Source organism: Empidonax traillii, unplaced genomic scaffold, assembly GCF_003031625.1.
Source record: "Empidonax traillii isolate 1590-97213 ecotype Southwest subspecies unplaced genomic scaffold, ASM303162v1 scaffold7:size3022706, whole genome shotgun sequence".
Taxonomy (NCBI): Eukaryota; Metazoa; Chordata; class Aves; order Passeriformes; family Tyrannidae; genus Empidonax; species Empidonax traillii.
The window spans coordinates 2,620,517-2,684,251 of NW_020955200.1; the positions used below are offsets into that span (position 1 = coordinate 2,620,517).

Below are 63,735 nucleotides of genomic sequence, written 5' to 3' on the forward strand. Positions count from 1 at the left end.
ACCCTGAAATAATTTCAGTGTATCTGTTGAAAATGTCACTGGAAATTCTGCATGGAAAGAGACAGTTATATTTCTAACTGTTTATAGCAGGTCTGTCACAGCATTATTACTTAAAAACTTGCACACACAAAAATAATCTTGAAATGTCATTTTGTTTTTATTTTCCATTTAGAATAAATTATACTTAAAGACAGGTCTTCACATGTTTTAAGGGCACTTCTTCAGAAAAAGAATATAATTTAGTATATTCATCTGTCAACCCATTCAACCAGGAATAAAATAAACAGAGAATTTGCCTCCCAGGCAAGGCAATTAAGTCTGCTTTGTATTTTTAAATAAAATAGAAATCAAAAAAGTTAAAAAGTTGGCCTTCAAGGAGAAAGCATACATAGACTGATTACTTCGAAATTTCTCTGTGATCTGACCAAACCAATTTCTCACTAGTACATCCAATGTGACAACAGCAAACCTTTCAAGAAGAGCGTAAGTCTCTCTGAATTTTTTCAGTACGGGTTCAGAAAAGAGCACAAGATGATGTACCAGAAAAGGCTATGCTGATGTCAGGAGATCCCGAGATTGCTCTCTCCCAAAATTCATAGATTCATAGAATAGTTTAGGTTGGAAGGGACCTCAAAGATCATCTTGTTCCAATCACCTCTGCCAAGGGCAAGGACACCTTCTAAGGGCAGGGACACCTTCCACTTGACCAAGTTGCTCAAAGCCCCACCTGGCCTTGAACACTTCCAAGGGTGGGACATCCACAACTTCCCTGGGGAACATGTTCCAGTGCCTCACTACCCTCTCAGTAAAGAATTTCTTCCTAATATCTGATCTAAAGCCACTCTCTTTCAATTTAAAGCCATTCCCCCTTTTTCTACCATTATGTGCCCTTGTACAAGACTCTCTTCAGCTCTCCCGTACCTTTAAGTATTGAGAGGCGTCAATAATGATTCCTCTCTCTAAAATATTTTTTTTAGCAAGTTACAATTGCTAGTACAAATTTAATCTGCAAAACTGCAGTATTCCCAGGCCATAGAATTAAAAATCTCATAAATTCTCTCAAGCCAAAGGTGGCCTTATATGCTTCAGTACAGAGTATTATCTCACGAGTTCCAACTAGCCCAAGACACAGGACAATGATAAAGCATTAGAAAAGAAAAATGTTTGTAAACTCTAGGAAAGGACAGAACCTTTCCTTAAAGTGCGAGAACAAGAATGAACTGAAGAGATAGAAAAGTAATGACTGGGAAAAGCTCACATAAATGCCATTTTGAAGTTCAAAGGCTACTGCTTTTCATGGCATTTCATAGATGTTCAGTCACTAAGGATTACCTTAAACAATTACAACCATGACAAACCATTTCAAGACCTTCACTGACCAGTGTACCATAAGATACAGCTATCATCAAACCCAGTTGAGTGAGCTTTTCAGTCAGAGCTGGTTGACTATCCTTAGATCTACATTCTTCCTACATAATGTGAAAAGGAGTTGAGGAGGAGAGGAAATCACGGGACTTGCCCCAAACAGGAAAACTTACTTTCATGTCATGGGTCAGAAGTTATCTGGGACCTCAACTGTCACTGCAGTCCCACAATATGCAGAATTAAATCTGTATTTTCCTCCAGCATGTCCTTGCCATCAGCCTGGCTCTTTAGGGATGGGTGTCCCCTTTCCTCATATAGTGTATTTGGAGCAATGCCTTTGCCCAGAGAGAGGGTCTTGTTGATCATAGAATCATAGAATAGATTGGGTTGGAAAAGACCTCCAAGATCATCAAGTCCAACCCCTGATTCAACTCCAATTACTATATCATGGCACTAAGGGCCACATCCAATCTTTTTTTAAAAACCTCCAGGGATGGTGAATCTACCACCTCTCTGGGTAGGCCGTTCCAATGCCTGATTACCCTCTCTGTAAAAAATTTCTTCCTAACATCTAACCTAAACCTCCCCTGGCAGAGTTTGAGCCCATGTCCCCTTGTCCTATTGTTGGTTGCCTGGGAGAAGAGACCAACCCCCACCTGGCTATAACCTCCCTTCAGGTAGTTGTAGAGAGTGATGAGGTCACCTCTGAGCCTTCTCTTCCCCAGCCTAAACAACCCCAGCTCCCTCAGCCTCTCCTCACAGGACTTGTGCTCAAGTCCCTTCACCAGCCTCGTTGCTCTTCTCTGGACCCGCTCCAGCACCTCAATGTCCTTCCTGAACTGAGGGGCCCAGAGCTGAACACAATACTCAAGGTGTGGCCTCACCAGTGCTGAGTACAGGGGAAGGATCACTTCCCTGCTCCTGCTGGCCACACTATTCCTGATGCAGGCCAGGATGCCATTGGCCTTCTTGGCCACCTGCGCACACTGCTGGCTCATGATCTGCTACATGCTCCAAGTAGTTAATTTATTCCTTTGTTGTTACTTGTTTTTTAATTTCTTTACTGTAGGACACCATTTGAGCAAGGAATGGAAATCAATTTATTGTATACAAAGACTGAGCATGAAGAGAAAATTACCTTTTGGAATGGGTTTGGGGCAGAGATGCCTCACTTTTAAGGTCTCCCTGAATTTCAGACATGAAAAGTGGGTGGCTCAGCCCTTGCCGGCTGTGGTGGCTGGAATGCTTGAAAAGAGAGGCCAAGCACATCAGTGATTTGCACTGCCCACAACTACAGTATGAGCCTGGCAACACTGCTAGAGAGGGCCCAGGACACGAGCTGTCCAAAAGCAGGGTTAGTTAAAGCTGCTCCTCCACAGACAAAGACTCCACAGCCATGCTGGCAATCAGTTCCAGTGCTTTGACCACTCACTCAATATAAAAACTTTTCTTCTGTTTTTGTGGAATTGCCTGCATTTCAGTGTGTGTCCATGGCCTCGTGCTCTGTGCTACTGGGCACTGTCGAGAATAGGCTGGGTCCATCTTCTTTACTCTCCCACCAGATAGTTAAAGACATGGACAGGAAGCCTCTGAGACAATAACAGTGCTGCATTGCTCACCCTTGCAAGCTGAAATTACTCTACACTCAGCAGCTCAGACTTAGAGATGCTTGATTTTTGAGACAGGTCCATAACTTCAGTCACCATCAGTGTCTCCATTCAGACAAGTTAGGAATATTGGGAAAGAAGAGTAGGATATGCCCTATAAATTTCATAGATAAATTGGTGTTTGAAACGAAATAGTTTATCTTATTCACATGGCACATCTTATAAAATCACTTGATACAAGAATAGAAGACACCTAAAATTTTATTGCCTTGTCAGATGTAAGAATTTATTTATGTGATTTACCAAATGTTTAAATTTACACCAAAAGACAATACTTCAACTTCATGTCAAATTGTTCATCAGTAAGCTCTACATCAGAATATTCTTGAGACTTCCAAGGACAATTTTTACTAGACAGCTTAGAACAGCAGAATTTCATAAATAATGGCCAACTTCACAAGCCTGAGGGTCACTACCTCATCGTTATTTCTTTGCTGAGCATAACCCACAAAACAGAGGAAGTCTTAAAGCCATTTTAATCCCCAAACACTACCACTACTGCACTCAGAGCATTTAAATCACATTGCCCTGCATTAATAACACCAAACATTATCACTAGTCAAAAATTTATCACATCTTCCCCTAACAAAATGACTTCTTTTTTTTTTAAACATTACAAGAAAAACTTGTACTCAGAACATCAAAGCAACTGCAAAATACACAATCATCCATTTGGCTTGGTTTTACAATAAAAATAATATCAGTAATCTATTTGTTGACTTCATCTCTTTTGTTGTGCTCCTTTTCCCTCCATTCTCACTTAGGAAACTACATTAGACCAGGCAGTTAAGTTGTAGCACTGAGGTAGCATATTTCAACTGAGCAGAATAATAGATCTGCTACTGTGCCTCCTCTCCTTTAAAGCACACACAAACACACACAAAACTTAAAAAAAAAAAAAAAAATCCCCACAGTTTTTCAACTTCTTTGGAGAGGACAGGCCTATAGCTCATTTGCAACAGCCACTGCATTTTGAATTCAAACCACAAAGAGTCTCTGAATGGTAGATACACGTAAAATGAATGAGAAAATATACAAAGAATTATGTCAGTTTTATTAGAACTAGGGTTACATTTTAGCTCTATGGCACCTATTGTTCCCTATTAGAAAATGCATCTCTACAGTCCTCGAATTTTAATTTCAAAGACCAGGAACCTGAAAAAGGGCAGCTGTGCCCCTGTTCTTCTAAATGATTTTCACACCATCTGCACAAAGGGCCACATAATTGCAACAAAACCATAAGAAATCAAACTGACCTAATATGAAGTCAATAAGAATTAACATGAGTATACTAAAAAGATCAAAGTTAAGGCAAAAGATATAACCTGAATGAACCGAAGCTTTATGCCTGAATGAACTGAGAGCACTTTCTGTTTATGTATAAGTTAAAGCTGGGATAGCCTAACAAATAATTAAAAAAAAAATATCACTGAAAGAGCAGAAACTTAGTTTCCTAACAAATTGTGAATAACAGTATCTCAGCTTTGCCCTTCTAGCTACAAGCTTTAAGAGACTAAGCTGAAGCCAAGCTGTACTCCAGACTGCAGCCTTAACATCTAGACTACTTACTACAGTAACTTTCACAGACACCTGTGTATTCAGGGGGAATAATAAACAACGATCCTAAAGAACAGTAGTAATTTCCTGTTCTGCGTGCCATGCTGGTACACATAGCCCTGTAAAACTGTGTTGCATGGTACACAACCCTCACCCAGCCCCAGGCTGGATGTTTAAATTCTCCCCTCCATCTCTCACACAGGAAAGCAAGAATTTTACTGCAGTTAAAACCCCTTGAATCAGCTACATGCATAAGGGAAATTGGGTTTTAACACCCTAGAAAGCAGACTGAGAATGTAACTAAGCTGACTTCTAAATAAATGCCCAAAACCCCACCTAAACAGCTGAGGGAAAATGTGTAAATTATAATGACCAATTCAAGCTGCTTATGGAAGCGTTAACGTAAATTATTCAAGTAACCCAAGATGCACTCCAACACCTGTTATTAAAAATTTAAGGCTTTTATGAACACTGTCTTACATACAAAAGAAGTAATAAACAGAAGGAACTTGTTTACAGTAAATACAAACATCTGAAAAATCTCTGAAACCTGTTTATACAAATACTAATAAATTCTTTAATATTTTATACAACTAGAAGGTGCACAGATTGGCATTCAAGCAGTCAATGCTGGCAAACATCTGTCAGACAATAACATGATTTACGTGGATAACAATATAGTTCAAAATGCCATAAATTAAAAAATAAGTTAGTTCACATTTTTTTCCCCAGCTTTTATGTACATCTTAAGTCTTTAATGAGATCTTGTAGCCTTCTTCAGAAGCTCGAGGTCTTTCCGTCGGCTTTTGATTGCTCTGGCACAGCCATATTCTTCCAGTTGTAAAGGGATATACTTTTCTATCTGAACGAGCCCATGCCCAGCAGGACCAGTAAACAGCTTAATCCAGGATGGCTTAAAGTTTCCTCTGAAGCCCAGGAAGGCCAGGCTTCCTGTGACAAAAACAGCTCAGCATTACTAAACCTGCCAAGCTCATTGAAGCACATTAAATGACGGCTTAGGAAGAAAAGGGCATGCTTTTTCAAAATTCTCTCCCCCACATTATTCAGAACGTTAATCCACTCTCAGCTACACTTGTACCTCACAAAGAAATATTGATTTGCAATTTCCTTTTTCAATATTCAGTATGAAATACTCTGAAATCTTAATTTGAAAACACAGCTAATTGGACAGTTATAAACCTGCTTTCTGAACCACAACTTGTGCCAAGACTCTGAACGGACAAGAGCTACCCCATGTGGCTTACGGAGTGATCATCCCTCAAAGTGCCAAGAGCTTCTTATTTCTAGCTTCAAATTTTGTTAGAACAGGAAATACTAGCCAGGTAAAGGAGATTGCTTAAAAATAGATTTAGTGGGTGAGGCACAAAATACAGGCTTCACAAAAAAGAGCCCAGAAATCTTTCTGTATAATCCACAGGCACAAAGAACTGCTAGTCATTTCTCTGTTTCTGCTTCACACAATGCCCGTTAGAGCAAGGGGAAGGTTTTTCTCCCCCATTGACAAGATGTTTCTCCCCTCCCAACAAGAGCTGACATGCAGCAGCCCACACCAGTGAAAACTGGCAACCACTCACTGCCAGCTGCATCCTTTTCACACACCCCATGAGAAACCCACCACGCCAACATAAACACACAGTCTAAGGTGGTGTCAAAGAAAACGTGCAAAATTTCCACCAACCGTTGCTCTGAAGATAAGGTGGTTTCGCTGTCCCCAGGGACATTAAGGCTTCTGCTAAATTATTAGGAATTTCTAAATCACCTCTTGTGCTCAATAGAACGATAGACCTGCAGCAGGAACAGTGCAGAGACAGCAGCCATTATAAACACAACATTTTTTTAATATTCTGCTACATGCCTTTACAACTAGCTGCCCTCATAGTCCACTTCTTTAAGAGTACTCATGACATGGAAACAGTCAACCCTTTCTCAAAGCAGTACTAAAGTTTTAAAATTTTAAACTTTAAAATGAAACTTCAAAATCACTGTAAAGTGATATTTAAACATAGTTTAATATTTTGTTTCAAAAAAATAAGTTTAGATATTGATCCCTAATTAGCATATTAGCATGGTAATTTTTTTTCTGTCACTAACTCCTTATCTTTCTTTAATGATAAGCAATTTTCTCCCTGTGGGGAGAGAACAATATGATATTTTTCCCACAGTCCTTGACGGTGCCTTTAATAAACAAGAAGTTACTGTTTTATGCAAAGTGTTATTGCACAATGTTTAGTTAAGAAAAAATGGTGAAAGACAGGCAACACCAGAAAATAAAAAATGTTCAAAATTTGCTTAATTTTCTTAAAAAAGGCTAAACTGTCTGTTAAAATGCACCTGTGTTTGTCCTTTGCCCTCAACCTAGATATCTGTTTTGCTCACTTTCAGTGCTCCTGTATAGACACTATTATTTAAATCCTCATCAGAGAGCAGAGTTACAGCCTACTAGACATATTGGAAATAAATGGTTATTATGCATACCTTTGTGGAATTCCAGATTTTAAATATCCACCTACATGCTTAATGTCTATTCCAGAAAACAATTTGTTTCCCAACACTGTGCCAGTGCACGCATCTATTATAACAGTAAGTATACCGTTATCCTTGAAGGAAAACATGGTGTCATTGACCTGAATGGGAGGAAAAAGAGAGAAAAAACCCTTTTTCTTCCTTTCTTAAAGTTAATATGAATCAAAGAACAATTCTACTACATTCAGGGTTAATCTTATTCTAGTTTAGACACAGTGGTATACTAATTTCCTTACAAATACTTGCTTTTCCCTAACATTTCTTCAATTTTCTCCTCGAGAGGACGCTGCCAGTGCACTTCTGAAATTGCACAGGAGCCTTAAGTCCCTACAGGCATCTACAGAGATATTGCACACTTTGGGTGACTTGATACCTGCCTCCATCATTGCTCCTGCTTCAGGAAGACAAAATTCAGATTCTGAACCACTTGGACTTCTGGACAACAGTACAGTTAATTGGTTCCTTCAACAGCCCAATTGCTAGTGAGTGCTCTTACTGCTTTGGATGGGGACACACATTCCTCTAGAAGTTTACAGCTGCCAAGGTTATGCTACTCGCATGACATTTGTCTGCCTGGATAATTCAACCAAGCCAACACACTGACATTCAAAGAACGAAAGGCACATTCAGACAAAGCTCTGTGGCCTAAGGGTGTCCGCAAAGGCTATTTCAGCATCACGTGCAAGCCTCCTTCAGTATGTGAATGGAGAAGCCAAACTAAACTACTTTTTATACAGTATTACATTCACTAGGCTTATTAGGGCCACATCAGAACAAATACAGAAACCTTACAGATTCTTTAGTAATTGCCATTTTGAGGACTTTAGCAAACCTTAGTGGCTTCCATGACCCATCCCATTAACTCTCTAATCTGTTAGCACAAGGACAATTTCAACACCATGGATTAAACAAACAGGTTGTTAGTTTTTGTATTTTGTGTATTTCCAAAACCAGCCATAAACGTATACCCACACAGACTTAAATATGAAATGGAACATTTTAAACTCTTACTTAATAGAACATTTTTCTCTCCCGAAAGAAAGGATTCAAATACAAAATGGAGCTTTGAAGCCTTGCTTTCTGAGGTAAAACATCAACTTTTTGACTGTTTGGTTTTTAAACAATGAACCAATCTTTTCATTCAAGTGAAGAAAACTGAGATAAGCATTATGTAGAGCTGTACATCTGTTATAATACAAACTGCTAAAATGATATTTAAGAAAACCATAAAAAATACTTACAGATATAAATGCTTGCTGACCCTTGCTTGACTCTTTTGCATCACATGAATTAATCTGCACAAGGAGGTAGTTTTTATGAGGATCACTGGTGAATACCATCTAGAAATCAAACAAAACAGTTAATTGCATATATATTGATGTGTCTTCAACATTTTATCATGTCAGTTTACAACAGATAGCCCATGCTCCAAAGCAAAAGCATCCATATGTCAGTGTCATTACTTACGGATTTATGGTACTAGTAATCCAATTTCAAGTTCATGCTAATAAGTAGAGATCCAAAAATAGAGAAGAGAAGGTTGGTCATAGATCTTTGCAGCAAACCTACTCTACATCCTACATGGAGCACAGACAATACTGAAATGCAAGACATCAGATCTAACTATGCTCCCTCTGTAGCACTGTGTGAGAGGTGAACAAAAGACAAAACTCCCCACCTTCTGGTATACAGAGATTAACAGTGTGCCAGCGCAAACTGGTAAATTCAGTACTCTGTGATGAAAGACTGAAATTTGGACTAAAAGTGAGTAGAGAGCATCACCAATTCTACAGTTCATGAAAACCTTTGCTTATTTTATTTTACCTGAGTTGTGCCACATTTTGTACATGGTACAGTAGTTTTTGATGGCATCTGCTTTATGACAGTTGGTCCTTGGTAGTACTTTGGGTAAGCTTTTGCCATGCAGTTACTTCTCCCTTTTGCTGAATCTTTGGTCACAATCTTGATCCTTTCACATCCCTGAGATGAGCAATAACTGTGACCATCCCTATTATATTTGGCTTGAAGAAATAAAAACAGTAATCTACACAAAAAGGGGAAAAATAATCTTAATTAACTGGTGGAAATAAGAGTATTTATATTAAACTTTAATAGCTATATTTCATGATTTTTCAGAAACAGAGAAACTACTATATTCACTTCTGCATTGCTATCCAAATATTTTCAAAGTATTTATAATTTGCTAGAGTTAGGAAGTCTCCAGTGATGTATCTGAATTTTCCCACAATTAAAGGAGACAATGATATAAATGCAGATGCTTTGCAAAGAAGCAAAGTCCTCAAATCAGTGGCTTGAAGGATACAAAAACCAAATTGCAGAGCATAAATATTTTCTTTCAGATCTTTCCAGACATGCACCAGCACTGGACAACGAAACTGTGCCACTGCAAATGTCTAGAAATGCAATTTAGGGCATAATAGTCCATTATGTTCACAGTACACAGAGACTGGCAGTTCTTTTATTATGTATTCAACTTATCACTGCAGCTCTTAGACAAGAACATAAATGTCTTTTCAAAAAATACATTCATCTGCATATGTACTACACATACAGTCGCAGACAAGAACAGAATAAATGAGAGAACAAATTGAAAGTTTAAGATCGTTGTTTGCAAAGCACACAAGTGATGTACACAGGACTGCATTTATTGAAAGGTGACCATATCTTAAAACCTCTCAGAAGGATCTCAGTGGCCACTGTCAGAAGTACTTTTGAAAAAGAGACTAGATTTTTTATGTACTTTTGAGACAGCTGGAAACAGATTAGGATTTTCAGAAATACAGTTTTTAAATGTTCTTGGAAGAGAAAGCTTCTTAGAAATTTCTAGAATGTTCAGTTTAACAAAAAGGTACAAATCTTCGAGACTAAGGAATTATCTCCTGAAAGGCACTGCTCTGCAGCACACCAGATACCACATTTTCCCCAGACATGGGGTAGGAAATATCACTGGCAACTGCAGTTCTTTTGAAAAGTATTTCAGTGACAACCACTGCAGTTAGGAGATGTAAAGACATAAGAAGAGAAATACTCTTTCAAAGAGGCTTTAGGCTCCATCACTACAGCTTTGCTCTTATGCAGGTGTCTCAATCAGTTGCTTTCAACACTATCTAACTGGACATTTTAAGGTTAAACAACTTCTTCTAGTAGGGTCAGGTTGCAAGGAGTTACCCAGTACTGTTGTCAAAGTAAAACTTCTTGTCTGATCGATTCTTTTCAAGCTCCATCATCGAAGAGACAGGCAGGTAGCGCTCTACCTTGCTTGACAGAGCAGATGACCGCCTCTGAAAGGTTTCCAAAACTATAACAAAATCTGTATTTGGTTGGTAACAAAGACCAACACGAATCCAGTCATTCCTAAAAACAAAATAAAATGTATGAATTGTTGTAGGAACAATTTAGATGTCAGTACAGAGCAAACAGATCATTTCAAAAATAAGCAACAGGAACACCAAAGTTCCCAAACCCTCAACCAGAAGATCTTTCTTCCCCTCTCTACATAAAGTCTTCACTGTCCCTGGAGGTTTATAAGAAGAGACTGGATGTGGCACTTGGTGCTACGGTCTAGTAATTGCAATGCAAGTGGATCAAGAGTTGGACTTGATGATCTCAGAGGTCTTTTCCAACCCAGCTGATTCTATGATTCTATGATTCTTCCTTCCATGCACAATCTTTCACTAAATGTTACAGTAACTCCGATTCTCTCAGAATCTTTTTTTTTATACTTTATAGACATTTAATAAGTTTATCTGACAACAAAATCAAGTATGATAAACTATTCAACTCCAATTCTGCTCAACTTCGCTATTTGTAAATTTTCTTCTCTAAAGGTTTTTTCTTAAAGACAGTGCACTGGACAAATATTTAACTTCAGGTGCAGGTCTACTGCTTATTCTCTTGGTTTGCATACTTTGTAATTGTAATTAAGTAAAAAAACACAATCCCAGCTTCAGTCTTCTGCATGGTTGCAAACTCTCACACACAATAATTGTCCCTTTTTGAGCACACACATGAAAAACGTGAACATACTTGTTGAAGTTAATGAGATATAGATAGGTGACGTTTGGAGATTTTCCATTCCAATGTATTGTATAGCCCTTCTGGAGCATCACTACTGGCTGATATTGCTGAAAGGCAGCTCTCTGATTAATACCTCGAAGAACCATGGGATTGGCTGGGTACTCATCTCGGATGATAGTCATGGAAAGATTCTGTCCATTCCAGGTCTGGACATAAACCTATATGATAATAAAGAGGATGAAAAGAAAGTGGAAGATTTGGACAGTGTGCAGAAGGAAATGAAATAGTGAAGCACAATCAGTACATTATTGAACAAAATGCTGCAAGTTGATATTCTGAGTAATGTAATACATAAATATCTCCTGAATAAAAGTACTATTTGAAAAGCTATTGTAGATTTTGCCCATTTGACAGATGAAAAAGGGGAGGGAGGAGAAAAAAAGAAAAATAAAAAAAGAACCAGCGATGATACTTGAGAACATAGACCAGAAACCAGAATGGGAATCAAATCTGTGAGGCTTGTATTCAGAAGATGGTATTTAACATCTCTAGAAAACAAACCAAACAAATAAACCCTTAAAATCCACTCTGTGAAAAAAAAAAAGCAGACAGAATCCAAGTAGAAGACAACACCTCCAATGTAAAAATGTTTTAGCATTGTGATGGTTCAGACTTGGCTCCCTGCCAAATGCCCAACCCCCCAGTAGCAGGCCCTCTATTCCCCTCTTTCTACTTCCCCCAGGGCAAAGGAAAAAAAACTATGCAAATTGGGGAACTCAAAAATCAAGCTAGTTATATAAAAAATATATTTTATGTATATTACAGTTAAGATGCTATGTACACAGCAAATGGGAATCCAAACACTCCCCAAAGGGATAGGGAAAGGGGAAAAAAGGCACAAAAGGAAACAAAAAGGGACACCGAATAGATATGCGCAATCAAACCCGAGAACTAGTAAAACAACTAGTAAAACAAATCTCACCACGTCCCTTAGAAAGCAGGCTTGGCAGACACTGCCAGCACTCTCCAAGCCTCCACGTGGCAGGTTAGTGGATGCTGCAGACCTCAGCCTTAGATAAGCGAGACCAATGCAGGGACCCACTGTTCCCGAACTTCGGCGGAAGAAAAGAGAACGAAGGCCGCTCCTCCCCTCTTATTTATACCACGATTTATGTAAAAATTGCATGGAATACTGGGAACACTGCCCCTTCCTTGGTTACAAACTGGTAACCAGGGAAGGCCTAGATTAAAACCACCACAAGCATATAGGGCTGCAACATATAGGTCTTGGCAAGCATCCACATTTACTTTTAACTTGCAGCATCCAACAATGTACTCCCAGTCTATCTGTTGAAAGGAACATGACATAATACACAGCTGGCCGAAAAGTGTAATATACATAAAAGAACTTTAAAAGTAAAAACGTTTTGAAATCTAAAGAGATGTAATTTCATATTTCTTGTACTACTTTTGACCCTGCAAGTAGTTCATACTGTAGATTTGCCCCAAACAGAAAGCCAAGAGTACTAGCCTGTGCATAGTTCCCACTGCAAACTACTCCATTCCATTCTGTAACATTAATGCATTTGGGATGTTGAATCAAGTAATTATCCATTCTGCCCACATAGGTATCCTTGTAGTCAGTCACTGAACCATCTAGATCATGAAATATTGAGTTCTTGTCACCATCCAGATCTCCTTCTTCAAACCAGGGACCAGGTTTTCCAAAGAAGGCTTTCAAAGAAACCTGAAAACAACAATTAAAAATTTAGGTTTTTTTCCCACAGGTGAAGCAAAGACTACCACTTACACATCTGCAGAAATACAGAAATTTGACAGTTGATTAAAAAGCTTATGGCAAAGACAGTGGAATCTTGCAAGCCAGACACACTGTTTTTAGTAATGGGCTTAGGCCAGCTCTTGTTTCTGAACAGCGTTAATATTTGCAACTGAAAATTCATTACTAAGGATATACATAACCTTACAAAATGTTACTAAATCTCCCTTTCAGCTTTACCAGAAAGCCATGAATCACTTATTGTAATGTGTCCTACCTCTGTTTGTATTGGGTTTTTTTTGCTCAGGAAACAAAGGACACACCTTGGGTGACTGCCAACCAAGAGAGACAGTGTAGAGCAGGGATGAATGGAAAAGATGACCTAGGGCCCTTGTCTGCTTCTTTTAAATATAAGAAAACTATCTATAATACTAAAGGAAAACTTGTAATAAACTTACGTTTGGATCAAACTTCACAAGAGAAATATTATTTTTTGGTGTCATCTGCCATGGATTTTTCATCAAGAATCCAACTGCACTGGTAAATCTGTCTGGAGTTGGCACAAAGTTTTTGAATGTGCACTTGGTAAGGTGAATAGGTCCATCATAAATTTGAAAGCCTCTGATTGGAAATGTCCTGTAGATGCAAGCAAATATTTATACCATCCTGTAACAAAAACCATGATATGCCTGAATCTGTGTCATAAATACATTTCCTTCAGAGGAATCAAGAAAGTATATTAATACAATGACTCACAAGACAGATCTTAGTAAAGGAAATATGGTTTCTGCACGTCTCTAATGAATCAAAAAATCCCCCACTCTTAAATTTTCCTGTTAGAAGAGCTATCACTGTCCACTGGCAAATGTGCCCCTTTTCCAATACAAAAAATATAGCAGGAAAAAAATATCAATTGGTCTTTGACTGATCATGGCAACTGGGAGAAGTGACTGTAGACTGGAGGAAAGCAAATGTCACTTCTACCTAGAAGAAGGAACACTTAGAGAATAGCAGGCTGGATAACCTCAGCTTGATCCCCATAAAGATGATGGAGCAGCTAATCCTGGAAACCATCTTCAGGCATCAGGAGTAATCAGCATGGGTTCACCAAGAAGTCATGCCTGACCGACTTGAAAATTTCTGTGATGAAATTACTGGCCTGGTAGCTGTGGGTAGAGCAGTGTACAAGGTCTACCAAAACTGCAGTAAGACTTTTGACATATCAAAGATCCCATAAGATCCTCATGAAGTACAGGCAGTATGAGAGGACAGCTAAATGGACTGAAAACCAGCTGAATGTCTGGGCCCAGAATGTGATGGCACAAAGACTACTTGGAAGTGTACCGCTGGTGTAACCCAGAGGTTAGTACTCAATCTAGTGTTGTTCAGCATCTTCATTAGTGATCTAGATGATTAGTCTAAGTATAGTCTCAAGCAAGTTTGCACAGGGCACAAAACTGAGGGAAGCAGCTCATACACCAGAGGGTTGTGTTACTATCCAGACAGACGCTGACAGGTGGAAAAATGGGTAGATGGAAACGTCATGAAGTCCAACACAGGGAAGCACAAAGTCCCACACTTTGGGAGTAACACCTTTTGTGCCAGTGAAAACCAAGCTGACCATAAGCCAAACAACATACCCTTGCCACAGAGTGGCAAAAGGTATGCTGGGCTGCACTGGATTACCAACAAACTGGGGGTAGTAATGCTTCCCATCTATTCAGCACTGGTGAAGCAACACCTACAGTGCTTGTTCCCAGTACAAAACAGATACGGAGATACTGGAGAGTCCAACAAAGGATCACAAAGATAAGTCCCTAGAGTATCTCCAAAAGGAGGAAACACTGGGAGACGTCACACTGTTCAACCTGGAGCAGAGAAGCCTTAGGCAGGAATCTCAAAGTGTAATATCATCTGAAGGGAGAGTGCAAAGAAGATGGAGTCAGGCTCCTCACTGTGACAGGACCAAAGGCAAAGGGTACAGTATGAGAAACAGGAGTTTCCTCCTAAACACCAAGAGAAACTCTCACTGTGAGTTTGACTGAGCACAGGTACAAGTTGCCCAAGGAAGCCGTGGAGAATCCATCCTTGGAGGTGCCCTAAAGCCACCTGAACATGGCCCTGGAACACCAACTCTAGGTGGCACAAGGAGTTGGACAAGATGACTTTCAACCTCAAATGTTCTGTGATTCCCCTCAGCTAGACTGAATGCCTCAACTATCAGTGCCACATTAACTTATTTCTTTTAAATGGCCAAGTAGCAAAAAACCAGGGTAGCCTAAACTTAACTCACCTTTTGTCCTGGTTTTGACCAGAGGGCATGGAGCCTGGATCTGTGTGGGTGTGGCAAAGACACTGTGCTATTCACTACCATCTTTCATCATGGGAGGGGAGCAAGGGAAAGGGACTCTCCCTTGCTACCCTTTTTCCAGGGAACAGAGCAGTGACATAATGGAGCAGGGGCATAACACTGGTCCTCACCAGAAAGTTTGTCCACCACTGTTTTTCATTGTCTTAGGCTTGAGGGAAAGGCATAGTGATGGATGGTCTGTCAGCAATTTTGTTCTTTGTCTTGGGAGTTCCATGGCTATGGATCAGGTCAGTCAGTGACCACTTTTTTTTTCTTCATGTAAATCACCCTCTTTTTGTATACTTTAGTTATTAATATTGCTGCTGTTACTGTTCTTTTTCTTATCTCATTTCCTTTCCAGTAAATTGTTCTTATCTCAATTCAAGATCTCTGCCTTATGTTTCTCTCACCTGAGGGGGTGAGAGAGTGGGAGCAGCCTTGTGGGCCTAATTTCCAGCTGGACTTAAACACCAACAGTCTCCTTTCCTATTCTGTGCCAAGGACTTGACCCTACACTAAACAAGCCTCAGAGCAAGTCAATGAGGAAAAAAAAAAAAGGATCATAGTCACAGATTGTGATTTGTTACAGACAGATTTCAGTCTCTAGCCCCAAACTGACCTTTGAAATTCTTTTACCTGAAGGCTTTTTTCTTTCTCTCTTCCAGACTCAGAAGTTTTTTAAGAAGTGTCATTTAAGTACAATAACTTAACTTGCTATAGGAAAGTGACTTGCAGTAGCATCAGATGAAACTGCCTCAGCAAAGAGGTGAGTGACATGGTTGCACACAAAGCATTACAAAAAAGAAACCATCACCTTCAATGGAGTCTTAATCTCTCACAGCTCAAGCAGGAAGTGTTTACATTTGATATAGAGAATATTTCTTGTATTTCTACTTCCTTCACTCACGACATACTTACCGATTTCTAGGCAGAGTGCGTGTCTTGTTGTCTATTCCTCCAGTTCCTGCATATTTATTCTGGCCACCTTGAAACCCGTAATTCTTGCTCTCACCTATGAACAGTGACTCTGATACCTCCTGGCTGGCACCTTCATCATTCGGGAAGCTCCCATCACTATCAAAGCAACAACAGAGGTGAGTCTTCAGCCAAGACTCTCCAGCAGATAAATACACCAAGGCATAGCCCTCCTTTTATTTCTGTAACAACCCTACTGGACTTAATTATTAAATCTGTGTATTATAAACAAACACAAGAGAGCTGAACATTAAAAATTCTAACTCCCTTTTTAATGCAGCACTCTTTCTTTGGCAATCCTAGAACCAGTTTGTCATAACCTAAATGGCAGCAATTTTGGTTTACTACCTAAGTTACTTGGCTTTTTTTCATTAGAAAGAGACTCTACTCCCTCTAAATGCTCATCCCCTTTCTTTTCCATTATTCACTTTCAGTTGTTCAGAAGGTAAATAAAAAAACTGCCTGAGGAATCATACAAAACCAAGAACACCAGCATAAACGTAGCACTTCTGGTGAAGAGGCAGCCAACCATGATGTAAATCAAATACAGGTTAAATAAAGTGCAAGCTTTGGCAGCTGTGCCGGTTTACAACCTCTGTAACTTCATCTGTACCACTGGAAATAGAACCAGGCCCAGAAATGAAACTACAGCCTTATGAAAGTATACCCATTAATTTTAATAAATGTGTGTAGATTTTCCAAGGTTCCATGCAAGAAAACACAGAAACAAAGTACTCACCTAGCAAATGTCAAACCTATTCCATTGTCAGCAAACCTAAAATGAAGTTCAAAACATCAAGGTTTTTCTCTGGATTACCCTACAATGGCTATTGTAAGAGCATATCCTGCTATGCACTGTAGAAAAGCCTGAATTTTTCTCTTAATGGAACTTAGAACCACCACACACCTAACGCTTCTAAAAGTGTTGCTGTTAAAAACTAATCAAAGAATTTTCTACACATTTTAAGCAGGATATGAGAGCTTCAGGAAAATCATGAATACCTCAGTCTAAATTCACTGTCTCTGTAGTTTCTAGAATTCTCTTTATGACAAGATTTCTTTTTTTTTTGCAGCTTAAGGCAGGTTCTCATCTAATCACATATAAATTTATATACTTCAAGTATGGTGTGAAAGCTGGTGATGATATTGAGAAGTTCTCAAGTTAACCAGCAATCCTCCTCACAATCCTGTTGCCATGTAACTTACATAAACTCTGTAACATCCTGCAGCCGTTTGCTTCTGAGTACCTACCCTGAGTTTTGAATGAGGATATCCCCTCCCCTGACCCAGGCTCCATGATCATTGTTTTTGAAAGAGATTAAACTATCAATCAGAGCAGCAACTCGGGGCTTTTCAGGGTCTGCATCTTGATGAGGTCGAAACCTGGGACAGATAAGAATCCAAACATTCAGTAGGAGAAAACATTGTTTCACAAGTGTCATATATGTTGGCATAAAGTAAGCCTTAAAGATAAACACTCATGTTCATCTGATGGGCAAAGTCCACTCTACTTCACATCTGGAATGATAGAAATTAAATCCAGGTGCATCTCTAGCTCTTTTATTACTAGAGAAATGTTTCTGGGTATAATGAAGCAAGAATCTAAAACTTCTCTTTTCCAGTAACTCTCACAGGCTTTTGCTCAGTCTCTCTGAGTTTCTTTAGCTGCACCTCAAAGTCCAGAATGTACAGCAGAAAGCATTCAGCAGTAGGAAAAGCAAGTGGATGTACTACAGAAGTTTTTTTCCTAGCAATTAGTTAAAACCGAGTCATAAAACAGATGAACAGATTTGAAAGGAAAACTTTCCTTTTAGCAGGAATTCCAGAAAACGTTTTAAGCATGACAGTAGAGCATGTTTAAAACAATGTCTTCCAGGAGCCTGAAAACTACCCTGAGCAAGAATTCTGAAGAAAGAGCCAAATCCTTTAAGACATCCCATCCCTGTTCTTCCCAAAACATGAACGAATGAGGGAAAATATATGAATTTATTGTTTTGTTATAATTTATAAATTATTGTATTGTTTTACAAGTGTTTTTCCTCGTGAATGTAAGAGTAGCCTCAAAACTTCACTCACTTGAAAGAAAATGTCCTTTACCTTGCATTGTTGTCCAAACAAAGATATTCTCTGGGATCATCAGCACTAGCATTAGTTGTTTTAACACCCTTATCAACAAACAAACCAGCCTGAAACAAGCAAGGAAAGAAAATTCATACTATCCAAAATTAAAGATAAACAAACACTGAATTTATAAAATTTAAACACTGCATTCCATACACAAATTAGAAAATCTTAGATCTTTCAGTTTGGCTTTAACAGTCATTTTTTCTATGGGAAAACTAGTTAAATAATATAATAAACCAGTCTGTGTTAATTTGGGAAGAGGAAATAAACTGTCTGGGATTTAAAAAAAAAACCCAAAAAGTAATGGAAAACCATTAAAGTTCACTTTGGATTTCTTTCACAACATCTATTTGAGATTTTACATTTATTTCCAGATGGTGTTCTGGAAAATCTGGAATCCAACCTTGTGGTGAATTCAAATTATTCTCTGTGAAAAATCCTCTGTATTTCATTTTAAAATTAAACCACTCTCACCACTAAAGAGTACTTTTGTCTAAGCAATCATCAGGTTGGAAATTTATAAACCAGTATGATATAATTTACTTCAGAAAATAAAAGGAAGAAGCATTTATGTTCTTTAACCTGAATTCCATAAAAATACCTGCAACTACTTTCACCTCTGATCCAAATTATGATTACAAATAAGTCTCATGCGCATGTAGATTCTCAGATCTGCTAGTGGAATTTTCTCTTTTAACATGGAAATTCAGCACACAAACTGTGTTTAAAGATGATACTAGCTATACAGATAAAATTTTTTTCTTCCTACTGCAGCTTTGTATTTGGTATGTTTTCTTTCCAATCTGAAGAAAATGCCCGCAGTCCCAAAGAGATCATTAACACAACCTCCATAAAACATTGCATCATTTCTTGGTATCCTAGACAACCAATTGTCAAGAAAAATCAGTTCACTTGGCAAAAAAAAAGTCAAGAGTGATTCTATAAGTTTTCAATGGCTAAATTATGAGAATGTCTATAAGGCAACTGCAAACACCAATAAGAATTTAGAATTTAGGTGGCTTTGTAAACATCATTGTATTTATGTACCCACATACAGAGAGCAGGTAGATTCCAAATGAAATACTTTAAGGACTTTAACTTCACTTAGCTAAAATGTGGAAAAGGTATGAAAGTCACGCTAATAAAACAATCATCAAAGCCTCTATCTAAGCTGAGAACCTGTAAGAAAGAACAGTTGCAACTAACTGGGCTCCTGAAGGCAACACTGAAGCTTGATTTCTAGCCAGAGACCATGTCACCATGTGCAAGCACTTGAGTTACTGTACATTAGAGACTCAGGAAAACAAGCCACAGCTACTCCAGGAAGCTATTAGATGAATTACAACTATAATCAACTTTGATTCTTCAAGGGTCAGCTTTCTTCAGAGTAGAAAACAAAGCTACAAAGAGTAGCACCTGAAATGCCACTTCTGAGAAAAAGTACTTTATTAAAACCATTAATTGGTTTTAGTTGCTTGATACTTAAGGAGGATATAAAACACAGTGAATACTTGAAACATAGCAAGAAAATATATGCATACTGTTTCTAAACCATTCTACAATACAGTTCAAACACAGCACAAATCTATCATCTACCCAGCTCAAAATGTAAACTGACAAATCCTAATACAGAATATTTGCAAATAAAGAACACCACTTTTTTTTTTTTTTTAATGAGATAATACATTACCTTAAAATTAGAATGAACCCTGTTGTTATAGAAGATTCCTAGGGGTGTAAGCTCCGATTTGGTTTCAATGGCTAAACTATGAGAATCTCCTGTAGCAACCCTATGGAACAAATACCATATTCCAGCATCCTGCAATTAAGGAGAGAATAATACTACTTATAAGTGATTATGATACTACTACCAGTGTTGATGCATCTATTCACAAAATGAGCGTATGCTAAGCTGAACCTGGACATTTTAAGTAAAGATGCAAGCAAGAGCAGAGCCCAAACCAACAGCACTCAATAGGATACATTTTTTTAAATAATGTTTCCAAACAACTTCCCAATGAGAAAGTAGGATTTTGCAAATTAGTCTATATTCTAGTGAAAAATACACACTAAAATGTGTTTTGCTTCTCACTGAAATATGTAACACTGTACATTTAAGATCTTCTAATACTTCAGGAAGAAAAAGTGTCCAAGCTAATATAAGTAAGTTTTGCATTCCAGTTACATGTCATCCCACACACTTGATTTTCCTTTTTTCATTAATAAATCATACTATTCACAGTAAAATACTCAAAACCATTCCTTCTCTCCTTACTGTTACAGTCTGACTAAAGGTAGTTCATCTCTGCTCACATCAGAATTTAAATAGCACATAAAAAAAATCCACAAGAGCTTTCAGAGAACGGGAAAAAAAGCATATTGAGAAGTCCAGTCAGTTCAGAGCACTGTACCAAAAACATGCAGTAAAAAATTCAGTATCTGTTCATTTTCTCTACTTCCACATTCCTGCTCTTAAGGAAGCTATTAAATAAGACTATTAAATAAGACCCACAAAATTTCCCCTTTCAAGCACATCTGTGTTCAAAAGAGGTGGCACCACGACAACACCTGCATAACAGATACCTACAAAAAAGGAAAAATTTTGCCAGACCATATGCTCTGTGCCCTTACAATAAAAACAAAAAATAAAAAATAATAATTAAAAAATTGCTTAAAGCACATTACAGGGCTGAAGAGTAGGTAAAGAAACACTGCATACTGAATGTTCCATCTTGCAAAAAACAGTCATCATCCTTTTCAAGAAACATGGATAAAGTCAATTCCCGCTAGTTTAAAAGATTTCAAACATTTCACTCTGGGAATATGTTCATTTTTCATCACCTGGAAATTCTGCTTCACAGCAATATTCCCCATCCACCATGATGACATTTCTAGTGACTAACCATTACAAAGCAAATGTGGATGTTCCATTAATAAAAAAACTTTACTTCACATATAATTAAATACAGCCTTATGTTTGGCAGTAAATTTTATCCAAAACACATCTTGATGCTTGAAAAATTGTTAAATAAACTTAAAAGCTTCTTAAGTGCTTGAAAACATTCAGAAATACAAAAAGAGTGGCTTTTTGCCTTCCCTCCTCTCTCTCATACACAGCCAAAACAAAAGAAACATCTACTGCCAATACACCCTTACAATAGGCTTCATTGCAAAATGAAGGAGCTGGGGGGAGGAATGGAATTATTTGTTTGTGAATTGCTATAGTTTGTACCAGCAGAGGCTCTACAGTGTAGAGTTTGTATGAATTTTTTTTTATATCTTAGATATTTCAACTCCGTTAAATATTTTGGATCCTATTCTATTTATTAATAACAGTTTATTATGTTATCTGTACCTAAAAATACACACACTCATATTTCAGCATTGGAGCCAACAACCACCAACAGTCTTTCCTGTTCTCCATCCCAGTGGTCTCTTTTAAAAAAATCCACTCAAAACCATATACATCTCAGACTCTTCTCCAGTGCAGAAGCAGAACAGACTCCAGCCCCCTCCCCCCCAACATGTACAGAATAGTTCAGCTTTACTTCACCAGCAGCTATTACAAGATAGTTACACTAATATAAGGTTAACAACAAGCAAACTCGTATCAGCAGTCACTGACTGGAAAAAAATGAGTAAACAGTGACAGGAAAAAGTAGTTTAGCTGTTTCTTACACAACAAACACCCTTTCGTAGTTGTTTTTTCATTCCAGTGACTACAGTTCAAAGACAAACCTTGCAGAGCTGTCACTAAACTCATGACAACCTAAAGAAAATACAGAAGCCTTTACTGAAATGCACTAGTTCTCTGAAAATAAAAGAATTTCTTTGTATACACGCTGACACTATTGTCAGGTCTATTAACTACAAAGGGGAAGAGATCTCCTCTGTTGTGGTCAGAACAAAAGATTTTTGGTATCTCTCAATTGCATGTCTAGACACACCCTGCACCTTCAATATCAACAGACTTTCAAACATAACAAGAACATATTCATATAAAAGAAAGAAAAATATATGCACTTCTGGCAGTGTAAATGTTATAGATTTTACAGATACCAGTGACATGAGTAGTTTGTGATGAATTACACCAATATGCCTCACCTGTGAGCCTGCTGCTGCATTATTTATAAGATGATTGTTGGGATGAGAAATCCAGAATGTCGAAACTGCCCTAAAATATTATTCAGAAACAGGTTATTATAGAAAGGTTCTAGCTCCAGTAAAAATCTCCCCTTGCTAACAAGCACATCAGGAAAAGCTAAACTGGTGAAGTCACTACTTCACATATGCAATAAAAATCACAAAACCTCCCACATTTAGAAAACAAAAGTGCCTTTTTTTTTAGTTCAATGCCCAATATTGCATTTAATGTTATGCAAATATCCCATGTAACGATAAACTGGTTTAAGAAGCTTTCACAAGAAATAACTATCACTTTTGTCTCTAGTGGTAACTACTTGAGTATATGCATACATTTACACAGAGGTAAAGATGTTCAATAGTCTTTTAAGGACACTAGTATAACAAGGAACAACAATCTTCCTATAAAACAACTTGTTTTATCTCTAATAAAAGACTAAATGCTACTTTTTATTTTTATTTTTTAAACACCACTATGTGAACTATATTTAAGGTGTCTCTGTTCACTAAATTATAGATAAAAATGTTCCCATCTGTATTTCTTCAAGAGATCATCAGCATGGCTTGGGTTTAGTTTTTCACCATGACATACTCACATGCAGTCTGTGGCTGGCACTGGGACGTAGTTTCCATACACTTTATCCCTAATACCAATACACATGCTGCTGTTTCTGTCTGTAGGTAGAATAGTGCCTGGTTTTGTGACTAGCCCAAGATTGTGGAACAAAGTATTCCTCTGCTCAATGCCATCTTCTATGAAGAAACAGTGACCTAGAGTGTCGTAGCCAATGGTGTCCTTTATCTGCAGAAATACAAGTTCATTATGTCAGTAGTAACCAGCATTTACTGAGATTTACTTGACAAATACCATATAGTTACACTATCTTGGCACAGCTGCGCAGTGAAGTTTCAGTATCAACAGTTCAGATGAGTTAAAACACAGTAGTTTCATTTATCCCTTATAAACACACTATTATGTCTGGAGAGCATAGCTGCCTGGAAGAATCTGAGAAAACAGAATGGTGAGAGCTGTTAAAAATAAACTACTGTTTGCAATTGTTCAGTTATTCACTGAAATAACAAAAACATCAGTGAATATTAAACTTGCAAAAAGGATGGGAACTATTTTGGAGTCCAAGTGCTCTTTAACATTTATTCCAACACAGTATGTTTTACTCTACTTGCACCTACCAGCAAGCCATTAGTTGCATGAATAGTCACACATCTGGAAAAACAGTGATGAATGGAAAGACCTTCCAGGTAAGTTTTAACACTATAACCTCCTTTTTCATCCACATCCCCACAAAGGTGAAAATGAATAGGATAACTTCCAATCTGCTGCTGGCCCATTTGCTTCAATTCCACGTAGGAGAGATGAACAGATGTAAAATTCTTCAAAATCTAGAAATATGAAGTCCAGAGTGAATAACCGATTATTTACTTCTTAACCAATGGGAATTTTAAATTAATACATCATCTACACCAGAGATACCGAAGTTAGACGTACACAGTTGCCACAAGATAACAAAGTTAAGTTAGAACAATCGTTACAGTCTTGCTCTACACAATGCCCCACAAAATAGTATCCTTCATAGATAAGTTAAAAAGTTTAACTTCCTCCTGGCTAAAACAGAGGAATTTTCACCAGACATATTGCCACACTTTACTGTTTGGTCTTTATCAGGTGGCACATTACACATTCTTTATATGTGCTCCCCAAACAGAGAAGTCACCCACATCAGAATCTGTCTGTACTGAAGCTGCACCAGTGTAGTCCACCTGGCACAGGCTTAGCTGAATAAAAACGAGCTCTGCAGAATAACAGATTCAAAGGAACCTCATAATATTCCTAGTCCAATTGGAAGTTCAGCGCTGGGTCAGCTTTAAGACAGTTGCTCAGCATATTGCTCAGAGAATACTCTCAGCCACAGAGATGTAAATTGGTTCTACCCTTTCATTTTCCCAGTATCTAAGCATTATTTGCTTTGCTGAAGCCTAGTCCCATTGCATCTTCATCCTCTACACCTTCAAGAATTGCTCGGGCTTCTTTGAACCCGCACCAGTGCCTGTAGACAGAAACGTGATCCCTTCTCTCAGCTCCTCCTCACTCATCATCACTTACTGCCACACACCACCTTCCCTGGACACACCCCAGTCCATCTAAATCATCTTTGCAACGGGAACCCAAAACCGGACACAGCACTTAAAAATTAATTTCTTTATTAAGGAAGATAAGAAATTGCCCTCACGATTATACAACTTTACAGTAAAGCTACTGGGTACAAAGTAAAATCATGATGGGGCTGTACCAGTAATGCAGATGATGCTATGAAAATATAAACCAAGTGCAACAGCTAAGCTGCAAGGAGCTAAGTTTAAACAAACAAACAAACAAACACACACAAAAACAAAAATCAGAAACCAAACCAAAACAGACCCTGCTTTTTGTTTGTAATTTAACTTCATTAATTTACCTGTACTGAGAATTTACCAAAAATTTTCACACGTACTTTTTTCTCTAGGAAAATCAGTCATATGGACTGGTTTTTTCCTCCTTGTCTACATGAACTCCTAAGCTTTGCATGCCTAAAATACAGGCATCCCTGATCTCTGACTCTTTAATACTGAAAAGCACCAAAACTGCAAAGCAATGCCACCCCCTCACTGCCTCTAAGCCTCCTTTATGCTATTGTCCTAGTGACCAGTAGGAAATCTGGGATGATCAAGAGTTATTACATTTCTTAGTGTCTAGTATCCCTCTGCTTAGGCACACAAGATTAGCATAAATTAAAAATGTTTTCAGTGGTGCTAAGTCTAGGTTTGGCAGCAGCCACCTACTACTCTGAACAGCCTCCCGAAAAAAGTTTAACTACTTTAATGACTCAAAATGTTTGTTTTCTAGCTTCCAGACATCTGAGGGTCTGCTGTATTTACACTTTTGTGGAAAACAAGGTCACACTTCGCAAGATTTGCAGCCTATTGTTATCTTCTTTCATTACATTATCTTAAACACAAAGATGTGCCTTGAGTCCATCCAATTTCTTCTACAAAAAAGCTGCCACACAGTAGGGAAAGGGCATATTTTCTTTCTCACTATCATGTCCACCACTGTAAAATTAAAATCTGCATTCAAATACACTAGAAAGAGATTTAAACTGTGATGACCACATAATGAGCCCAAATACACTTGCAATTAAAATATGAGGCCTCAAACTTCTCTAGCATCAGTGAAACACTGCTGCTCAAACCTTTCCTCTAAAAATGTAAGTGAACACAAGTTTAAAATTTAGTTTCTATAATACTACTTTCCCTCAGCTTTATGTTTACACTACAAGAAATCAGAAGCAGTTTCCTTTATATAACCTTAGTATTTTCAAATTTTTAAAAAATTAAATATAAAAACCCACGATCCAACACAGCTTCTTTTCCCTCCAGGCCTCTCTAGTGACCAGTTTCAGATGAGGCAGATATTTAGGACTCATTGCTCAACACTTGGGGAGGGAAGAAGGCAGTGAAAGGAGGAATAAGAGATAAGAGAGAAATCAAACTTTATTCTGTAATATAACTGGATGCACACACATGGACATGACTTCTAAGGTTTAACCCCTGCCACAAAACATTGCAATACTTGCTGGATATTTCTGTAACACTTGTGCACTGATATCCCTTCCTCCAGCAAACTCTACTTTTGGGAAAGCTGAGAACAAAGTCATTTCCACACAAAGCAACTGTATAAATTTATGTTTTCAAATACTTTAAAGTTTAACTTTTTTTTTTGTCCTCAATGTGCCTTTACATGACAGAAAATTACTTTAAAATGTTTTTCAAACCTTGATATGTCCACCAAACGTATCATAACTAAAGAACTGACACTCCTTTTCACGGTAGCAGGTATTTTCTGTCTCTCCCTTTATTAAGATATTTCTTGTAAGAACTCCAACTTCTGCTCTCATGTCCACTCCATCAATAACTTCTCCTACATGAGGAAACTGAGGATTTTCTGTCCAACGAAAGTTTTGAAGGGGGAAAAAAAGAAAAAAAGTTGTCACTGATTAAAACCAGAACCAATTTATACAAATAAGCAAGTTAAACATAGCAGCAAAACCCACACATTCCTCTTACCACACTGTTCTCTTAGCTTTTCTTATAGTAGATGTATCTTTTATTTTAATAAGACACTAATCCTAAACAAATATCAACATTTTATTTGAAAATGTGCAAATGTGTCTTAATTTCAGTTTGTGAACAGGATGGGGAAAAAAAAAAACAAAGAAAAGGTTAAATTAATCGCATGTATTTAAAAAACTTTTAGTAAAATGTAGACGCACACTTCCTTTAAAAGAAAAAAAAGATGCTGGCTACTTAATCTGTCTCAAAGACAAATTAAGAACTGAAAATGAGGCCCAAACACCTGTAGAAAAACACTGTATTCATCCTCTCCTAAAAGAAAAAAAGATTTGCTTTCCTACTTAAGTTTCCTCTTTCCTAGATAGCTATTCTGAGTATTCATAAACTAATACTAGGAAAAAAAAGATACTCTGGTTTTATACTGTTCTTCCAAAACCCAATCAATGTTTTATTTGAAATGAGAAAGTTACCTAGTCCTGTAAACCTTAAAAAATGCATTTATTGATTGTTGAATACAGACTGTCACTATCCCTTCAAAGCTTACAGAAAGAAAAGCCTAAACTACCACAGAAGCAAAACTAAGAATGATATTAACCCTGTATCTGCTGTTGAGGATTTAACAAGACAAACAACATCTGCAAATGGGACTGCACTCCTCTTCCTGAAGGCTTACCTACTGTTTTCCCCTAGATTTGACTAGCAAATTTAAATCAAGTGAAGAAAGAGCAAGTAGGGTTTCTACAACACAATACTTTTTAGGTTTCCTACTACAAAGAGGCAAAAGTAGCTAAAAGCTCAGCAAAAAATTCAGGAAATTATGTTGCCAAAAACATTCTTCAGAATGTCAAGTTTACCATTCCACATAAAATTCTTTCTTCATAGAACTAATATGTAGGGTGTTTGGGGGATTTTTTTTAAATTGTATATGCAACTATGACAAAGAAAACCATCCCAGGGGTGAAAAAACCCCAAACGAATGGGTAAGTTCACTTCCTTTAACATCCTTTAAAGATCTATAAATAGTTTAGATAGGATTTGTTTTCAAAAAACCAAGATTTTGTATTTTATGCCATATTGTATATCTTGGGAACACAAGTTTTCTAAAAACCTTTAAAAGACTAATACTGCAAAACCACTTCTCATTAGTCTGCGCTACCAACTGATGTTGCAGCCCACCAGAAGGAGTGAGAGGGAAAGCTCCAGATCAGAAGCCGGAGTACCATCAATAAGGAGGGCATGGAGCTGGTGTGGAGTAGCAGAAGGAAAACACAGACGTCAGCATAACTGGCAAACCAGTCCCCTGGGAAGCTCTTGTGATGTCAAGCAGAATGACTCAGATAATAAAAAGGAAATGGCCAACAACACACACAACCATTTTGTGCACATCACACCCAAAGGAAAAACAGATTGCAACCACTCAGGGATATCCTGTGTGAGCAGAATCTTGGAAGGGACACTTATTTCATAACCATTTTGTTGGGGGGGGTAGAAAGTAGACTGAGGAAACTGAGAAAAAACTAAAAAGGAGCAGGGTCAAAGATTGCAATTTTCTTTTTTCTTCCTTTTTTTAATTTCTCCTTTTTTAATAACAACAGAGAAATTTATAATGATAGCAGTTCAAAAGATAGGAAGGACACTAAAGGCAAAGGAAATGGTAATAACTATAACAGCTATTTAAGCACATACAAAGAGAACTTCTGAAAAGACAGAAAGAAGCCATGGAAGGAAAACAAGCATAATCCTCTTGGAAAAAACCCAAGGCATTCAACAAGCCTGGGAAGACATGAGAAAGAAAAGTTAATACAGTAAGCTGCGAGGCAGACCTGACTATAGAGTCATTCTGCAGCAAGGAGAATTGCATATTTGTGTATATGGCAACAAAGCCACAGAGAGATATGTAGGCTGTTCTTTACTGCTCCCATTGCAAGGGACTGTCCACGCACAAACACTTATTCACACAGGCCTTCAAGTGGGGACTGCTCTCATACCTTTGACTTTAACCTGATGCTTGGTACATTCTGGGCAGGGAAGAAGGGTGAATTCCTCTGTCTGATACATTGAATAGTCTGTGCTTGCAACCACAATCCGGTCTCCAGGCTCCCAACTACTAGCATCATCCAGAAGATTCAGTATTACTCCACCTACTGCTTCCACCTGGAAGCCTGAAACTGGGACACCTAATTTAAAAAAAAAAAAAAAAGTAAACACAATATAAGATATTCAACTTTATATGAAACCATTCTCAAGTAGATACTAATAAAATATGTATGAGATTTCGCAAGCTCCAAAGCCCTCTAAACTACAACTCTGACCTTAAACATGCTAGTGTGACATACCTCTACAGCCTGCTTATTTATTTGCTCTCAAATGAAACAAAGCGACAAGGCAGAACTAACAGCAAGAGGAAAAATCTATGATTTAAAAAAAAACAAACAAACAAACCAAACAACTAATATCATATGGTAACAATTTGTAGGTTCAGCTACCTCTGCTTGTTTCAAGTGACATTTGCCATTTTAAACTCTGCAGATGTAATCAAGGCCCTGGAAAAAAAGGTAGAGGGACTTTTTTTTTTAAGCACAGCTAATAGAACAATTTGGCAGACTAAATTACACACACATGATATTTCACTGGCTTATGATGGATCTGAACAAATTCAGCTGCTTCTGCTAACTCTTGAACTTAACTCTACAGCACCAATAAGTAAAAGATATATTTAAAAAAAAATCCACCAAAATACAAGTCTGTACATTTTCATAGGGCCATAATGAACAGTAAAAGGGTAGTACCTAATGGCTTAACTGCTTAACAAATAAATACGTAACTACCATAAAAAAATTCTTGTGAGGAAAACACTATATTGCTTAGTAATTCTAAAACCAGAAGGAGATAACTACCCACACATATCCTAAATTTAAAATTATTAAAAATAAGTGATAGGCCTTCTAGCTTTTTATAGCAGAGATTCAACTTTGTATGAGAACAGCTGCCTAAACTTCAGCATTCAAACAGCAAGAAAAATTGTAGCAAGAATAAAACATTTCTCTTAGCTTCTATCAAGTTTTCTTTTTTAGCACCATAATCAACATCTCAAAAGCTTAGATTTAAAATATACATGACTGAAAAAATACTAAAATAAAATTTAAAAACCCCCAGCATTTATAACACCCCTATCTCTACTTAGATAGACTAAAAAATTAAGACAATATGATACTGCTCAGATACTCTATACAAACAGATTGAGAAGAGGTAGCACTGAAGAACTGTGTCCTCATACTTCATCCACAGCAAGCAAAAAACAACTTACAGTAGCACTCAAAAATTTAAATTGTAACCAACAGCTCTAGCAAAAAAAAAAAAAAAAAGCATATACAATATTTTTCTTCTTCTCCAACTGTAGCATTTCAGAAAACACTTTCCTACCATCATTCCATTCGCTGTAAGCTCTCACAACAAACTTCTGACCGTCCACTGTGAAAAACTCTTTCTGAGCAAGAGCTTTCCCACCAGTGCTGTGGTTTTCATAGTTTCTCACTGATTCATTACAGGAAGAATTTCCACCACCTATAACACCAACTAAAGCCCAGGCTTGCCTGTGAAAATCAAAAATAAATGTTTAAATATAATAGCCCTTAACAATTCTTCACAAAAACAGGAAAAGATAAGGAGCACCAAAGCCAAAAAACTTTTTTGTCTGCTCTTCTAAATTAATTTTAAAACGCAACTTCAAAATGTAGAAGAAAATGCGGAGACCTCATTGAAAAGAAAATTTGTTTAAAATAAGTGGATGTCCTATATATAAATTCACAAATAAAAGAGCTCTCACTGGAGAAGAGTTCCATATATATTTTCAGTAAAATTTTCAACAGGATACACTTTTTTCCAAAAGCAAAATCACTAGAGATGAGCAACAAAAGCAATACAGGATCCTATTCCCAAAAAGTATTAGTAGGGCACAGGAAGACCAGAAGCCAGAGCCAACATTCCTGCCATGGCCCACTGCCGTCAGGCAGCAGCACCCCAAAGGAGTGACCAGGCCTCCCACGGGACCACATGTTCATCAGGCCAGGAGAGATGGACACAGGCAACAGCACTCATTGGCATTGGCTACTGTGCTGGACAGGCAATAGCTTCTGAATCTTTCAGGATGCTCAGATCCAGAAAAGGAACCACAGGCTGTTACACAATCTTTGCACAAGAGATCAAAATTTCTGAAGGCTGAGACCTAGGGTTGTTGTTTTTCACCCCTCCCTAGCCTATCCCTCAACTGGACACCTACTTGGCTGAGCACCAGCACAGAGCAGTGAACTGCCCTGGATGTACTGCCCTTCTTATGGCTCTGCTCAGTGCAACTAAGTTTTTGGAAATTAAAAGCAAACACACCACAGAAAGCTGCCACCAAGTTCAAACAAACAAGTCTATTTTGCTGTCCTCTGTAATGCCATAATCATGTGCACAGAGAGAGGAAGCAGTCAAGATCATCTATTAAAAAGCTGGACAATTTTGCATCATTAAAGTTGAATCATTCACCCTAAATGAAAACAGTGTCAGCTATCTGGACTACAGTCCGTTGCTAATGATTGATTTAAAGGCAGATATTAAAACCAGATATTAAACCTTTGATCCTATTGCCTTTATTTAAGTCCCCTCTTGATATTTTTGTTGATTGGGATTCATTAACACGTTCATAGGAATAGTACATATCGGGTCAGCTTTTCAGCAGCAGCAGTAAACAATCTGAATGTTTCACATATCAACATTTAAAATAAAGATAAAGATATTTTGATGCATGTTATTTTGCAGGAAGAGGTAGAAGGAGAGAGGGATGTAATGGAGTATTCACCTCCATGCTGAAATCTTCTTCACTAGCTTTACAGGTTTAACAAAACGACCCTCAGTGAGCCATCAGGGAGAGCTTCTCGCCCATCTTCCACAGCAGAATAAAACAATTTTATGTGCTTAGAGAGCCTTTACTGACTACGGAAAACAGACAAGAATCAGTTCAGCAAAGAAGGAAAAAGGCTGCTTCTTCCCAAGTTGCAGGATGAAGAAGTTCCTTATTTCAGACAAACTGTGTGGAGGTCACAGGCAGAGACAAACCCCACAAATCTACACCTCTCAGGACAGGTGGGGCAGGTTGCACTACAACCTGAACAACCCAAAGCCGCAGGGGCTTTGCTGCTTTCAGAAGTGGTGCTCTTCTACAGGACATCCTGGTCTTGGCACCTCTGACCAAACTGCTTCAGAGGCAGCACTGCAAGTGCTTTCCATCCCACGACCCCACCCTTACACAGCCAGTGACATAAATGTGTTCCTGACAGGAACTGAGGTCAGAACATGCCATCCTGACTGACACGCCAGCCCGCCTCTGCCAAAGTTTAGGGAGGAAACTAACAGGAATCCAGATGTCAGGGTCTAGTGAGGGATAAGAATAGAACAGAAAAACTAAATGACAAATTTCCTGGAAAATACTGGACAATATAATGAGGTTATACAAGACCACCTCAATGGAAGCTGAAGAACGGACTGACAGTCACTTAGGAGACTGGGTATACTTTCCCTTGTATCACCAACACAGAATCCTAGAATGATGTAGGCTGGGAAAAACCTCTAAGATCATCACATCCAACCTGTGACGAATCACCACCTTGTCAACTAGAGCATGGCACCCAGTGCCATGTCCACTCATTTCTTGAGCAAATCCAGGGGTCCCTGGACATCCTCCCAACTCCCTGGGCAGTCGATTCCAATGGTTAACAATCTCTTCCACGAAGAAATTCCTGCTGAATTCCTGAACCTCAGCTGATGCAGCTTGAAATTAAGTCCTCTTGTCCTGTCACTAGCTGCTTAGGAGAAGAGACCAATCCCACCTGGCTAACAGCCTCTTTTTTGATTGTTGTAGACAGTGGTAGGGTTTCCCCTGAGCCTCCTTTTCTCCAAGCTTAACACCCCAATCTACCTCAGCTGCTTCTCATATGCATTACTCTCTAGACACTTCATCAGCTTCATTGTCCTTTTCTCGACAAGTTGCAGCATCTCAATGTCTTTCTGGCTGTGAGAGGCCCAGAAATGGACACACGACTCGAGGTGTGACCTCACCCGTGCTCAGTACAGAGGGACAATCAGGTCTTGCTGGTCACAGTATTGCTGATACAAGCCAGAATGCCATTTGCCTTCTGGGCCACCTGGGTACATTGCTTTGTGTGCCCAGAGTAGTGTGAACAACCCTCTGCAGCACAAGCCAAGTTCAAAACATGCACTGCAAAAAGCCCTTTGCAACAACTAAATGAACAGCCCAGCAGTTTAAGTTTCCTGCTTTAATAATTCCTGTAATAACTATTACCATCTCACCATCCAAATCCTGACCAACTGAAAAGAATGGTCAAAAGATACAGAAACACTTTATAAGTGCACTTCAATTACAAAAACATTCCAAGATCAGTTCCTTTGTGGACTCAATGGAGGAGTAATGTACTTTCATTTCAACAGTGCAGGAGTATGAATAAGATGGCATTTGATACCCGGGATTAGTATCCCTTACAATCACAGAATGGTTTGGGTTGGTGAGACCTTAAAGATCACTTAGTTCCATTCCTTGCTTCTCTAAAACTGTAGACATTAAAAGCTCCGCCTAGAAGCTCTTTCCCACCTGTGTCTTAGAACGAGAGAAAAATGCTTGATGCACCCACTTTTAATTTCTGTAAAGAACAGTGAAAGAGAGCAATTACAAGTAAGTAATAAAGTTTATCACACAAATATCTGTAACTATCAGTCTCTGCACTGTATCACTGAGTACTATTACTGCAGCACTATGTAAAACACGAGAATTCTCCGAAAACTTTATGAACAGACACTGTCAATTTAACGAATCCCCCAAATCTGCATCTCATCTTTACTTAGCACAAAAGGGAAAATAAATTATTTACCTGTAACTTAATCCTCTGACAAACTTACTTCCCAAAAGATTTTGAATAGTCACTCTGGTTTCCTCCAGTAGATTTTTAGCAGCCGAATCTCCTACAGCAATAGCAATAATGCGACCAGGACTTCCATTTTTCAGTAAGTTCTGGAGCTTCAAGCTTTCTTCTGAAAATTCGTGAGTATCAAACTTCAGCACTTCCAAAACTTCTGCTGTGTCCTGATCGATCACTCTAACATTTAGTCCTCGGGAAAAATTCTTTTTAAATGTATAAGGACCATAGGCCAGCCCTGAGAAATACAAAGTCTTTGACAGAAAAGTCCATGACACCTTCTGGTGCCCGTGCAACTCCAGTGTTCCTTCAGGGCCCACACCAATAAATTTTTCACCAAATTCTAGCACATCAGCACCTTCATTTGATTTCCCATACAAAATAATAGTTGCTTTGGACTTATAGCGGCATTTCTCTGCTCCAACATGAAGCATTCCACCATCCTTTATCAGGATAAATCGAGTTCTCAAGGTAATATTTTTAGAACCTTCTTTATCATCAGCAAAAACAAGTAAACCTAAAGGAAAGAAAGCATTTCTATATGTCAAAGCAAAATTCAGATAGACTCAAAAAATTTCTGCAGTAAGAACAACAGAAAAATTACAGATTAATTTCCACAACCATGAATTAAGCTGTTATGTTCTTACATATATTTATGAATATTTGCTAAAGTAACTGCTACCAATTGTGATTTATCTTTGTAAGAATTTGCTTGGTTTATTCCTAATTATTTTCTGCCATTTCAGTAGGATTTACTAATATACAACAGGTACCAACAGAAGACAAATAGATCTTGGACAAAGAAGGCTACTAAACAATTTTTTTTGTTTTTTTACTATATATTGCACAGAAAACTGTATCAGTGCTGCATTGAAAAGACACTACAGTGTTTATTCATCTTTTGAATGACATACCTGACCTGGTAGCAGGCTGAAAAGTAAAAGCACAGCAACTGGTCAGTAAGCTGCAACTTAAATTTCCAATATATTTTTATGTAATCACAAAAGCAAAAAATATGCAGAACACTGAAGCATGGTGTTTATCTTGCTATTTCATACCTCCATCCTGTATAACTATAGAGTGTACTGTAGCATCTGAGTTCAGACGAAACAAATCCCCTTTTTTGATAAAAACTCGTTTTTCAGGATCTTTTCCAGGGCTCCAGTTTTTAAGACGAGGATTCTGATCAGGACAATTCTCTGCAATACAATGTGAAATACAACTTTTCAAAAACAAAACACCATCACATCAATCAAGGCATCATTAGGATGAACAAAAGTAAGAGAGCCAGTCACCCACAAAGGGTTCCCACCTCTTTCCCCAGTTACAACACCGCAGCCACTGATGCTACCGTTTGTATTTGAGTAGCCAAAAAGACACCTGAAAGGTGGCTAAACTCTCAAGGCTCGAAAGGCATTCTTACACTGTATTAAACCACACACTGTTGACAACAGATACTTCTGAACTCCATCGGATTTTTTCTTATTTGCTATATCACCTGTAATAGATGAGAAGAGGCAAGCAGGATGCATTCAGATGCAGAGCAGTCACAATGAGCACTGGAAGTCTTAGGCCAGCTACCAAGGCTAACTGACACAGTTGTAAAGCATCTAGGTATCTCACCTCCCTCAAGGTCTCTTCCCTGTGTCAGAAAGGCTGATACCTTATTGCTTTTAAGCACCCAAATCAATTCTTTCAGGGTAGGTTTGCAGGTAATGGATAAAAGAGGGACAATACATCCTTATTATATTTAATATTAATATCTAACTAGCTAGAGCAGTTTCCTGGGAGACAAGACATTTGGGTTTAAACTTACTGGTTTGTATCCCTTAGGAAGTTGGCTTAAGTATCAGGCTACAAAAGCAGAGACACGTGCAATCCTTGCTGAAACTCTACTGAAGGTCTGGCACTACACAGGCAGTAACACCAAGCTACAAGGCCAGAAAAGGAGAGGCAGCAGTAGGAAGTGACAGGCTTGTGTGATTTCAGATGAAGTTACAGCAACGTAGTATTTACAACACACATGTCTTTAGCATATTAAGCATCTGAGTAATGCAGCAGCACAGGCATACCACATAAAAAGGAAAGTATATTCCTTGGAATATGTTACCAAAAGTCAGATTAAAAATGTTTTTCGTATGTAAAAGACAACTAAAAAGATACCAAAATAAACATGTTAGCAGCCCAAGTGAAAGTCACAGTCAGAATAGCCTTTTCACAATTTATCTTCTGGAGAAAAACACCCACACATGTTAAGTGCAACTTAAGAGAAAAAAAGCTATTAGCAATAGTCCATTCTTGCAAAATGTAAAGAAAGTAAAATCTAGCCACAAGTTTAACTGTGTTTTGCTGACAGAAATGTTCTTCCTTCAGTGTTAACTCTCTACTTATCAAATCCCTCACAACTTGGGAAACTCACATACATCAAGATTTCACTACCAGTGCAGAAAAATTAGCAAACTGCAGAAAGGGCAAAAGACATATAAGCAGCAATACAAAAAGAAAACCAAAATTAAATCTTCTGGGAGGATCCTATGAAGATAGCATTTGGAAAATGTAATTCAATAAGGGAAAGCCAAAAAGCAAGAAGCTTTGCAATTAGCAAGACTGCTGAGCACTCAGCAGATAAAGGCAAGCCTACAGCCTGACTCATAGAGTCCCTAACCCCTTTTCCCCAGATACCACACACACAAGCATTGTGAAGAAACACTTATTTCCTGGCTAGTAGCAAAGGGCAGTGTGAGGAAACCATGAGTCAGCAACCTGATGACTTCTGCTTAATGTGATTCACAGGAGCAGATCCAGTGACTTAGATTTTTCTGTTGAGTCAGAAAGATGAGGTATAGCACAGTAACTAAAAAGAAATATAATTTTAATATCGATGGTACATTACAATCCATCAAGAATGCCATCAGAATCAGAAACAGGCACTCCTGGAACACAAACATGCTTCTGGGGCATGGTGGATCAACTTTTTGGCAAACAGATGTGCTAAGCAAAAGTATTTTGAAATTCTCCCTTAGCAATTGCAGTGGGTTGCATGGAAACATCTAGTATTTAAAACTTCACCAATGTTACCTCCAAAATTATCGATTACATCTTACAGACGACAGTCATTGCCTCTACAGTTAAGGTTAAATGAAAACGGAACAGATCAGAAATCAGCAGGTAGTGATGACCTGCTAAATTTAGCCACTCATGTTGAAAACTTGAAGTCAAGTCTCTGCTTCAGTGCCTTTCTGTAAAAATGGGCCAACTCTCCTTAAGGTTTTGTTGCTTCTAATAGCGGGGGGGAGGAAGTGAAATTTTTGCAAATCACTGAGGAAAAATACAACACTCCACCCACAAGAAAACACCCTGACAAAAAATAAACTCTAGAACTTTCCATGGAGCCAGCACATGAAACTTGGCAGGAGAAAAGTCGGGCAGGAAACAGTTCTCAAGATATAGTAAAATAGTTACTTTCTACCTGCTTAGACACCCAGTCTTTTTAAGGTCTCTGGGAAAAAGTTATCAGAGTTATATTATGCTCAGCATAAGTTTATCACATTGGGCAGCTGAATTTTCTGAGGATCCTGCTAATCCTGGGCAAGCTCCAGCCAAGAGCTGTAAGGGCAAAGCAGAAAACTTTTCACTGAAAACCTCCCCCACTTGTCATCCTGACTGTGCAGCACAAGCCCAGGGAAATGGGGAAGAAAACTGCATTTCCAGTGTTCTTTCTGATTTCCAGTGTTCAGGGCTCCTTAGAAAAAGAGATGACAGGATGATAAAAGCAAGGAGGAAAAAAGAAACCAGCTGACAGGCAGGAACAGGAATGCAGATTATTGTTTTCCCTTTGGTTTAGGATTTACATACAATTACCACCAAGTGCCATGTTCCCTCCACTGTGTTTTAAACAGTCATTATAAGTATTAACAGTATGCATTTCCAATTAGCCCTGAGGAAGAACGCACCTAACTGGAACTGATGTCATTTGCTGCAGTACTGCATGTGCTTGTGTTGGAACTAAGTGTATTAACATTTCGATCTGTTGGAGAACTTTTGGGAAGTTGCTCCAACAACTACACATCAACCAGACCTTCCTTGCTTGCTTATAGGAGTTTCTCTTGTGTCAGGATTTCACAGTATCACAGAACGGGTAAGGTTGGAAGGGCCCACAGTGGACCACCTGGTCCAATCTCCCTGCTCAAGTGGGGCCACCCCAGAGCTCACAGCAGAGGATTGCATCCAGACAGTTCTTGAATACCTCTGGTGAGGGAGACTCTACAGCCTCTCTGGGCAATCTGTTTCGATGCATGGTCACCTACACAGCAGAGAATTTCTTTCTCATATTAAGGTGGATCAGTTAACGGATCATTAACTGTGCATCAGTTTCTGTCCATTAACTCAGCATCACTGAGAGGAGCCTGACTTCATTCCCAAGTACTTCACGAGTCAGCTGGGCAAGGCACCCCTCAGTCTTCTGCGAATGTGTCTGTAACCAAAGTACTAGTAGATGTACCCATTACCAGTGATCCGGATCACAACACAGGAATAACCTTCCATTTACTACTCCCGAAGGTTTTGTTGTTTTCCTTCATTATTATTAAGAAAACTCAGTAACTTCACCCAAGATATCTGCTTGTAACAGCAACCTACCACCAAGAGCAGTCCAGATGGATGTTTGCGTTCATTTTGTATTGTCATCTGAAATCTTCAACTGATTCTCTGATTTGTTCAGCCTGTGTTATATTGACTTTGGAATCTGCATCTTATTAATTACTATGCCAAAAGCTACTGATAAGTCTAAGTATTCTATTACAATAGCCAACAGTTTCAATTCAAAATCCTGTTTAATTTTTAGAAACCTGACTTCTGCCTTAAAAATACCCCAAAAATTCAAGCAAAACAACCAAAATAGCCTATGCTCCAAACTATACTACCAACTGCACCTTACAGCAACTCTTAGGAGTAACTGGTCAGAGTGACATACACTTTGTGATTACCAGTTAATCACATCAGTTGTTCATGCTTTACAGACACTGACACACCTCAGAGATTCTCCAAATTCCACAAAAGTTGCTCAGTTTTCTAGAATGAGCTGGAGAAAAAAAAAAAAAAATCAAGGCTAATGGATCAAAAAAAGGCCCTGACCAATTTGTGTAAAAACACAGCAAATACGTACAGTTGGTATAGGATCTCCCAGGTTTTTAAATGTTTTTACTTGAATGCTTTTTCATTATCTTCTTTATATTCTATATTCTTACTGCTTACCCAGATAAGGATTTCATTTTGTCTACAATTTAGGAACTTAAAAGACAGCTTCTGCAGACAAAAATAATTATGCTTATAAAACATTCATGCCTTTTTCCCCTCAACCAGTAATCTTTATTTACTGTTATGTCTGTTTCGTGTAAGTAAATCAAATCATGCATAATAAAAACGACACTGATAACATAAAAAGGAGCTGATCTTTGCCCCAAACACTGCTTCCTTCAATGTTAAAATTGCACTAAGTGTCATATTAAGTGCATTTTAAGTGCAGTAAGTGTCATGTTAGTGCACATAAGTGTCCTACTTTTGCACTTAACTTTCAACACTAATCCTGATGCTGAATTATTGAGTTATGATCACAGGTAGTACAACTTCTAGGATGACTTTGTTTGCAAAAAAACTTACCATCTGGAGCGTATTTTGAAGCTATTCCCAAAAAAATCCCCAGTGCAACAAAAAGTGAAAGGCTAGAAATGGCAAAGCAAATAAGAGTATTTTTATGCCTGTTGGCTTCTGCCTGTCGGCGGTGCTGCTCCACTGGTAGGGACGGAAGTCTTGTCCGGGCTTCTTGTCTGGCTGAGGTAAATTCAGCTGCAGCATGGCTCTGTGAGGGCGGCGGGGGACGGAGAGGGGCAATTCTCCCTGGGATGTACCCCGAAGATCTGTGACTGTTCCCGTTCTGAGGCCGGAGGAATGCAGGGGAGCTCCCCCTGGCATCAGTGTCTTGCATGTTATAAAGTCACTGGAACGCGCACACACACACACACAGGGAAGAGATAAGAGACAGGCTTTCAGAACACAGATCAAAATACATAAAAGGAAAAAAGAAATAACAACGACAGGCAATTTTAAGCCACATTTCTAAAGAAGGACAGGCACTGAAGTTGTGGCTATTTACGAAGTATCAGTCAATCAGTTAATACTGAGCACTTAACAGCATGAAACAATAGTATATGTGCCTTCAACAAAAGTAAGCTCAAAAGCATCTGGCGTGGGAACCCAGTAGAGCACAGACCATTTCTTCATAGTTCTAGTAGGTATTTTTTTCACAGTTAACTTGTATTCTGCGATTAAGAAATAAGCTGAACAATGAGAACGCTAGCAACCCCTGCTTCCCCACAGTTATGCAAAGAATGCCTAAATGTATTTCTTCTGCGCACAGGAGCTGAACAAATTCCTCACTGTTTTCCTTCCTGAAAAAGAAGCTGAAAGAGACAAATCTTCTTTCCACACTGGAAGTAGTAAAATGCATTTAAATATACAAAACACCAAATACTATTTTGTGTCTATTCATGCTGTCTATTCAGTGCTCTTACTGAGCTGAGGCATACAGGCCCACAGACTCTTAGTTTACTTATAGCAGCATTCAACTGTTAGTAAAGGTGCCTCAGGAACGGTCCTACAAGAGAGCCATCTGCATCTCATTCAGCAAACCTTGTGGTCTTCCTCACTGCTGAGATGCTTGAGATTGGACACAAAGCCTGGAAGCAACACGACTGCTCCATATCAATGTACCTATCACCCAGAAGCTTTTATTTCAGTTGCTAGTATTGCTTCCATCTTTCTTCTGAAGCACTCAGTGAGGAAAGATTACCAATGCCATCACTGTCTGGCCCATCCTCACCACCAGTTCTAAACCACCATGCTTTTCTGCTTTAAGAGACACAAACCTGCATTTGACTGTTATCTCAGGTTTTCCAGTTAACAGTGTTCTACAAAGTACTCACAAAGTTGGCATGATTTTTTTTTCTCATTACTATTAACATTTCTTATGGATAGAACTTTTTGAGAAGGCTGCTCAAGTTTCAGTAAACTGAAAGGTAACCTTTTTAACTAAATCCTGAAGGGGATTTAGGCATAAGTCATGTGTATTAAATAGCAATGTGAATCAGGAAAATAAAAACTACTAATAATGGAAGACCATAAAGATCCTCTTTCTCTTCCATTAACAAAGAGTTACTCTGAAGTGAAGGGCATGTTGATGAAGGAGAAATGTGACAACTGTAATCTTATTCAGAGAAGTAGCAAAGGAGCCTTTTGTCTCTCATCCTGCAAAATCTGATACTTCACTGTTTCAAGGCAAAAGAATCGTTACTATTGAACAGGCTGGATTACCCTTGTATGGAAGACAATGCATCTCCTGATGTATACACAATGACAATCAAGGCACTGAAACATTAACTGCAGTAGCTATCCCAGAGTGCAAAAATTATTCCAAGTCCTCCAGCAGTGTTTCTCGCACCTGTTCGTTACAGCAAATTGATTTTCACCACTCTCCTTTCTGTTATTTGAGAAACATAATCTTCCCTTCCCAGACTTAACTGCCCAATGTGTTATGAGCAGTGGAACAGTTTGCGTTCACCACACGTGCTTTTACACTCAACTTGTCATCTCTCAGCAGGGAAAATTCAATCATTTCTATGTTTTACAAGTGGTGTCAAAAGCTAAGCAGAGAAGGAGCTTTTCAGCTAATTCAAAGACAGTCTAGCTGAAACAAATACTGGACTAATTTGTTGATTAAAAGTTTTAAGAAATCTGATCCAGCATTAAGACTTCTTTTGAAACCCTAACTCCTTAAACTTAAAAGGTTTCAGTTATGACATTTATCTGTGGAACTGATGAAATGACTACAGGGTTCATTATAGCGTGACACAAAGAGTTAACGAGTTTGTTAATTACTCAGCTATATCACCTAAATCCAAATTGCCTATGCAAAACTCAACGTAGTTTTACAAAATAATTTTACCACAATTTTGCCTATCAAGGTCTCAAAGTACTGCCAGACCTCTAAAGAAAAAAAAAAATCATTCATTACAACAGACATTAAAAACATTTGTGTCATATTTCAAGCACATTTTGTTTTGTACAAAGGATTCTGCTCTGCTTGCAAACCCCATTTTGGAAACCCTAAAAGTTTTCCAACTATCACACTCAAGTGCAGACACAGGTCACACAAAGACTGGTGGGAAAGAGACCGCAGAATTGCTTTCTTGCCCATTTCAAAATAAAAATAATGAAACAAACCCACAAGGAGATACTTAGCACATTCTAGAGACTTACCATATAGCATTCCATTAAAACAGGAGTGACCATTGCAACACCTCCTTCCCTCTTCCTGTGTTATTTGAAATTCTCTAGCTGAAAAAGGATCTCTTCTATCCCGTACAGCAGCTACCGGCTTTTTTAAAAGACAAATTGATAATCTGATTCAAATTATTGGCTTATTCATTTCCACTCGGTGGAAGCCTTCAAACAGCACCACAAAAATGCATGCACTGTAATTGGCTGTATGGCCACTTGTGCCCCAGAAATGCGATTATTTGGTTGCACAAATACAGTCTGTATGTCACAAATACAGCACAAATACAAATTTTTCTCTGTAAATTCATTTGAAGAGTAAAATGCAGGACAAAAACCACAAACTGTTGAACTACCTAAATATCACATTTCCTTGCAAGTTCCCATGCACCTGAATTTCTCCATGTTTCCCTTTGACCTAAGCCTATGCTGTGATCTCCTAAACCAGCTTGTCATCTGGGCACCTCATCCTGATGGTACAATCTCAGACAAGACCACCACCCAATTTTACAACTGTACTGTAGTACAGAGAATGATGCAGTATTTTACTTTGCAGCTTGCTTCAAAGTCTTTTCAACAACATTCGAGTTCTCGTACCATATACAACCTAAGAGTTATACAAATATGTTGTACAAATATGTTATCTGTCATGCCATTCAGGCACGCCACTGTCTCAGTATTCCCAAACTTCTTGCACTTCAGCCTTCAACAGGTTATCATGCAAGACTTTAAATCCATTATTCAACACAGCTTTTAGTCAGGGCCACACTTAAACATGTGCTTCTAGCTCATCAGTACCAGGGAAGCTTCCTATCCACAGACTCAGCTGGAATACTTCAGATGCTTCATCTCACGATGTACTCATCACTACCCATCTGCTGGATGACTGCACTACTTACATATCAATCTTTTGCACAAGTAGTGCTACTCCCCACAATCCAGATTTTTTCTCATGCACCCCTTCCTAAAACATAAGCAAGTACTTCTCATACTGATAACATCAGCCAACTCAGCTTAAACCACCTAAAATACAATTTTTGTTTTGCACAGTGTCTAAGTGAAAACAGTGAATGCCTGCAAGTCTGGATCTGCCTACAGAGCATCTCAGCTGCGTGGACAGCAAACCCCAGCAGGCAGACAGCAACGAGCTGCTGAACATGCTGCAACATCTCCAGTCTCCTCAAGAATTCCTTCACCACTTTTAACTTCTGCCATTATCACACCCATAAAAGCCCATGTTGTTCCACACTGCCAGAAACTAGAAACATATGCACTGTACATCCAAGGAATAACACCTGAACCTCCTAAGATGTGACTGTGTGCTGAGAAGTGCCATGCTTGTCCATTACTCATATTGGGGCTGGTTTCCTGGAAAGGAATCTGATTCTTTCACCAGATAACTCAAAACTTTACCTGATGCCACCCAAAACATGAGAAATATTCCAGGATCTTTCATGCTTCTCTGCTGTCTAATAAAACCTGTCAAACATGTTAGAAAACTCCTACACTCCTGCACCTTCTGAAAACTTTGTCAAGAAAATATGCTTACTTCTGTACAGTGTAAAGAAATTAATGTTTCACTTAAAGCATGTTTTAAGGATCATACATCTTAAAAATAAAACAAAAGAGAAACTAGAAGAAATCTAGTGCTGATCTATTACCACAATGTCTAATTTCAGAGTATATAATTTCCTTTAAGGAAAAGGCTGAGGAAGAGTGGAGGAAAACAACGCACACCAGGAAAAAAAAATATTCCCCCGTGAAACACAGCACCACAATGATTACTCCCTGCTTTCCTGGTAGAGGCATTTCTCTGGTATGAAATCAAAGTGCAGTGAGAGATATAAGAAAAAAGGGACAAGAACTGAGTGTCAAAAAGCTTCTGAGTAGCTACAATTACTGAATAGAAAGCGATATAAAGCAACCCCCTGAAGTATGACATGCACAGCTTTACAAGCCTTCAAGCTGGTCAACCACAACGGAGATACTAATTCAATGCTTCAAGTGCCCTAGAAGTCCCCAGTTCAACAAATCTCAACCTCATCATTAAGAATAATCCCCTATAGTTACACGGGGTGCCCACTTGCTTTCCTATCTGCTTCCACATTTCCCTATCTGGTTCCACATTTTCTGCTACTTCCTCATTCTGAAATTACACCTATCTATGCACTGTGACCACAGACAGCAATGTTTGTAGGAACCCACTTTTTCACCTATATACAAAAGCTGGAAAGAATATGCACACACTAATACAGTTAAGCAACTGTTGGAAATCACAAGAACTTTTATAACAGCCTGAAAAATCCCAGCTGACTTAAAATAAAAGCGTAAAAACTCTTATTGACGTCTTCTAGGTACACATACTGTTTGCTGCATGCCACCACTATTTTTTAGTGAATTTTTTGGCACACAGAAAACATGCAAAATTACACAATACACAACCATTTTAACAAAGGACCACGTTTCCTAAAATAAATCTTTCAAAGCACAGAATCACTTTGATACCACATATCAAGATACAGAAGTGAAAGCATGCATTATATTTACACTATAAGACAAGGTCTATAGATAGGACTAATCTTCATGAGCTGGTCTAATGAAATCTTTGAGCACACTAGTATCTCTCCAGGTCAGAAGGAAATTTCAAACTTATAGGGAAAGCTGAACTACGTATGTTTAGGTGATATACAAAACAACTAAGCTACTAGCTATGGATTAGAAAGAATGACAGGGTGAGGGGGAGAGGATGATATGATTGTTTCCCAAGGGAAGTAGACAGGTAGCCTCTGGAATATTTCTACGGGGACAAGTATGAAATTATAGCATTTCAAGCAAAACCACTATCAGATTCATGGCTTACAGCATACAGGACAGCCCTGAATTTAGTTCCTATCCTCTTGTGAAGGTGTTTGGTAGATCACCATGAAGGATAAGACTGAAAGATCAGGGGCAAAATGGGTATTTGTACAAGAAAAATGGTTTCCCCACTCCAGTGACAACTGGGCTTTTGTCCTTCACCCATAGTTTGTGTGAATAAACTCTGTAGAGCTTGCTTGGTTTCACTTATACAACTGTCAGGGTATTTGATGCAGCAGATGAAATATCTAATTTTGCAGAAAATTCATGTTCATAACTTAGGGATTTTTATACTTCTGCAGAGATGTGTCTTACTGCAGAAACTGCAGGGACATGTTTTTTTTCCAAACATTATCCTGTAAGCTTTCAAGAATTCTTAACTGACCAGAAGACACTGCTATTTTTAGTCTGCTGACTGTAGTATTTTCATATCTTGCACACTAAAACAAAGAAACATAACCGAGAAGCCACAGCAAACTGTAGGCAGTGTATCTAAAACAGTACCTGAGACTTAGAGTGAATTCCACTTTTCTCCCTATATTTCTTTTTTATACAGTTAACCTCTATAAATTACTTATAAATCAGAGAGCTCTATTCTGGTTTTCATGTTAAAACAGTAGCATGTTCTGCTGGAGGAAACTGTAGAAATCACTTGTTTCTTTGCATGCAAGTGAATCGACTGATGACTTAAATACAGCAGATGCAAGAGGGCACACTAGGAAATATGGCACATGGGTTAAAATAAGCAATATGAATGGAACAATTTTTACTGTTTCATATTTTCAGGAATGAAAGACTTAATAATTTGTCTACAAGAACAAGAGTAGAAACTTGTCACCCATCTGCTATTAGCTTGCTGTATGAATCACAGCTTATTTCAGCTCCGAGGCTGTAATATGAGAAAAAAAAGTAGTCACTAGCCTCTCAGGGACATTGGAGAGTTAGTTCAGAAAACACTTTGCTCTTCTCAGCTCAGTGATGCATCTGAGTACAAGTCTACTTTTAAGTAAATAAATAGCTCTATTTAAGTCAACAGCTTCATGCAAAAGCAATAGATTTGCTGCATTCACCTTAGAGAAACTGAATATAATGGTAGGAAAAAACAAAACAAAACAGCAAAAAACTTGAACTACTTCTCATATTAACAATGAGAAGTGGAATCTACAGCTATCTGCAGTCTCTAGAAAAGCACAAATCCCATCCAAACAGCCACAGCTTAGGACTTCACTGCAGGAAGTTCTCTGTGTAATGGTAATACACTTCAGAGAGGTGAAGTCCAGTTCTGGAACTACCTTGAATCACAGGCCTACAATCGTCCTCCAAAGAGGAGGAAAGTAAGATTAGATATCTATTTTCTTATTTTCAAATTTGAAAAGTTCTCATAAGTAGATTATAAGAATTAAAATTATAAGCATATATGACAGTACAGAAGATAACAGGCAGTGAGGAAAAGAATCATATCCCATGTTTAGCTTTGGTCAACAGATACAAGCAAAAATACTCCTGAGTATACTGATAGAACCACTTTATAATCAGAGGGCCGTCATGTTTACATTATATTTAAAACAATAATGATTAGCATAATGCACTCTCTTCCATATCACCATGCACATTTCTTTCTTCTTAGACAAAGCTGTTAAGTTCTTGTAATTTTCTTTTCTGTTCAACTCAACCTTCAGTAAACGATATGTCATCCCTTATTCTGCTTACTTGAAGGACTGCTTTTAATTGTGCATCAACCACAGACAAAACAATGCTGCTTGAAAAGCTGAACTGTTGCAGCTGCACAGCCACATTCTTTGAGGTTGTCTTGCATTTGTATGAGCCAAGGTAAATGAGTTTGCCTTAAAAAAAAAAAAAATTAAGAGCTCCAAATCACATCCAATGAGAACACGGCTGTGACATCAGCACTTCTTAGCTGTTTGAACTCCCAAAGGATTCTTCATCCTGGTGGTGGATGACTAAGAGAGAGGATATATGACACAGGTTCATACAGTCAAGAGTAGCAGGAAGAATGCAAATGAGTTCATGTCTCTTCCGAGGTGGGAGGAAGGGGGGGAAGCTGAGACAGAGAAGTTTCTGAGCCTGACTCAGTACTGTACGCTACGGACTTCCAAGTCTTTATATAGGTTCAGAGAGCAAAAAAGGTTGCAGAAAAGTCAGTCTCAGTCAGAGGGCTGTTGGATAAATAATACTGCCTCAAGTTTAGGAGGTCCTTGAGCAGTAAACTGTTCGAGGCTGAAAGCAGTAGCATCATTATGCAGTAACTATACCAGATGCCTTTTCCTCAGCACTGTCAGACATGGGGCAATTGCCTGGATGGACACAAAGTCTGATACAATGTGGTCACTTCTACTATGCTCTAAGATCTCATTTAACTGTCTTCTGCCTTCACTTTTCCAAAATCACCTCTCCTCCTGTAAGGATCACATCCTTGCTCAGCTCAGCCACATGTGGTAAACTCCATTCTAGGAAACTCCAAGAACTTTGCACCCAGTCGCTAAGTACCGCAACATCCTGCCAGGTATAGATGGTCATCTTGCAGGACTGCACCACTCTGTTTTTTCACAATCCCCTTCTTCTTAATCCCAGGCACCAAAAAGATATAAGAGCTGCTAGCAGGTTCTCTTGCATTAAACTACTTCACACCAAAGGAATAAAATTTGTTACAAGTTCTGAAGTACGCATTCTTTAATGCCTTCAGTATTTCCTTTCAATATTGGCAAATACATCATTTTTGTCCCTCACACTCTTCATAAAAGCATAGAGTTTTCTATGCTTTCTCCTTTTTCTTTCTCAGTATTACTATTCAAAGAGAGTATTTCAGTGGATTTCTACACACATATCTACAAACAATTGTTGAAGTTACCTCCATTAAATCGGTAGTGAAATCCCTTCTAATAAAAATAGCTGAGAATGAATCAAGTCTAATCATGATTTGAACCAAGAAATTGCAATTTACAATAAAGACTTTAATTATGTTTTGATGCACACCTTAGATGATTCTACAAAACTGTCTTAGTAATACTAAACATGAACTTTATTGACATCCTTAAGACTATACTCCTATGATATAACTTTTTAATATACAGAAAGTGAGATTTACCAGATCTGTCTGAGGTCTTTAAATCGTTGGTGCAAGCACACAGGTGAAGAACAGTGTCATCGCAAGGACTGTGGGACAAGTTTCCTTGAAGACATGCATGACGTGGCCCATCAGCCAAGAAGTCCCTTACGCTGTGGGACAGAGGTAGCAGGGGTGTAGCCTTACAGCTGTGGAGGCTGTAGCATCAGCCCCCATCAAACAGTGGAGACCAAGCTCCTTCTCCTCCCCAGTTGCCCCCAGCTCCTGCACAAGGCAAAATAAAGAGGAGATGGAGCTCCAGAGAATGGGCAGAGCCATCTCACAGGTAAAGAAGAAAAGGGCTATCTCCTACTCAACAGGTAAGACAGACATAACCGAGTCACCAAGTAAGGTCCTTGACATATCTCACACCCATATTTCTTTCCTCACGTGGAGAAAAAATAATGACCTCGAGAACACCACTCATCTTCTGCAAACAAGACTTCCATGGCAAGAAGCTGAACTGGCTAACCTCAAAACACACAAAAAAAAGCACACTAAAACTTTTTAATAGAATTTTTCTGAAACACTGTAGACATGTAATAAAGGAAGTTAACGACTTTGCTTTGTATTAAAAGCAAATTAATAAGTTATCTGTAATTAAAGAACACTTCCAGTCCAGATTGTCCCAGGCACACAGGTATTAATTTGCATCTTTGGTGATAAGAATATTGTTTTGAAGTATTTAAATCACACTGAAAAGCACCTGTCCCTACGCACCACACCCTTTATTTCACTCAAGGAAATAAAACTCCTAACCTCCTTTAAAGTACAAGTTACTCAAACATGTATCAATTCAAATTTAAAAAAGAAAAACAAACTGTAAAATAACCAAGGTAGTCCCTCAGCTTGTGCTCTATCTATTTTTATATTCATGCCTTAGAGGAAAAATAACCTTTTTGTACTCCTGCTCCATCCCCTGGTATGTCAACTTGGAAGAAATGTGAACTGAGCCACTAAAAGGTAACTCTTCCACTCACAGGACCTGTTACAGCTTGCAAACCTTTCGTGGATTTCACAGGGTTTTTTGAAAACAACGGCTTTTCCACACAGGGGTCACCAGTGTGTCTCCACCAACCACTGACAAGTCTGATGAACTGGCTAAAAGTTTCCAGCCAACCCTCACCACCATTTTCCCCATAAAATACTGAGGGGATAAAAGCAATAACATTCATAATTAAAAAAACCCTACAGTCTGCCACTGAAAAACACCAATCCACATCTCAAAACAGCACACTCCCCAGCTACTCTTCAGATCATATGCTGAATTTTAGAAGACACTCATTTTAGCATGGACCTCACAACACCCCTCATCTTTGTCCTCTCCCCCCCCCAACACTCCCTTTTTTTCTTCTCAAATCCCCTTGACGATGGGGGCTTTATGAGTGCTTTCCATAAAACTGTTACTGCTCTGGACACTTTTTCCCTGACATACAGACTGTTGGATGCTGTATTGGCAGGGAGAGTGCAGGAGGTGGAGGCATAACAAACTTGGTCAGGCAGAATATTTTACATCTGTGCAGGCAGTGCATAGGATCCATGTAGACAAAGCACGCTGAAGAGCTACAGACTCCTAAGAACAAAGATGAACATCCCCTCCTCCCTAATGCTACCCATAAGCCATTTCACATCTTTTCTGTGATTCATTAAAACTTGACTAATGTCACACAAAAATACAAAGTACTGTTTTATCTTCATTTAGTCTCGGTCAAGGCCCAGGTGCTTTATTTTGGTTTTATAACTACTCAGGAATATAAAACCTCTCCCCTTTTAAAGAATCCGTGCCACTAATTCACATGTAAAGCACAAACAAGGACAGCATCTTCAGCTCACAGCCCTCACCTAAGCTGTTATGTAGTAAAACCACGGCACATTCATCACCACACACCCTCTTTTCTTGGAAGGGCTGGGATGATGTACAACTCCCACTGATTCTTCCGTGCCTCTGGGCAAGTAAAACAGATTCTAGTTACCAGTCACCAGGAAAGCACTCCACCATAACCTGATTATTCGGGGATACCTACCAAGTCCCACCGCGGTCCCTGCCGCGATGCTGATTTGAGCCCAGCCGCTTCGCACTGCGATTCCAGCAGCATCCCACCGGGCGCGTAAACAAAGCCGGGGCCCGGCCGGCGCGGCCCCGCCGCACCTGCCGAGCGCCCGCGGAGGGGTCGCGGGGCCCACACCTGCCGGGCACAGCCCGAGCGCCCCGGGGGCTCCCCCGGCCGGCCGCTGCCCGGCCCTCCCCGCCCCGTCGCCGGCTGCTGCTGCAGCCGCCCCCGCTCCGTCCTTCCCTCCCTCTGCTCTCCGCTCCTTCCTTCCCTCCCCTCCCGCCGGCCGCAGGAACAAAAGAGGCCAGTGCGGCGGAGCCCGCCGGCAGGCGCGGCAGCCCAGCCCGGCCCGCACTCGGGCGACGCACCCTCTCCGGCAGGCCCGTCCCGTTCCGTCCCGCTGCTGGCACCGGCCCGGGCGGCCCGGGTGCGCTCTCACCTGGGCCCGGCGCTGGCGCGCTCAGGGCGGCGGCATGGCGCTCCCCGCCCGGGACACGGCGGGAGGCCGCGGGCTGCTCGCCCAGTCCCACCGCTCCCCGCCCCGGCTGCCGCCCTTACGCAATTGGCAGCGGCCGCGATCCCGGCGGGGAGTCCCAGCTCCCGGCCCCGAGCGGCGGCGGCTGCGCCCCGCTGCCCCGCCTCCCCGCTCCCACCGCCCCCGCGCCGGGGGCGGAGCGGGGCCGCCCCCGCCGCCCGCCCGCCCCTCGACCCGCCGGGGCCGCCCGGCGCCGGCTGCTCCGCTCCGGCCCGGCTGCAGGGGTTCCTGGCGGGACTGCGTCCTCCCGGTCCGCCCGTCCGCCTCCTGCAGCACCCGGGGCTACGGTCTGACCTACGGGTCTCCTCCGGGCTCGGTGGATAGAAGCTGATTTGCAACTAAAATATCAGACACAACGGTAAATGCCCATGTCCGAGTTTTAAAAATAAAATAAAGAAAAAAGTTCTCAGTATAAGCTAGCAGATAGTGCTGGGGCGCTGTGAAAGGTCCGCGGGATGCGAAAGCAGGTGAAGAAGTGGGAGGAATCGGGGTGAGACACAGCGCGCTGCCTCCTTAGAGGCAGCGGGCGAGGGGAATGGAGGGATGGAGCGCATCGAAGGGGACAGTAGCAGAGGGCAGAGGAACAGGGCAGGTGTCGGTACACGCGCGCTGACCGACCTGACCGGGGAGAGAGAACAAAGTTACTTACAGCAGTCGTAGTCCGGGCAGTGTGATCTGGGGAAAGAGATGACTGGAAAATCTGATTCCAACGCTTTCTGGTTGGGTGGGTTGTTTTTTGTTTCTTTTTTTTTGGTTGGCTTTTTTTTTTTTTTTCTTTAATTTTTTTTTTTATTTTAGTGTCTGATTTGGGTAAAATCAAACTGAACGCAAAATATACTGAATTGCAAGGAGCCTGTGCCTGTAGCTGTTACACAGCAAAGAGCATCAGTTGGTTTAGAAATTCAGAGGGACTGTGAAGCTCCACGACTTGCCTTTGCTGGGGACCCGGAGCACCAGGACACCTCAGCCTCCCAGGCTGACAGCTTTGATGTAGATCTGACAACGGACTTGTCTTATAACCTTCGGACCTCCCACCGTTTCCCGGGCACCAAGGCTGGGCCAAACTCATTACAAACCGGAAAACAAAAAAATATTAAAAAGCACCCTGATCTGATTCGAGACGCTCCAGTGAAATACGTCGGGAAATAGAGCTAGCGTTTGCCAACATAATTATTTCCTTGGGAAAATTCCAGACAGGTGATAAAAAAGTGGTAACTCGGTTAAATGTCTATGAAAACTGCACCGTGTAGCTTTGGTCCAGCGATTTCCTCTTTGTTTACCGGCAAGCACAGCCAGCGTGTGCTTGCAGCACATGGGGACATCTAGCGCCTAAATAATAGACTGCAAATCAGCTTAATTAGTCTGAAATCTTGGAGATCACTGTCGGATCCATTACTTGCGATATTTTACCAGGACTGCGGGGTTCGGGGCGGTGTCACTGCAAACCACGACACCGCAGAATACCATCTGCCGTGCCGCGGGGGAATGAGCAGTTGCACTACCTCAGGAGAGGCCTGTGCCTGCAGCTCTGCTGCACAGCTTGGGCTTCAGGCTGTGACTTTCAGGACTGAGATTTACAGTAATACTTTATTCAAAACACAGATTTTTTCTGTATAGACACAAAAGGGGGTTGAGACAGTTCCTAACTTGCTCTTCTCACTAAACCACAGTGAGGAAAGCCTTTAGGTGTATGAATGAGACAGTTTCATCTTCACTTTGATCATGTCTCTGTGTTTCTAGTCCTTGTTAGCTTAATTTTGTTTTAGTTCCCAGGAGCACAATCATTCTAACAGATGTGATTGTAAAACTTTGCCTCTTTTCGACAAATACACACGCAAACTAAATATTTACATTTGCAATTACCTTGGCTGGAATTAAACTGAACAGTAGTTTATCTTTTATCAGCCTGACACTTGTGACTAAAATGGACATCTACTGAAGAGTCAGTTCTCTATTTGCATGGGGAAACGGTATTCGTGTGCTATGAAACTCTAGCAAATAAGTAGTAGCTGTACTGGTTTTAGGATGTGTCTCACCTTCTCAAGGTTGGTGGGTTTTTTTAATATCAAAACACCCTTTCCATTATCCTTCGTCATATAATCCCATACAAAAAATAATACTGAGTTATTCCTAAGGAATGACAATTGTAATACAATTTTGAAGCAATTTAATTTGTAGTAGTCCCTGTATTCCACAAATTACTGGGGATCAAGCCTTTCCTCTTCTTTAGGAAATTATTTTCACTTAATGCAGTACTTCCACAAAAGGTGTGCTTTGGTGATTTTAGCCGAAGGATGTATTTCCAGAACTCATTAAATAATAGAACAAGACTCTACAAATGGATTATTTCTCAAACAATTTTGTTACATAAAGCACTGCTTATCCACTGGACAGATAGGAGTCCAAGAACAGAGAGTATTTACTTTTCTATGTACTTGTACACAGAATGAAGAAACATGGACTGCTGATCAACATTTCCAGCCAGAAGCCTGAAAAAAGCTCATTTCAGTGATATCTGTGTGGGTATTTTTGCTAGTACTACTATATAGGAGCATAAAGTAGAATAACTTAATGTAGTCTGAAGCTAAATATATTACATTATGCGTGCATATATATGTATAAATATATATGCATACATGCGTGCGTGTGTATATGAGTTCACGTGTGTGAACATTTTAGACAACCCACACAACACATACTTGTCAGTCTTAGGCAATTCACAAATTTCTGTCATCCATAAAATCACTGGATATAGAATCATAGAATCGTTAAGCTTTGAAAAGACCTTGAAGAGCATCAAGTCCAGCCATCAGCCTAGCATCACCACGATGTTCACCACTAAACCAGGTCCTCAAGTGCTATATCTACAGGTGTTTTGAACACTTCCAAGGATGGTGACTCCACCATTTCCCTGGGCAATATGTTTCATTAGTTTAAACCCTTTATGTGGGGAAAAAAAAATGTTTAATCTAAGCTTCCCTTGAGGCCGTTTCCTCTCATCCTATCCTTTGTTACCTGGGAGAAGATTAAGACTCCCCCTTTCACTACAACCTCTTTTCAGGTAGTTGCAGAATGGAATTATCACTGAGAACCTATAAGTTTTCAAGTGATGGATTCACTTGAATAAAACAATCCTGTAAATATATGAAAGATCAGACTTTGAGATTACCCGAGTATTTGAAATCTCTGTATCAAAGCCCAGTGTCACACTAAAGAGTTAGTGCAGCTTCATCTGGTATGATTTCTTTCATCATACTGCTTTGAGTTTCGGCAGATAAAACTTTGGGCAAGTGCATAAACCAAAGTTTTAAAATGGCAAAATATAGACTTGAAAGAGATTATTGATGGCATAACTATGGTCTAATCATTTCAAAATAAGAGAGAGGGAAGCCAGCTTTTGTCATTTTGAGCAGAAAGAGGTACTAGGAGATGGGGGAGTGGTGTTAAGTATATCCAGTTACTAGGTAAAATTACATCCTATTCTCTGAATTCCCTTCAAGATCCTTGTGATTTAGAAAATATTGCCACTGGTCTATTGAGATGAGAGCAAATGTACATATTTCTTTCCTTACTTAAGCCTTTCTGGCATATGTCCCAGGCACTCTGTGGTAATACCTTTTCCATATAGTAGCTGTGTTTTAAATTATCATACAAAACACATGGAATTTTAATGAAGTCTCTAGGAGTTTAACACATTGTGTGGCAAAAAAAAAAAAAAAAAAAAAAAGTTCATGAAATAATGCAAAAGCCATCTAGGCCAAAGGAAGGTTTACTCTTGGTAAAAGCCTGTTCTTACTCTGAAACACTGTGCTTCAACCAAAGTTAACAGCAGTTAACAAAATTTGAGAAGATGGGAGTTTAAAATGCATATTGGGGGCACGTAGAGATAATTTGCAACCAAGTTATACCGGGGAACATTTTCAGTACGCCATCTTCTCTTGTCCACTGAACAATCATGCCTTTTTCTTACCTTATGTCAAAACAAACCCATATACAACTCATTTGCTTTTTGCAGGTTTACAAAAAAGTGTGATCTATTTCTGAGTTCTGCCTAAATTTCTACCTGTCTTACTCCTCCCTCACTTTGGCTATTACCAAAAATTTTACAATGGATAAATACATGAGAATTTCAAGATCCTAGGTCATATAAAGATGATAAAATGTTTGAAAGCAAAAACTGATACATTTTTAATGGCTTTTAGATTTCCCCCTCTGTAATCAGACTCTGATAGTGAATAAGCAAAATAACCAAAAAACTTCTGTTCATGAAGGGAGTATAGGCTGCATTGAAGGGTCAAAGGAGAATTAGTAAACTGGGGTTTTAAAAGAATAGTGGAAAATTATTGACGGCAAGAGCACAGATCCACCGTGACAATCAATGTGATTAGGCAGTGAATCCTTTATTAAGACACACAGCACACATTTTATACATTTTTTTACCATCATGGGTCCAGGGTTAAAGTCTGGGGATTGAATAGCTCAGTCTGTCCACAAGTCCATGTCTAATGTTCATTGGACAAGATGCAGGTTCGATGTTTTTGCACCTGGGTACCAGCTCCCACCGTCAGTTCTCACAACACAGAATAGTTGTTGATTGTAAACTAATTCTATTCTTATGGGAAGCCTGTTCAGGTTAACTGTAAACTAATTCCTTCTCATGGGAAGTTAGCCCAAGTCTACAATTGCCAACTGTAAACCAAGTGTTCTTCCCATGGGAAGCCTGAGGCTTCTCTCACAGCTGGTAATATGGGTTGTTCACCAGGCCTCCATTTTCCTGCACATACTCCAACAGAAAATAATTATAAAGAGCAAATAAGAATGAGGTGCAGGGAAGAAGATGTACATAGATATATGTGAAAGGGAGTACATAATTGAGACAACAGGAAAAAAGAAGAAAAAAAAACCCAACAAAACTACAGAGCAGATATGGGTACAGCGAAGCTGTGTTTTGTCTTTTAAACTTCTGAAGCATAGTTTTATGAAAGACAAAATGCAAGAAATCCATGTTGCTTTAATTTTAAATACCAAATCAATCCATTCACTCACATTAAGAAACATAGATAGTGCTTTCTCATTATGTTTCCATTTTAGTTCACTGTTACTAAAAACGTGTGATTGTGACTGTCTTCTGTATTTAAACACCTTTTCCTTAGGAGGGCTTCTTGAGACAGGTGTCACTTCAATATTTATTTTAATGTGAATTGGGTTGAAGTTTATGTCAATTTTACAGGCTAAGTGTAACAGCAAATTTGGCTTGCATTTAAGGTAAGTATTGATGGAAACTGACTGCTAAATGAATTACCAGAAACCTAATCTTATCTAATAAGAACTACTGGGTCTACTTGCTTGCTTGGTCAAGAAACATAAACAATATCTAACCAGATACACTGTTAGGCAAGTCAGACCAATGAGTTTTCAGAAATTTTTCACTATGAGACATTCCATAATCCATAAGGCAGACTAATAATTGTTAAATGCATAATTTCATACAAATTGCCTGCTAGACTTTACCTGAGGCTGTTTGAAATATCTATGATCATTTGTGTTTCATCTCATTGCTTCTAAATTATGTGCATAATATTTCTATGTGATAAATTTATGTCCTGATTTTTTTTGCTTTGTTTTTATCTTAATAAAGAATGATTTTGGTTAAAACTCAATGAGTTTAACAGGAAGAGCAGAGCATAAACCACAGATTTCTGATCTGCATTCACATTAGCAGATACGTACTAGTAAGCCTGATACACGACAAAATTGCTCTCTTTTAATAAGACAGAGAGTCTGAATTTCACTGTAGAGAAATGCATTTTAAGTGCTTTGATTTTATGATTATTCATTATGTATTTGATTGAAGAGAAAATATAAATATTTTCATAAGGAGAAATGCTCAGGAACATTACATATTTAAAAAGCATTAACACCCTTGGAAAAAGAACAAAGCTATAATGCTTCTAAATTGTTGCCAAAAACAGATATAGAAAATGGTGAAACCTTGTATGCTGCTACCTCAATTCCTCCAAAAAGAAACATATGCAAGTAGGAATACTTTTTGTGTATTTGAAAATATAACAGGACAAATGCTGCTTTAGGACACCAAGGTAACATTAATTTCCACGGCACTAAAACCAAGTTCAAAATGTAACTTTCCATCAAACAAGGCAAGGCATGTTTATTGCAGAAGATAACTGGCTAATGCAAATCTTTGTACAAAGCTTTGGGCTCTCAATTCTGATACATATTCAAAGCATAGTCCTCAAAATTTTATTCTTTTATAAAAAATTCTCTTAAATACAGCAGAACACATCTGACACATTTAAGTAATATTGTAGAATAAAGCAATTATGCTTACCTTGTTTTGTAGCAAAGCAATCGTGTATGTAAAATCAGAGGGGTTTGCTTGCTGACTGACCCTTTTTCAGTCAGTCAAATGTCTGACTGAACCTTTTCCTTTTGGGAAAGAACAAATCCAAAGGGTAATTATGATCACAGGAAAAGTTATCTGTTGGGTCCCTTGCATAGGATATCATCCTGACCTTTTGGGTTTTTTTACAAAAAAAAACAGGAATTGAAATGTCCATATGAATGACAGCCAAGTGTAAAAACAAGAAGTTTTTGTTTGCTCAACAGATTTTAATCCTTTGATTCTCTGAGAAGTATTTGCAGTCCTGCAGAACGTGCATCACATTAAACAACTGGAAGTTCAGACTGAGATATAATCCTAATCCAAAATAATCCAATAATCCAAAATAATCCAGTAATCCTAAAAATCAGACTACTTTTTCTAAGTCAGCTCCTAAAACAAGAGCTTGAGGTGAAAGCACCACAATAATTACTGTTTTTGCAGATCACTTCCTTAGAAAAAACACAAAGTGATATTAAAATATTGAACAGAGGTTCATCTAGCAAAGTAGACTCTTTCCAACAGTAGGTGATGACAAGAGATTGTAAAAATATATAAAAAAAACGTTGAGGAAACATACATCAGCACTTGGTAGACCACTTCCCCATCTTCCAGTGATTTGCAGCTCTGTGTCACCGTTCACATGCTTTGTTTACCAGCTTCTGTTAAAGTAATCTGTCGCTTTTTGAACTACATAGTTTCCTAGAATCTATGATGTCCTGTGACTAGGAGCTCTATAGCAGAACTGCTTCTTGTAAGAATAGATACCTCTTTCTGTTGGGTTCAGATCTTCCACTTACTCATGTCACATGATATCCTATAGTTTTTATCTTGAAAGAAATAGTTACTCCTTATTCACTTTTTCCATGACACTTCATCATGTTCTTCTGTGCTCATCTCCTTTTGATATAATAATATATGTATTAAGAGAATATATTTCTTTGTTGCTTATATGGAAGCTGTTTCATTTCTCACCATTTATTGTTCTCTTGCCAATTTTGCTGCCCATTTGTTTATGGAAGACAGACAGAGAAGTGCAGTATGCTCTAGAATATAGGCACCATGGATTAAAAAAAATGCTTTTTTTTTTTTTAATTCTCCTTTCTCCCTAAATCATCTCTGAAGTCTTTTTGCTTTGTTGGTCACAGCTGAATATCAAGCTGATGTTTTCTTAGTATTCATTGCAATGTCAAGATTTGATTCTGAACAGCAACTGTTTGGAGCCTGTAATTTTGTACCTAAATCTTGCTTTAGATTTCCCAACAACCTGTAAGTACTAAGTGCTATCAAAATCATATCAGTAAGTTTTTAAGAAGGAGCTGCCTTTCAGATTGTTCATATTCTCTTCTGAAGAGCATGTTCCTGTTCTGTGTCAATTACAAAACAGGAGCAATGCAAAAATAATAACCTTTGAAATACATTACCCCTTTGAAGAAAATAGACCATCACTTCCCTCTTGTCTCCCTAAACACTGTCATTTAATTTTAGATAAACAATGAGAGGGAAAAAAAGACAGGAAAAAATAGCTAATAAAGTATATAATGTGCTGAAGGTAAGACAGTGTTCTCAATGCAAGCTTGCCATGCTTTATGCACCTAAGGCTACTTGGTCACTCAGGCTTTTTCTGCTAACCTCGTAATTTTCCTTCAAGTTCTCTTGCTACCAGCCTTGCCTTTTGGTTCCACTGCCTTAGCCTGTTGCCTATTTTATTGCAGTAGAAGCATATTTACTAGGAGAGACAGAGAGAGGTACAAGTTGAACTGACATCAACATTTTACAGTTAAGTCCTACCTCCACAGAATTCCTTGGAACAAGCTGCATGGAGCAAGAGGACACGGGAAGAAAAAGCAAGTGAAAAAAACACTACAGCTAGAAACATATTTCATGTTTGTGCATAATGCATCCAAAACTCAGACTTCTTAGACAATGTTTTCTCAGTGAAACTTCAAGCTGAGCATGCTGAAGGCGTAATATCTGTCCAAGCAATTTTCTCCATTTCTGAATTAGACATAGCACAGACTTTATTGCACAGAAGTGCTCATAGACTCATAGCACAGAGATGAAAACTTAGCTGTAGTTTAAGTGAGATCCTGGAAAAAAACAATACTACAGTTGGAGTGGCCTACAAGAAAAACCTCACAACCAAACCCTTAGAAAATCAGAGGTAAACATTGCACAGAAAAGGTCACGCTGGGTTTATGTATCACTGAGCCTGTTTACTTATCTGGAGAACATTTTCCATAAAACATGGTGTTTCCTACCATCAATTTACACTGTTTACAATCATAAGGAATCATCAACAGTGCTGACCTGATCCAATCATTAGACCTTTTCATGGGCCCAGACTGAAATTCAGGCAAGGTCTAAGCAATACAGCAGTTTCTCATTGGCCTCTACTGCAGGGGTGCACTTCACACAAGCCTTGGACTAAACCTCCACCTGTGCACATACCAGATTCATGCTCCAATCCTAAGGAATTAAGAAAGGAGACGAGTTAAACTGAGTAAACAAAAACTTCAATGTGTATGATGATAGCTACTCATACATCCAGAAAATTTCTTGAGCAGGACTGGTCAGAACAAAAATGTGTATGAGACTGGGAAAATTTGTGTTCTCTCCTTGAAGCACTCTTTATTGGACATAAACCCTTAGATGTTCAGGGTCCAGCTAACCAAAAAGACAAAGAGTGGGATACAGTTGTTTCCCAAAAGTACGGATGCTTTAAGTTGAATCTTCAGCTATGCACAAAGAGTTATTACAAAGTTACAGAGATTAACAGGGTATTTGTTATTTAACTTCATTTGTTATCTAATGTCTTATTCTTTTGACATTTATATTTCAAATCATACACCTCTCAAGAGATAAAAATCTAATCATATAGGTAAATTATTGCATCAGGAGAAGTGAAGATATATGAGAAAAACAGACCCGAGGACACTGGGTCAGGGCAGAAGGAGGGGCAGAACATGCTCCTGGTGTTGGGGCAGAGATTCCCCTGCAGCCCTTGGTGAAGATCATGGTGGAACAGCTGTGCCCCTGCAGCCCATGGAGGTCCACAGGGGAGCAGATATCCACCTGCAGCCCCTGGTAGATTCCACACTGGAGCAGGTGGATGCCTGAAGTAAGCTGCGACCCAATGGGAAATCCATGCTGCAGTAAGGTCCAACCTCCTCCCCAGTGCAAAACATTAACTTGATGTAGAGATAATGAATAAAAATCATACACAAATCGACACAAATATCTTTGAATACTGTTACTTTGGATCTCTTCTCAGATCTCTTCTAAGAGTATATTGTTGAATTTGAAGCAGTACTACCTAACTCATCTATCCTGTACAGTAAATACTCAGGAATACATTGCTAGATACAAGTCTAAAGGGTTATTCAGTAGTAATAACCTCTTTTTTTTAAAAGAAATGTATGGCTTTAATTGGTCTCCAGAGTTTAAGCTTTTGTTTACCATTAATCTCTCATCCCTCAAGAAAGGAACCCTATTTTATCTGATGTATTTACAATTCAGTGTCTAAGTTTCTTGTGAGATACTATACAAATATATTCAAACAATCTTAATATCTGCCTTAGAGCCTACAGCTCTACAATAGTTTCAAAATATGCATATCAACTTAATAACAGAGGTTGCTGAGTGGTACAGTAAAAGACATGAGATGTGAATGGCTCCCGTATGTCTCATGGGTTCTAATCCTGAAACTCAGTAATCACATTTTAAAGGGAAATATTAGTAATAACTTTACTTCTGATTGAGGGGAAAAAAAAAAAAAAGGTTAGTGTGGCTGATAACTCCTAATCACTATTGGTTAGTGGCATATTCCAATCAAAACATGGATTGCAACACATACTCAAATACTTCCCTCAATGAGGAAGGCAGACAACTACAAGCTTTATCTTTCTTATTTTGTGAATAAAGTGCCAATTTTTTCATACACAGCTGACAACACCCAAAACTTCAGGAGTCTGCTCCTTTCTTCAGATTACTCTTGATCTGGAACTCAAGTTAAAGAAGCATTGAAGGTCTGAATAGAACTGTCAGGTGAATGTAATTTTTCTTTCCCTTGGATGCGCACATGGCCAAGGAATAAGAGAGCCCTGGAAAAGATGATTCCTAGACTTTGCACAGGAACTGGAAGGAACAGAAGCTTAGGACAATGTTCTCTGTGTCTTAAAGCTCTTTTAAACATTTAAATAACACTAGCAATGAATAAGCTGCATCTTACTATAGACTGAGCAAATCTAAAGCATGTGACTGATACATTTGATGTCTGGCTGACACTCAGCAACATATTTAATCTTTCAATAGCAGAACTGAAATCTTGTCCGGATTACAAATGGGTTAAACTCAGAAAAGGTGTGAATTAGAGGCCAAAGCTGTCATCTCCCATGTCACATACACCAAGGTACCCACTGGTTATGACCTCAGGCACCTGTCCTTGACAGCCACAAGTCCCAGCCACATGTCTCAGAATCAGTCCTGCAAGTAAGCAGCACATAAGGCTATGTGGAAACTCAAGCACATTTAGTGTTGTCCCATGACTCCTTCATTAGCTTGAAGTTTAATTATGTTTGCTTTACAGTCTCTAGAATTCTTTCTAGAATGTTCTGGTTATACCAGAATCTAAGCTTTCTTTTTAAAATTAAGTACTTTAGCTTCTATTTTGAAAATGGAATTTGGCAATATAACTTGTATGCCCATTTCAGGTTCAAAACACAGGAGGTAAAACAAAAGGCCCAGGCTTGGGTTAGTTTTTTGTTGTGGGAGAGGGATAAAGTAAAAAATTTTTGTTTTCCAACATATGTTTTCAACATATTGGATTGGTATATTAAAGAATTTACTAGCTCTTCCTTGTCTGAAAAACTCATAAACATCCTCTCAGAAACAGATTTTGTACAAAACTTCACAGAATGCATTCTATTTAGAACAGAATTCCAAACACACTATCTACAAACAGCTCTATAGAAAACTTTATTTTTAAAGTTTATCTCATTTGTAATATAATTTCTAGTTCACAATGCATTATGGTCTTCCCATGATTCTGCCAGTATTGTCCTACAAACACTGGAGCCATTAAGTACTACTTAAAGGGTAGCAGAGACCTAACAGGATACAGACCCTTTTATCTTTGAGTCAACTTCAACCAGTAGTCCAGGAGATGAAAAGAATGATGGATTTGTGTTTATGAAGTGAGTTAAAAACAAAGTACTAAGGAATTGCCTGATGTCACCATGGGGAAGCAATCTTCTCAGTCCAGTTCCACCCCCATGTCTGTTTAGTAGCAATTACTGTCCTTTCTGATACTCTTAGCAGAAAGGTCAAGCCCAGAAAGATTAAACACATCTTTTTGGGATCTACTTGTTCTGGTCCTTAAGTCACTAATAGAGGCAGTCAATACCATTGATGGACTCCTACAAAAAACATGTAAAATGACAAGGAAGTCAGAAAAAAACCCCAAACACTAAAATCCAATTACATATTTGAAACTTCAGTAAATTCATCTAAACGGGTTAATATAACTTGACAGTTTCTGTGCTGGCATGAATTCCTATGTTCCTAGAGCACTCAAACCCAGAACCTTTTCACTGAACTGCAGATTGTATCAGATAATCTGATTCTTCAGGCTAACATATTAAACGTATTAACGTCTGGTAATTCAGCTACAAGTCAGCAGAGGGCATAAAGAAAGTCATAAAGCTTTCAGTTGTAACCTAATCTGAAAATACCTTTCAATAATCCATGGTTTTAGCATAAGTTTATTTCACTATCAAAATTTGCCTTTTGTTACTGCTACAAACTACTGCTTCTAGGCATAAGAAAATGAATTTTGTAAACATTAAACATAAATGTTGTCAAACAGATATAAAGACATATTCTTTAAATACAAGCCTATGCTTATTTTCTTACAGCTGTTACCTTCCCAAAGCCTTTGTTATATGAATTTCCACAGAAAAGCACATGGGAAAATAACAAAGGCAGGTGTTTGCAGACTTACCCTTCTCAAGAAAGTCCAGTATGATTTATAAATGAAGTTTTGAATGTCACAGTACTGTGTTACAGTACACACATTTGAAAGCTGAGTCAGCATATGTAAATAAAGTTATGCCTGAAGCAGTGAGTTTAATCTTATCTGTGCAGCTGAAAGCATGATTCAATGTTTAATTCAAAGGACTTACACAACTCAGTTTACTGATCCTATTTTGACAAGAATCTTAGAAAAAGATAACAGACTCATTGTCTTTATCAAACAGGTTTAGATCTACTTTGGCTGTAGCATGATTAGTAACTTCTAAACTGCCTTCAGTAAGTTGTGCATATTTTTTGAAACTGTAATATTTGTCCTCATAGCTAGTAAATATAAGATAACAAAACCTTGAAAATTCAAGTGTAGTTAGGCTGAATGATCATATATTTGATTTTGACTGTCCTAACCAGCTGTATCATAATCTGTTCCTGCGCAGTACTGGAAACACTTCTTAGGAGCTCAAGCGGCTCTGCACCTTGTGGTATCACCAAGGTCATCAGAAATGTAAGCAACTGCAGGGGTTTGAAGTTATTAACTTTCTTGCCTATCATTGGTTCCTGTGTTGCCATAGTTATTATATTGTCTCCCTGCATTGGCTAGCCAAATGGCCAATCCCCTCTTTTCCCCACCAGCCCTTTTAAGCTGGGGGGAGATTTGAATAAACTGTCTTCGCTGCTGGACTTCCTGGGTGCTGTGTGGTCTCTGTCTCCTGGCATAGGTGCCTCCGCTGCCTGTCCCTGCCACGAGGGATGGGCGGTGGGGCGGGGG

The 63,735-nt window shown here is 38.9% G+C and overlaps 1 protein-coding gene across 4 annotated transcripts; it reads right to left on the minus strand.

Moving 5' to 3' along the window:
* Nucleotides 1-3,929: 3,929 nt before the first annotated feature.
* CEMIP2 (cell migration inducing hyaluronidase 2) lies at nt 3,930-51,252 on the minus strand. 4 transcript variants are annotated; one of them, XM_027881916.1, is made up of 25 exons: nt 50,441-50,515; nt 49,793-49,895; nt 39,298-39,634; nt 34,698-34,838; nt 33,595-34,156; nt 30,092-30,261; nt 28,657-28,845; nt 26,371-26,540; nt 23,732-23,941; nt 23,137-23,342; nt 22,502-22,571; nt 20,088-20,216; nt 18,371-18,459; nt 17,525-17,656; nt 17,013-17,048; nt 16,217-16,372; nt 13,407-13,584; nt 12,703-12,918; nt 11,181-11,389; nt 10,323-10,508; nt 8,958-9,177; nt 8,375-8,473; nt 7,086-7,234; nt 6,289-6,395; nt 3,930-5,540 (listed from the first exon to the last, which is right to left on the minus strand). In XM_027881916.1, the coding sequence occupies exons 3-25, from the start codon at nt 39,620-39,622 to the stop codon at nt 5,344-5,346; spliced, it is 4,146 nt and encodes a 1,381-aa protein (XP_027737717.1). In that variant the 5' UTR covers nt 39,623-39,634; nt 49,793-49,895; nt 50,441-50,515; the 3' UTR covers nt 3,930-5,343. The 4 variants fall into 4 exon arrangements, with proteins under 4 accessions (XP_027737717.1, XP_027737734.1, XP_027737727.1 ...); XM_027881933.1 differs by lacking the exons at nt 49,793-49,895; nt 50,441-50,515 and adding an exon at nt 51,186-51,252; XM_027881926.1 differs by lacking the exon at nt 49,793-49,895 and having other exon boundaries at nt 50,441-50,531.
* Between the last annotated feature and the right edge of the window lie 12,483 nt (nt 51,253-63,735).

What these genes read in the sequence shown, in the direction of transcription:
- CEMIP2 (XM_027881933.1), bottom strand. Translation starts at nt 39,622, where the DNA reads ATGCAAGACACTGATGCCAGGGGGAGCTCCCCTGCATTCCTCCGGCCT. An exon ending in ATGCAACTAATGGCTTGCTG is followed by an intron (nt 23,343 to 23,731) that starts GTAGGTGCAAGT and finishes GTATTTCTGCAG; the next exon opens with ATAAAGGACACCATTGGCTA. An exon ending in ATCCTCATTCAAAACTCAGG is followed by an intron (nt 17,049 to 17,524) that starts GTAGGTACTCAG and finishes ACTTCATTTTAG; the next exon opens with GTTTGCTGACAATGGAATAG.